Source organism: Abramis brama, assembly GCF_963993115.1.
Source record: "Abramis brama genome assembly, chromosome: 4".
NCBI classification, from domain to species: domain Eukaryota; kingdom Metazoa; phylum Chordata; class Actinopteri; order Cypriniformes; family Leuciscidae; genus Abramis; species Abramis brama.
In genome coordinates, this window is record NC_139966.1 from 16847104 (window position 1) to 16919192 (window position 72089).

General features: G+C 38.1%; 3 protein-coding genes and 3 long non-coding RNA genes across 9 annotated transcripts; 3 read left to right on the forward strand and 3 right to left on the reverse strand.

The window, feature by feature from the left end:
* Positions 1-1335: 1335 nt before the first annotated feature.
* LOC311081882 lies at positions 1336-2724 on the reverse strand. The gene is made up of 3 exons (XR_014606040.1): positions 2696-2724; positions 2367-2456; positions 1336-1431 (listed from the first exon to the last, which is right to left on the reverse strand). It is a non-coding gene; the product is annotated as an uncharacterized lncRNA (long non-coding RNA).
* Positions 2725-4916: 2192 nt separating this feature from the next.
* LOC311081496 (uncharacterized protein) lies at positions 4917-14373 on the reverse strand. 2 transcript variants are annotated; one of them, XM_084112041.1, is made up of 17 exons: positions 14164-14373; positions 13975-14033; positions 13712-13775; positions 13412-13471; positions 11253-11331; positions 11020-11131; positions 10801-10926; positions 10622-10663; positions 10490-10543; positions 10334-10375; positions 10155-10229; positions 9667-9723; positions 9349-9426; positions 8922-9112; positions 8329-8488; positions 7851-7954; positions 4917-5278 (listed from the first exon to the last, which is right to left on the reverse strand). In XM_084112041.1, exons 5-17 carry the CDS (start codon positions 11328-11330, stop codon positions 5249-5251), a joined length of 1149 nt encoding a protein of 382 aa, XP_083968167.1. In that variant the 5' UTR covers position 11331; positions 13412-13471; positions 13712-13775; positions 13975-14033; positions 14164-14373; the 3' UTR covers positions 4917-5248. The 2 variants fall into 2 exon arrangements, with proteins under 2 accessions (XP_083968167.1, XP_083968168.1); XM_084112042.1 differs by lacking the exons at positions 10155-10229; positions 10334-10375; positions 10490-10543.
* On the forward strand, positions 5172-10371 carry LOC311081498. 2 transcript variants are annotated; one of them, XR_014605896.1, is made up of 7 exons: positions 5172-5309; positions 5480-5611; positions 5718-5791; positions 7929-7987; positions 8323-8516; positions 8942-9143; positions 9334-10371. It is a non-coding gene; the product is annotated as an uncharacterized lncRNA (long non-coding RNA). The 2 variants fall into 2 exon arrangements; XR_014605895.1 differs by having other exon boundaries at positions 5480-5791.
* Positions 11126-20079, forward strand: LOC311081497. 2 transcript variants are annotated; one of them, XR_014605893.1, is made up of 5 exons: positions 11126-11755; positions 11868-11982; positions 12077-12359; positions 17675-17816; positions 18530-20079. It is a non-coding gene; the product is annotated as an uncharacterized lncRNA (long non-coding RNA). The 2 variants fall into 2 exon arrangements; XR_014605894.1 differs by lacking the exons at positions 11126-11755; positions 11868-11982; positions 12077-12359 and adding an exon at positions 15560-15852.
* Positions 20080-24898: 4819 nt separating this feature from the next.
* Positions 24899-30580, forward strand: LOC311080514 (BEN domain-containing protein 6-like). Its single transcript, XM_084110506.1, has 10 exons — positions 24899-24961; positions 25062-25103; positions 26781-26920; positions 27029-27109; positions 27602-27725; positions 27929-28002; positions 29000-29074; positions 29720-29764; positions 29953-30136; positions 30472-30580. The coding sequence occupies exons 1-10, from the start codon at positions 24946-24948 to the stop codon at positions 30480-30482; spliced, it is 792 nt and encodes a 263-aa protein (XP_083966632.1). The 5' UTR covers positions 24899-24945; the 3' UTR covers positions 30483-30580.
* A 29077-nt stretch (positions 30581-59657) lies between these two features.
* LOC311081350 (uncharacterized protein) lies at positions 59658-65267 on the reverse strand. The gene is made up of 5 exons (XM_084111890.1): positions 65109-65267; positions 64526-64846; positions 63992-64300; positions 60937-61227; positions 59658-60860 (listed from the first exon to the last, which is right to left on the reverse strand). The coding sequence occupies exons 1-5, from the start codon at positions 65152-65154 to the stop codon at positions 60664-60666; spliced, it is 1164 nt and encodes a 387-aa protein (XP_083968016.1). The 5' UTR covers positions 65155-65267; the 3' UTR covers positions 59658-60663.
* Between the last annotated feature and the right edge of the window lie 6822 nt (positions 65268-72089).

Genomic DNA, 72089 nt, shown 5'->3' on the forward strand with positions numbered 1-72089 from the left:
AACAAATGAACAGACTAAGAAAACAATTTAAAATGGTGTCTTAATAATAAAACATTAAAAACTATGCCATCATTTTAGGTTTGAAGCCTTTCATATAATTGTTTTTTATAAATATCAGTAGTTTTAAAGCTGTTGAGATAATTGAGAAACTTTTGTCCGGCCATTTGTATATTCTCAAATGTTATTATGAATTTACAAGGTAATAACAGTAAACATGATAATGCATCGTCCAGAGGAGCCTAACTGATCTCTTTGGCAAAGTGAAAAAGCTTGTAGAGCTCTCTCAAATACTGATAAAAACTGCTAATTTCAAGTATGGGTAGGTTGGTGGTACACTTTCCATGTCAGGTGGTACAACTACAATACATAATATTGTTGTTGTACCACCTGACATAAAAACTTAAATTAGTTTAAACACTTTAAAATATAATTTAACATCTGAAAATTGTTTAAACACATTGGGCCCTATTTTAACGATCTGAAACGCAAGTGTCAAAGCGCAAAGCGCAAGTGACTTTGTGGGCGGGTCTTGGCGCTGTTGCTAGTTTCCCGGCGGGATAAATGACTCTTGCGCCAGGCGCAAATCTAAAATGGGTTGGTCTGAAGAGCTTCATTATTCATAGGTGTGGTTTGGGCGTAACGTGAAATAAACCAATCAGAGCGTCATCTCACATTCCCTTTAAGAGCAGGCGCGTTTGTTCTAAAGCGGATTCCTATCATAACGGCGGATTTGCCAGGCGCGCGCCAGGAGCGGTTCACAGCCGAGGAGAGCAACGCTCTCGTCAGGGAGGTTGGGGATGGAGAAACCCACCCAAATTAACTTCGGTTAAAAAGGCGTATGATAATTTTGGTAAATGTGTAAGCTAGATGTATGCTTTTATAATAAATTGTCTATCTATCTATCTATCTATCTATCTATCTATCTATCTATCTATCGTAATAATGTATGATTTGCAAAAATGAAAACTGCTGCTTCTGTGTAGATGAGAGAATCAAAGTGTATGCGCGTTGTGCACACGCTACATTGATTATGGCCAAGCATGCGCCCTTAAAATAGCATATGAATAACATGCGCAACGCACCACTGACTTTAAACTATTTTTTCCTGGTTAGTGGCGCAATTGTTTTCTAAACCTGCAAAATAGCATGAAGGAACGTTTGCGCCGGAACACGCCTCCTTTTTTGCGCTGAACCGCCCAGGGAGCGCAAGTTCATTCCCTAGTTTAGCGACGTGCTTCTGTGGAGGGAAAAACGCGCTTTGCGCGGGTGCAAAATAGGAATGATACATGCGTCGGTGTACAAAGTCAATTGCGCTGGGTGCAAGATAGGGCCCTTTGTCTTCAAGAGTGTTGATGTCATTAGAAGTCTTCCCAAGTGAGGCTGGATCCGAACTGGAGCTGCTGTAATCTCTAGTCAAATATGCTGAGCATCCTGAGATAGAAACAAGGAGACAACAGGAGAAAGATTAGCATTGCTGCTGTTCATATTATTTCAGGCAAAAGATGGTCATGTGAACTTTTTACTATTTCATCATATAGTGCAAGATTATGAGATGTGTTAATTGAATGCTTGGCTAAAGAGATGTGTCTTTAATCTAGATTTAAATTAGGATAGTGTTTCTGGGCCCCAAACATTATCAGGAAGGTTATTCTAGAGTTATTCCCTTACATTCTATTGAATTAATAGGAAATCATCTGATTTTAATGAGAAAACATGGCCTAACGAGTCAGCATTTTAATATTTGAATACTATACATTCTTACAGTGCAAACATCCTAAACATTTCTGAGTATTATCAATGTTGAAAACAGTTGTGCTGATTAATCTTTTTGTGTAAACCAATGTAACAGTTTAATCTATTTTCTTTTCTCTCTCTCCAGGATTCATTGTGAAATAGACCCAACATATAGGCTAAACAGTAGTTTACACTACTGTTCAAAAGTTTGGTTCAATAGCGTAAAAAAAACTAAAAACAAACATATTTTATTCAGTAAGGATGCATTAAATTGACCAGAAGAGAGAGTAAAGATTTCGGTTTCAAATAAATGCTGCTTTTTTTCTTTCATTCAAATAACCCTGAAAAACACAAAAATATGAAGCAGCACAACTGTTTTCAACACTGATAATAATCATAAATGTTTCATCTATGGTTTTAGTTTTACTTATTCACTTATTCATATTGCTCATACAGTGTCACTTAAGTTTGGATGTCAAAACTTTCTTAAAATAAATTAAACAAACAAATGTAAATGTAAATATGAAAATTTAAAAACTAAGAAAATAACAGATGCATGTTGATATACAGTAGGTGACAAAATATTGTGAGAAAATGGATATGAAGTAATTTAATGAGCTTCCTCACTTCACCTGTTTCCAACTTCTCTGGCAGCAGCTTTCTTCAGAAATGTTGAAGTCATGGAGCTTCCCCTCTGTTGTAGAAGGATTATTTTGTTGCTGCTGAAATCACAGAACTATTTTTATCAATTTGTGTTAACCATTGAGCTAGTTTCAGCCAATTTTCACACTCCATGTAAGTGACGTCATCGAGTACGTTTATGTTAAATAAATTAGCTCACTTCCAAACTAACTTATTTTTTTTTACAAAACTACCAAAACCTCTCATCTACCTATTAAGATGTGATTAAAAGCCTAAACGGATATCAAAAGCTCAAGCTATGAAGTTAGCATAACGTTACCTCTTCTGAAAACGGTTGAGATGCTAACGGACTTTTTCTGAAGACACTAAACCATTTCTATTAAGCAGATATTCAACAGAAGCGTGTCAATTACAAGTAAGAGAAGTGTCAAGAACAGTTGTGTGTATTATTTGTGTGATTTTAGAGACTAAACTCACCAGAAAGCAGGGGCCAGTTTCACAAAGATAGACTTTGACTATGGCTTAGATATAGTAGATAGTCAGACTTCAGATAGACATCTAAATCAGACCGTTGCACAAAGCACTTAAGACTCTGACTATCTTAAGTAGGACTACACTGCAATGCATTCTGGGTAAAATAAGACACTTTTCAAAGCAAAAAAAACATGGCGGATCGAGTAAGCGCATTCAACCGCTCAGTGCAGTTTACCCCAGTGGAAAATATGTGTTTATTGGAGGAGTATAAATGACGGAGTATGTTTTTATGTTTCCACTGTTCGATCGCGCCCGTGCCTCTCTCTCTCTGACACACACACACACACATCAGCATTGCAATCTTGACATCGCAGCCTGTTATTATGCAGCATTCACACCAAACGCGAATACAGCGTCAAATTCGCGTCTATCGCGTCTAGTTCGACGCTTGAACATTTTGAATCCATTCGCCAAGGCGAATAGGACGCGCGTATAAAGCGAGCGTTTGAAGCGAAATAGACGGGCGTTCAGAGCTATGACTCTACTAAGTTACCCCCAGTTGCGTGAGCGGTGTATTGCATTTCACGCATCGCCCGTGACGCTTGCGTCTACTGTTTGAAAGGGAGCGCGTCGATCGTTGCTCGCGTTGACTATGTAACGGCCCTAAAGTTACAAGGACATTTTACTTGGGAATGTAGTAACAAGAAATGTTTAAATTATGAGCCATTTTCCCTTTTCTTTTGGCAGTTTGTAATGTAACTGATTGTTACTGCTGGTTGCCAAGGTAACATAGAGTCTTAGACCTAAGTTAGCCTGGGGGTAAGGTGTCTAATTTTTTGGTCTAAATTATGTCAGTCTTTATTTTTGTGAAACAGTCTAACTTGCATTAGACTAGTCTATGAGCAAATTTTAGACTTGTCTAACACTATAGACCGGTCTAAAATAGCTTTGTGAAACCGGCCCCAGTGAAAACAACAGCGAGAGACGGAGTTCAGCTGCTTTGTCAGTTGCAGTCAGTGAGGCAGGCGCGTGCGGGTCGGTGCCGCGCCGTTTCCATGGCAACTCATCTCCGCTCCAGTGTTTGAGGTCGACTCGAAGGTTCACGCGCATGCCCATTAAAACGTCAAAGCCACGCAACATTTAGTTCATAAACATCTAGAATTATAACCTTACTTGAATAAAATGAACGTCTTTCAAACGTAAGAAATACTGAACAAACAATTGAAACAAATAAAATATTTCATGCAGTCTGATAAGATGGTAATGAAATTACGGGCCCGTGACGTTGCAGTTCCGTTGCCAGTAAGTCATGAAATTACCAAGTTATTACGAATAGAGTACGTATCTGGGACGTTGTTGGTTATCTTATAACTTTAGGAGGACGTACTGACGACGTTGTGGGTTGGTAATATGATGGTAATGAACTTACGGCCCTGTGACGTTGCAGTTCCGTTGCCAGTACGTCATGAAATTACCACATTATTACGAATAAAGTACGTATCTGGGACGTTGTTGGTTATCTTATAACCTAACGAGGACGTACTGACGACGTTGTGGGTTGGTAATATGATGGTAATGAAATTACGAGCATGCGACCTTGTAGTTACGTTGTCAGTTAGTAAGGTCATGACATGACTAAAAAGTACGAATACATTACGTAACTGTTACGTCGTGTGTTAGCTGGGTACCCAGCTAACACAAATACGTAACTGTTACGTAACTGCAACGTAATCTGGTGACCAAACTTTCGTCGTGGCGACGTAATTAGTTACGTCGTGGCAACCGGAAAAGTGAAATTCCCAGATACGTTGCTACAACGTAACTTTATGACGTTGCCAGTTAGTAAGCACGACGTTGTGACAACGTAACTTTGTGACGTTACCAGTTAGTAAGCACGACGTTGTGACAACGTAACTTTGCGACGTTACCAGTTAGTAAGCACAACGTTGTGACAACGTCCTGTGCTGGTACTAAATATGTCATTTTCAAGGCGGACAGTTTGTGTCCTCATTTGCCCACACCTCATTTAAAGACTATTTAAATGAATGATGAATGCATACTCAAAATGAGGTAAATTCAGCTAATTTATTTGGAAAAAAACAGTACACATTAACATTTTAATTATAATTATAACACAATTAATTTGTTTGAACGGGAACACTTCGAACAGGGAACACTTCATGAAAGACACTTGAACGGGAACACTTCGAACAGGGAATACTTCGAGGAATGAAAGACACTTGAACGGGAACACTTCGAACAGGGAACACTTCGAACAGGGAACACTTAATGAAAGACACTTGAACGGGAACACTTCGAACAGGGAACACTTCGAGGAATGAAAGACACTTGAACGGGAACACTTCGAACAGGGAACACTTCGAGGAGAACAAGCGAACTACAATTCTGCAGGTACTGGCAGTCGATCCTAAAGAAACAGCACAACAACAAAACAACAGGTTAGTCATTTTCATTGTAACCTTTAAATAAGAGTTGTATTAGGCTAAAATTTGTAAACTCTTTTGGTCCAAACGGCGAAATTATGTCTTTGAAGGGCACTTAACTAAAAAATTGCTTTTTTTTTTTTTTTTTTTGCATTCTCACTGCAAGCTCTTATTGTTCCTTGTAGGGCATATGACAACGTCTACATAAAATTAACGCACCGTGAATTTGTCTGATAGTAGCCTACATAACTCTGCCTTAACCCCGCAGCAACAGTAAAACAAATCCGAAAGGACTCCGAAGGAGCGACTGCTGATTGGTTGTTATTATCCGCCTCTAATTATATTAAAATATTAAAATAACGTCTGTTGTAACGACTCTGCAAAAGACATTTTCCCCATGAAACGTTTTTTCCCTCTTCGCAGGAAATGTTCAGTTTCTTGCTACTGCTAATTATTCAGGAATAATATACCATTTTAAAATCTTCTCAAAGACAAAGGTAAGTCTGATTTTGATCTAACTTAACCTAATCCGTGTGGGTAGGCAAACTGCAGTGATGATTTATGTCTGTTGATTAAATGTTGCATATTGTGAGGAAACTCACAGGCTTAAGGTAAATAAATTACAGAGATTTTGCAAATTAAATCGAGGAGATAATATTAGGTTTATTAATATTTAAACCTGCACATGAGCTTATTTATGGGAGCTGTCCAGGGTGATGAAAGCAGTTTGTAACTTTTTCCTAACAAAAATGCTGTGAAAATGTTGACTAACGTGGAAATTGTGTTTTGGGCTTAACTTAGCTTAAAATAAAGCTATTAAGTTCTATCTAAAACAGATGTTAACGTGGTCATTTGTGGAGAAAAAAGTTTACAGACCGGTAATGTAACTATACACATTTTATTGTTGTTATTTTATATTTGTTTTTATAGTCCTGATAAATAATATCGATTGGAAAAAGCAAAAATGAAATGCTTTTCATTTTAAGTCATGCCTTTCCGGCGACTCAAAACGGGGGTTGGAGGTAACAGAACAAAAAAATGTTACATAGCTTCTCTGCAGGGACGGCGCCAGAGAATTTTTAACGCATGTGCTGAGGGGGGGGGGGGGTGCTAGATCATTGAAGGGGGAGCTGCGCAAAACTTGGCCACTAAATATTTAATATTCAATTATTTTAATGATCACAATTAAAGTTTTCATTTTATTAAATTGAACAAGCAACATTCAGCATTCAATCAAATATTCTAAAAGATGTAGACTATTATTAATAATAATGTTATTTCAACATAATATCTTGGTATTTCGACATAATATGTGTGCGTGCAACAAGCAAGATGTGCATTTGTAAATCCGGTGACGCGTGCATTGATTTTTATTAATAAACTAGTGTTTTCTGACAGTGTCGACTCGTCTGCAAAGATGAAGTTGACGATCGCCATATCCGTAGTGAACGCGCCTAGAGAAATGCACATAATGGATTACGTAATCAGAGAGTAGCCTTTTTCTTTTTTCGTTTTGAATTATTTCGTTTAAAGACATATCAAGCTTTGTATATTTGATGTATTTCTCATATCTGTGTGAGGCATACACTGAGTTTCGTTAAGTTAGGATAAGATGCGCTCCAGTTAACGTGCAATGCAAGTGACCGCGCGGGCGCCTCCATGATTATATTGTCCGTTATGCTTCTTATTATTCATTAAATCGGTTGATGAAAAATGTATTAAAATTAAGATACAATTTATACAAAACGAAATACACTTTAAAGAAAGGTTTTCTACAAAACAAAACTTAAAGAAGTGGTCAAAATCATGTCTGAACCACTCCATGTCTCATATTGCGCATCCTATCTTACTCGTGCTGTTCACTTTTCATAAATCAACAGAAATGAAAAAAAAAACATAATAATTTAACAAATATGAAACTAAATGCGCATATTTAATGGCTACAACAGTATACTAGGCCTACAGACTCTCTATTTGTACAAATTGCGGCTCATTCATTTAATTCTGAATTTTGCACACAAGTTGAAAGGCATTTGTTCAAATCAAGTTCACGGATAATTGTGCGTGCATTTATTAATCATTATTATACTAAAATAAAAACAAAGTAGGCTATGTTATGTACAAAAAAAAAGAATCAGATGAGCCCAGAATATGAACGCAATTACACGTTAAGTATTTCCCCCCATAGAAAACCATTATAAGAACGCTTAATGTGGCTTAATGCAGATTAGAATGTCCCCTTATGTCGAAATAACGAGATATTATGTCGATACTACTGCGGTGTCCACCGTGGTCTCCACATTCTTGATAGATTTATTTGTGTTGTAAATTCAAGAAAACTTTCCGTTTTGCATTTCCTTTAACATTTTTCCCCAACATTCGTTTTTTTTTTTTTTTCTTGCACATTTAATTATTTATGTAGAATTTTGTGGATTTATTTATATATTTATTTGCGTGTTTAAATATGTATTGTTTTGCAGGTTTTGGCCTCCATTGTTTCAATCAAATCGAACCGAAAATTTGTTCCCCCTATTTTCCTATATTCAACATCAATACCTGAACATGTTTTTTCAGTTGGGCTGGCACATGTTTCAGTGTCTCTGCAATGTAACACTCTATGTCCTTCTCTCCCAGATCAGACTTGCATTTCATAACAGCATCTGGAACAAAACAGAAATCATGAATATTACATTGTAAGTAGCCTACCATTTATTTGTGTGCTCAAATTCACTTTATCAATATAATACTATCATTTTAAGTTTGGTAAAGGTATTTCACTTACAAAAGTTATTATTAGAATTATAAAAGCAATAACGCACTTGAGGCAAGTGCAGTATTGTGAATAAGTTATGGCTCATATTTTTAACACAAAAAAGTGCACAGTGATTTTATACTTTTAAATGGCTTAACATTCTGCAAAGCATCCCTTGTTATATGCAAGAAAGAAATATATTTTTAAATGACATGAGTAAATGTTTCCAGAAATGAAAAGAAATGTTCATTCTTTACATTGTTATTTATTTTTCAGACTCACGTTTGATGACTTTACACAGAGTTGTGTCAATCAGAGGCAATTTCTCCCTTTTCCCCTTCAAACTAAAGTGGCTCCACACGATGTTTGTCGCTACTGCCCGCATCACTCTCCTCACACAATCCCCTGGATTTGCCCCACCAATAAGGCTGAGATGGTGAATCTGTTAAACATCATGGTTTGGCATGCAGGTTAGTACAGTCAACAAACTCATAGTCGTTGTTCATTTCTCATTGTCACAATTTAGTTGTTGAATATGTAAAAGTAGAAACTTACATAATTGTTTATATTAATAAAGTAATTGTGCATATTTGCTACATAAATACATACTATAGAATTGTCTCACCGATTTATAGATTTTATTTATTAGGAATGAGGAGGAATTCATTAAATCATTTTTAAAAATATATATGACTAATAAAAATAATTTAAATAATATTAATGCAACTTTCCATTGCTTGTAAATTAGTGCTAAAAAAACAATAATGACATAACCATGAATGTGTTTTTGTAATTGTTAAATCATATTTAAATAAATATATAATACACAGTTTTTTAAAAATATCATGCGCCCCGGAAATAACCAAAATACTCACCACTCTCTTTCTAAAATCAGAGTCTTTGAGACGGTGTTCAAGGGCCTCAAGCTCCTCTTTGCTCTGAGCGATATTGAGCTCCAGGATGTCTTCCGCTCTCTGATGACCCTGGCGTTTCCTCAGTAGGATGAGTATTTCTCTCTGGGTGGCTGCCAGGCTGTCTACTTTTCGTAGCAGAACCTCCAGTGTTTCTGCAATTAGAGAGAACAAGTTACACACTTGGTGAGCCAAAAAGTAGCCTAATGTTAGTGTAATATATTAACTACAATACAAACATCATAAACCTATCTAATAGGAGGAAAAATTAACTTTACACCATAATTCACTTAAAACACTATCTAACGGAAGAACTCTGTATCAATATGTACTCTTTTTCTTTTTAGAATTTACATTCGATGCATTTGTTTCTTAGGCCTATAAAATGTACCTTTAAGTTCACTCTTCGTTGGGTCATTGGGTCGTTGGGTCTTCGTGTTGTCAGCCCTTGCAGATGTTTGTCTCTCCTCTAAAAAAGTTAAGTAATGTTATACAACAAGCACTCAACTTTGAATTATCCTGTGTGGGAAATGTCACTCTTGTATGGACAATTTGATTCCTCATGATATGACCAATTTAACATTTGTTGCATACGCAATGTCATTATCATTCCCTCATCTAACTTCTAACATCAGCTACTTAACTTTCAATTCAATCTAAAATCAATTCAAATAAAGTTTACAGATGTTGAATACAAATTAAATTTTACCTTCAGTAATATATTCTGCCACAGACACAGAATCAAATATGGGTGATTCATCAAGATCTGCAAGCATGATAAAAACACAGTTGTCAACTTGAACCTTGAAAAACATTGAGACGAATCCACTAAACGGATGTGCCACTTTTGCCTGTGATATTTTACTATAAAAACCTGTCTTAGTAGGCACCAATAGAATGTTTTAAGCAGTTGCAATCTAATCAAGTCATTGCCATTATGTTCTGTACAACATTTATATATCTGACAAATTATTCTTAAATAATTTTAAATAATACATTTATCGTGAAAATTATTAAAAGGAAGTTTCTGTATAGATCATGGCAGCAGTAATTTATCCAATAATAATTTCCATTTGCATAGTTAGTTTATCACTTTGGCTATAAACCAGCACAGACAGTGTACACAAAAATGTCAGTGGGCGCGATTAATTCTTAGTGAATTCACCCCATAGAGTTAAATCATTTATTCAATTCTACCTTTAGATAAATCATGTGATGTACTGGGATCTGAATGGTCATAGGTTGCATTCTGGGAAGACTCTTTGACTTTTTCTATTTTGAGTATACAAAGACAAAAAAGAATTACATGTAATTGCAGAAAATATATTTTACGTATTCATGGGACTATACTGTTTGATGTGTTTGTACAAATGTACTTGGTTTATGTTGGGGTGGGATGGGAAGTGTAGCCTCTGTTGCTGTATCAAAGACATGTAAAATAACAAATATGTTTCAGGGGGGAAATTTTCATTTTAAACATTAATTTTAAATTTATTTGGTTGTTTAAAAAGAGCATACACATATACTTATACCTTTGTCTGGCCTTTTCTCAACAATTGATGGGTTTTTTTTAGGAAATGGTCCATCTAAATAGCATGCAAAATGTTAATTTACTTTAACCTGAATTTAAATTGCCATTTGTTGAATGGTATATACAATGGTACCTTGATGCTTTCTTTTTCTTGGGGTCGCCCGCAGTGTCTCATCTAAATAGATCACACATTATTAATGTGCAGTTAGCAATGTATTCTTTGAAAGTTGATAATGATATGACTTTTTCTGTTTCACTATCAGAAGGTCTTTATGGACTACACAATACTCAAAGACTGAAAGTAATGCATACCATCGCTGCTGTCATCATACCGGAGAGGTTTTCTTTTTGGCCTTTTTGTGTAGGTGTCAACATCACTCTCCACGGCAGAATGGTATTCTGCTGCTTTACACCACTTGAGGGCCTTTGCAAAGTTGTCTAAAAATATAAAGCCAATGGTAAAACAATTAAAATTTAATCATAATGTACAATCTGATCATTAAAGTATCCTCAAAATAAATTAAACATTACCAGTATTTGCCAATACACGGATTTTCCTGGAAATCCAATTTTGCTCATCAGGAACGTCTTCTTTTTTTGCCCTTTTAGTGGGGTTTGTAGGTGGCCAGTAGCTGTATTGTTGCTAGAATGCGTCCAGTGAAGTCAGAGACATTGTTAAAATATTTACATACATTTCTTAATTTTTATATTTTTGATCAAGATTATATTGTTAATGTGGAAGGTTATGAAAAATTTTCTTGTACCCCATTTTCCCTGTGTGTCCAGCACTGGGCTACAATGCCAACCGTCGACTCCTCCGTGAATTCAACGACGACATACATACTAATAAAAAAAAAAAAAAAAAAATACAAAAGATTCACTGCTGGTGTAAGATGGCCATGAAAGTCACTGTGTCTCCATTTTCGATCTTGATTGCTCTCTTTTCAGTTAGTTTTTTGGAGATCCACCTCATTGTCGTTTGTTTTTTACTGAAGTTGTACACCCCCAGAAGAAATGAGTGGCAGGGCTCGATGAACAATGGTGCAGGACTATGATAAATTCTGCAAAGAACATGTCCATCTTTCTCCTCATCGTTGGTGATCTCGCAGCCATTGTCATCGTCTAGGATGAATGCTCTATCCTTGCTCTTCTTTGTTTGTCTGTCTTTGTTGTTTTTAATTGTGGATGCACATCTTTCCTCAATCCTGTTGGCAATCTGGCTAAGAGGGTGTGTTCCACTTCGTACCATCTTCTTGATCGTATGCAGGTATGTTTCGAATTTAAATGCACTGCAGTTGTCCAGACCATTAAATTGTACAGCATCATCAGTGATGTGGAGCATTGAGTGGATGTTGTACACTATGAACTCATTTCCATAGAGCTCTCGTCCTCTGCTGACAAAGTAGCTGAGCAAGCATCTTGCATATTCTGAGTGCTTTTTGACCAGTGTTGGGGAAACTAAAATGCACATTGCCACACTGAATGCCAAGAAATGTAGGTACATGTCATGCCCAAGAATTCCTTTCAACACAAGCTTGCCTGTATACAGCATGAATTGACGGAATTCTGTTGCCTTCCATCTCTCCAGGTCATCCAGGCCACGAGGGGTGCGAGCAAAAATGGAAGGAATTTGACTCCTAAGCTGAAGCAACCTAGAGCTGACTACTTGTTTTTGGGTGGTGGAGAGCCTGACTCTTCTTTCTCCACGGGTCCAACTGACAAGAAGCCTCTTCATCACCCCCAAGCATGCCTGATGCATGTAGTCGATTGGGAAGCTTTTGACCATATCCATGGGCAGCTGGATGAGTGGAGTATTGGCATTGTGATGCTCAGGCTGAACTTGGCTCCTAAATGAATCATCTGTGCGCAAGGTGAGGTTTTCTGTGGCTGGAAATGTTACTTTATTAAACCATTCACCTTTCTGGTCACATTTATCACATCCATAGTACCCAGAGCACAGCTTTGTGCCTCGTGTAAAGGCTTTTGCTGGAGCATCACACACAATGCAGAGAACATTAATAGAGAAATTTCTCTCCTTATACTGAAGGCCATGAGACATCAGATCATTGAGGTCTGCAATAACATCATCTAGGAAAGTCAGATCGGTGGGTTTCTTGTTTCCGCATGTCAAAGTTACTGGAAAAACGATGATGGGCTTGAGGTGGACAGCACAGAGCACAGGCCACATAACTTTACTTGAGCTCTTGAACAATGGCAGGCCGTCAACGTTGAATGACAGATTAATTGTGTCATGGTCCAGGATCTCTTCAACAGGGTATTTCTCCAGTTTGTCCAGCAACTGTTGACGCAGTGGGTAATGCAAATACTCCATGCCACATTTCTGCATTGTGGTTATTTTCCTTGGCGTTTTGAGCAGAGTACGAGCAGAGGATGGAAGATCAGTGTGGCCATGTTTCTGAAGAATCTTCAACAGATGGTCAACAGCATTGTTCTTTACTTCGAACTGAGAAGCCCAGGATGCCAGTTCTGTTTCCAGGGTTAAGCTTGCCATGCTGTCTTCCTGGTCAGATGTACCATCTTTTTTTTCTGCAGTGTCCATGACTTCCTCCAAGTCATCCTCCCAGTCAGTTTCTTCTGAAGGCCAGGATGCTTCAGAGGACATTGGAGATGAAAGATTCATTGTGTTCTCCGTGGAACCTAAGGTATCACCTGCATCCCATTGACCTTCTGTGACTGTTTCGGACTCTTCCAGACTGTCCAATTCAGTGCTGTTATTTTGTGTAGATATCTTTTGAAGAACACGTTTAGTTGCTCTCCAGGATCTTAGATATTGCCTTGAACGTTCTATTTTGTCCTCACTCATTGTTAAGCCTGTAAATATTTTAGTGTAATGTCTGAATGTGCTTCTGTTTTTCTAACAACAATTTAATGAAGGTCACCACTCTTAATATTTGTCACTTACCTTGATCAGTGGCTGCTGGGCTGCCAGAGAAATTCAAGAAGCAAATTCTGGGAAATATGTCTGTCAGAGACAATCAGAGCATTGAAATCCCTTTATTTTGGGAAACATCTCACTTATCATTTTTGATTGAATAATTTTAATTTCTGTGTAAAATTCACTGTGCAAATGGTAACCCATCATTAAAAACACATCTTACTTAAAAGTCTTAGACTACATAAAAGTCATAAAAGTCTTAGATGACTACATAAAAAATAAAAATAATAAACGAAGCTTGAAGTGAAGCTAAATAATATTACTTACCTTTAAATAAAAGATGGCAAGAAAATAAACTCAGTGGAGGAGGCACTTGAAAACGATGTAAAATCTAATAAATTTAAAAAAAAGATAATCATTGGGTTGGTTTTGGTAAATGCATTGGTATCATGAATTGAAAAAGCGATCAGAAACTGCAAGAGCGAATCAAATTGAATCATGAAATCTATATGAGTCTCCAGGCCAACATCTGACTTATAACTTTTAAATACTAAGAATGTATCTGGTAGGCATTCAAAACATATACTTACAAAGACAAAGTCGCAATGTGCTAGGGCTCTTAAAAGAGCCGTTGGGGTGTAGTTAGCTGCTGTTGACACACAAGGAAAGGGGAGAGAAAGTAGAAACATCTACAGTAAATATGAGTGAGATATATCTGTACGAATTAAAATGCATTACATTTCGGCAATGATTTTAGATTAATCTGCTTTATCACTTACAATAATCAGACTGCAATATATACTGAAAAAAAGAGAAGAGAATAATTATTTTCATGGTATAAATTCCAAAAGATAAAGGCTCTTGATTTATTAATATATCAATTGCATCAAAAAAAATGCATGAGAAGAATGCAGTAATGCATCTGATGCATCTTAGAAACCACATTAAGTCAGTAAAATACATTTTCTTTCTTGAAAATACTACTACTAATTAGTATTATTATTTTTAAAACTGTTAACAGTAATAATAGAATATAATTATTATTGTCATTATAATTATGAATAGTATTAATACTAATAATAACTTTATTATTATTTGAGTTTAATTATCATTAATAGTAGAAGTAGTAGTAGTAATACTAATAATAATAATAATAATTATTATTAACACTGTTAACAATAATGATTGAAATAAAATATAATAATAATTATTGTTATTAATAAAACAATATTTACAAATATTATTAAATGTAGTGGTATTAATAATATGACAGACAGACGGATGGCCGATTTCATTATAGATCTGATCTCATCTTTAGCCTACAAGCCACGTCTCTCGCTCTCACAGGCTTGGCTGCGAGCGCGTGAGCGATGGCGCTGGCGCGTACACCACCAGCGCTCACGCGCTCGCAGCCAAGCCTGTGAGACAACGCGCTTTCCATACAAAGTAAAGATAGTATTATTAATAATTGTATATTTTATTTATTTTAAAGTAACGATAACATCACGGACATGACTGAAGAACCGGAAAAGTTCATTTCAATATGAGCGTATTTTCTCTAGTAGGTTATCCCAAATGACGTCACAGACGTAACGGCATTTAACGGTATTTCATTATAGTGACTAGTGGACGGTGGGGAAAAAACCCGGAAAACCATTGTTTATGTGAAAAGTAGTGGTACATTTACTGGAAAAGACATTTAATCAATTTCGAGACAATTAAAAATGTTCATTAGGTGAAAGTGGCAGTTATCTTATTTATCCGATTACCCTGAGGGTCCTATCTTTACCTATAGTATGCTATACTTAGATTTTATTATTTACTTTCTTCAAAGTTTTAAGTGTCATTTACCTTTGTAGGGGGTTCGTATGTTTTAAAAGTAATTGTACCTAAATCGGTTAAGTAAAAAGTACTTTACCTCAGGAATGCTGGTAGAATAGGACGTCCACTTACAATGAAAACCGGGCTCTGCGCGCGGTGGTCACAACCCCTGCTTATATATGCCCACTGGCAGGTTTCGCGGGCTTGGCACGCGCACAAAATGTATATTATTTATTTTTTTTTTTTAAATGTACATTTATATAATGATATCTTGCGTTACCTTGTCAAAAAGTGATATACCACAATAATTTATTAAATATAAGTTATATATAAACTTTAGAATATCTGTTAACTAAATTGGCTAACGTTAGATTTACGAAATTAAGTAACAATTAAAATGAATCGGTTGTGCACAGTGTTGGGTACCTGGAAGGTATGGAAAATATACATAACATATAAAACATATTCAACAACCCATAGGTGGCGATATATGCGATCGCCAATAAGCATGCATGCAAGCGAAGAACCAGCAGACCCAGACGCGAGTTTACCATTACTCTATCAAACTTTACTGTCTATATGCTATCAACGCGTAGCAGCCGATCTATGGTGCAAGCATTCGGCTTTGATTTGCAAATGGTTGAGAAGTAAGTAGTATAATATGGAATAATACGTGGAAATGTATGTTTTTTTCATATGACAATTTGTGGGATTGTGAGCGTTTTCCCAGAGCTGTCTAAAGCGTTTTGCACGCGGTCCTGTTAAAGGACCTTTATAATTTTTAAAATGCAGTGATGAAAACGATCTTATAGAATTTAAAGTAAATCAAACATGTAAGATAAGTGCAAGGTGCATCCATATGTTAATTAGTTGTGAATTAAACAGTTTTCCTTTATTGTTATTGTATAGGATATTGTTTTATTTATACATTGACGATATATGTGCAGGAAATTTCTACAGGTTTTAGAATGAACCCAGTACAACAGAAACATGCAGGGACAGACAGGCAAGGCAAGTTTATATAGCACATTGCATACACAGTGGTAATTCAAAGTGCGTTACATAGAAGCAATTAAAATAATCAAAATAAATAAGAATAATTAAAGTACGAACAGTGGCACAGTGCTCATTCAGTAAATGCACAGCTAAACAGATGTGTTTTGAGTCTGGATTTGAATGTGACTACTAGGGATGGGTACCGAAACCCAGTATTAAAACCCTTAAAAGAGGTCTTAAGGTCAAACTTGTTAGGAGTAAGGACGAGGACTTTTAAGAGGCTTAAGAGTTTTTTTTAGCAGAGGAGAAAATGACAGAAAGACAAAGAGGGAGAATAAATGTTTTGCATGCAATGGATGAGTGAGTTAATAAGACGCTATAAATTAGATCTAAACGTAACTGGAATCCAGTGTAAAGATCTGAGGACTCTGATATGTTCATATTTTCTGGTTCCTCAATCTGGCAGCAGCATTCTGTGTGAGCTGCAACTGTTTTATGGTCTTTTTTGGGAAGTGTTGTATTTCTATTCCACTGTAATCCTCCTTCTAAAACATTTTCATAATACACTGTAATCAAGTATCACCTTTAGATTACAAATGCAAGATGTCAATCCAGGGTCGTCAGCGGAGCATCTAACCAGTTCAGTTCTAGGTTCGGTTGCTAGGGGCGTTTGCTAATATTACTATTTTATTAATAAAATTAATTTAGTATTAATAAGGAAAAATTACTCATAGTCTTTAGCATGATTTCGTTTTCCTTAAAAATATTTAGAATAATACAAAGACAAAAATTTCCAAAGGCATAAATAACAAACAGTCTTTACCTGAATTGCGGCTCTTTTTGCGTTGTCCCTCTGGAGGTGTTCAACTATAAGATCATCCATAAAAATATCAACTTTGTCTGTGACAAGTAATTTCTTGTACTATTTTCATCTGAGATGAAGCCAAAATTACAGGGGTGAAAATGACTTTAGTGAAAGTGAAGGCCAAGTACTAGTAATTTGACCTCTGCACTTAACCCATAAGTTAGTTTACACATTAGGAGTAGTGAACACGCACAGCAAACCTTGAACAGTGGGCAGTGCCAGGGGAGAGATCGGGGGTGAAGAGCAAGGGCATCTCAGTTGTTTTCTGTCCGTATTGAGACCTTTGAGTTACAAGTCTGACTCTAACCATTAGGCCACAACTGCCTTTAGAGAAATGGCAGCATTGTTATTTTATTTTTACACAGAGATTTGTAGATCTATTAGTAAAATCTGTTGACTTTAGCAATTTTTGTAGTATTGTATTCCACGAAATATTAAATATTACATCTTAATATCCTTCTTAAATTCTGGTTCTTAACAAAATGTTATTTTGGTATCATCATTTTGAAGGCCCTATACTGTTTAATTTTAAGAATGAATTGTTCAATTTTTAATTAATGGTCTGAAAAATACATATCATGCTAAATTGAGTTTTTCATTACACACAGGCAGGCTTGGTTTGGAAACTGCTCTACCATGTCCAATGGGAGGCTCAAGAAGGGAGACATTTGGATGTCCTCAGTCTCCTGAAGTCTGGTCACTTCAGCACAATGTGTCATTGGTGCGTACAGTGAGGTTGTCCACCTCTGGGTAAGTCTCTCACCCAGAAACTCATGTGCCCTTCTGTGTGCATTTGTATTGATGTATCAATACTCTAAAGTTTATACCATGATCAGCAATGCAACGATTGGCTGACATCAAGACAGCAACATAGCAACATCATATCACATCATATAATTAAAAAAGAAAACGGCCAAGCAGGCAAAATTAAATGAAATGTCTAATAGATAAATAAAATGTATAAATGATTGTTACATGATTCCTAATTATTCAAAAAGGTTCACTAATTTGTGTATTTGAACAGGTTTTACTTTTTTTCAGTTCCAAGAGTATGGCCTATTGTAATGAGCAATTCACATTTCTTTAGGGCCAGGAACAAATTAATAACATAGTTTTTACAGTGTTTAATGTGTGAGGCTCCAATAAAATTAAGATAATTATTCCCTCACAAATAAATCTCTCAATGAGTAAAATCGGCTCTATTATTATGGAATACTAAGAACAAGTACATTTATACTTTTAATGATTAATTTCCCTGGTTCTGCCATGATCCTGCCCTTCTGCGTGACGCGGTCCTGTGTACACTTCCTCATTCTGACGTCTGTGATAAAGCAAAAGGCACATCTCTTCACCTGAAACAAGAAGTTAATAAATGCTAGATAAATAATAGATGATGATGATGATGATTATAATAATTATTATTATTACCATTATTAATTTAATGTCCTATCATTATTTTACAGGTCTTCATCTGTTTAAAGATTTCCTCATTTGGCTGGTTTGGAAGACCGAGTTACAGAATGGGTGAAAGCTGGAGAATGACACAAGTGTGTTTCCTCTGTATGCATTAATCAGTGGCGTAGTTGAATAGGGCATATACATACTCAGTCCAACACACACACACACACAACAGATAAACAGGATATCTGACAAGGAAGAGCAGAAGGGGTTTTACTTAATTTCTTTACCAGAGGCAGATGAAATACAACACAAGTACCGGAGTTTAGTTAAACATTAACTTTTCTGAGTGTCCATGGAAAAGTGCAAAACCAATCTAACTGGCTACTAGTTAATCCTGTTCGACTTTGTAGGTCTATGTAGGACACGTGCAAAACAAATTCTTGAAACTGCAAATAATAAGTAAGGGATAATGTAGAGCAAGGCTGTTATAGCGAATACAACCCCGACAGGCTGATCAGGAGGAAGCGGAGGGGTCTTGAATCAGCCTGAAGGGGTTGTATTCACTATAACAACTGCCTCACTCTACATTATCCCACTAAATACATGGCTACCTACCAAATAAATAAATCATCTGACACAAAATATTGATTTAAAAACGAGTTTATTGATTTAAAAACGATTGCATAGCTTCTGCTAAAGAAAATAGTCTGTTCTGTTTCTATGGTTAGTGTCATGTATTTACTAGCGAAACAAATACGATGACGAATAGTCTTGATTTTGATGATTTTATTTGCTGATTAACCAAAAAGAGTTTTTCAGTTAGGAATTCATACAATTCACTTTAAGTGCTCTGGTATACTGCGCGCACACTTAAAGGCGTGCTCCTTTTTATCGGGAGCTCTCACAGCCAATCACTATCACTGTTGCTCTCACAGCCAATAACAAACAAGATCAAGTCAACTCAAACAAAAATGAATAGTATTCAAATACAAATGTTAATACACAACACTCCTCCCCTGAAATCGGGAACTCACAAATTTTATTTTTTTCATTTCAAACCACCCATACAAAATAAAATAGTTAGAATCCTGCGTGTCCATGGCAACGCTCTGCTTTGCATTGCAACGGTGTGTTATCCTTAGAGTAAATTGTATATAGGTTTATTACATGGCTTGGTTGAATTCTAATGTAGAATCAAGCCATGTAAACCTATATAAAATTTACTCTTTATTACAAGTGACAAAAAATGTTTATAGGAATAGTGCAATCAAAATAGAAATTCGTTCATTATTTACTTTCCTTAATGTCACTCCAAACATGTATGACTCTGTTTCATGGAACACAACACCGTGAGAAGATCGACAAAGCCCTTGAGACCACCGTAGAGTAAAAGTTGCAACAATTTATCCATTCTTTCTGTTGAATGTTTTTTCTCACTCGTGTGCATGAAGCTGGAACTATTTGGCTCCAAAATGCAAATCTCAGCTCCTCTGCAGATATTTTCCCCCTTTTATTGGTCCTGCTTTAAATTATTTGCCCAGTTATTTTTTTTTAACAAAACTTTGTTCTGTTGTTCCATTTGTTCCTGTTTTAATAAAACTTTTAAAGCCTGTTGTGTAGTTGTATTGTCATGTTTAGTCTTTTCCCTAAAGACTATGACCCAAAAAAATGTGTTTTTATGGTAAAAATCACGAAAAATCTTTCATATTTAAATTCATACCTGACAGTTGGTAACTTGATGGTAATAAAATTACAGACATGCGACGTCGAGACTACGTTGTCAGTTGGTAAGTCATGAAATTACCAAAACGTCACGTAACTGGGACACAGTTGGTTATTTTGTTACCTTAGGAGACCGTACTGACGACGTTGTCAGTTGGTAATTTGATGGTAATAAAATTACAGACATGCGACGTCGAGACTACGTTGTCAGTTGGTAAGTCATGAAATTACCAAAACGTCACGTAACTGGGACGTAATTGGTTATTTTGTTACCTTAGGAGACCGTACTGACGACGTTGTCAGTTGGTAATTTGATGGTAATAAAATTACAGACATGTGACGTCGAGACTACGTTGTCAGTTGGTAAGTCATGAAATTACCAAAAAGTACGAATAAATTACGTAACTGCGACGTCGTGTGTTAGCTGGGTAGCTTTTCCAGCAGACTTGGGAATTAGGCGCCAGTGGAGCTCAAGTGTGCATTGCAACTTGAATTTCTATGCAACGCATATCTATGAACGCAATAGAGGTGGACATGGGCTTCTCCACACAGCTCGCGCTGAAAAGTGACGCAGTGCCAAACGCTGCTCCTCCTGCATGGACTCCATCACCGCAGCGGCGTCTTGATGTGAGTGATCATATATATAATCACAATTTATGGTTAGGTTAACCCCTCATTTACATTGCAAACGCCTGCGACAAGGTTTTATTCCGTCCTCCACGCGGTGTTAACTCACACCGGGAGCATATCAGAAGCGGAGCGACTGGATGCGTGAGACCACGTGATTTGCCTGTCTGACGTGTTTTTCTGATTTGGGGTTTTTTAGTACCATGGATAAGTTGGCTAAATACGTGCAATACGTTTGGGAGTTTGCACAGGGTGTTTATTTTGAAATTGACAGGGGTTTTTTTTACTTTTATTTTGTATTTCCGGTGCGACTTGGACGCGCGTCCGTCAAAAATAGACTAGGCGCCTATATTTAGCGAAGCGGCGCGGAGAGCCGCTTCTGGGAAGCTTCTGAAACGCGCCGCTTCTGGGAAGCTTCTGAAACGCGCCGCGTCGCGGCCGGTGTAAACACAAGCATTGACTAGAATGGGCGCGATCAGCTCCGGTAGCCGCCGCTGGCGTTTGCGAGGGGTTAATCCTCTGGGGTCGACAAACGCGCTGGCGCATTTTGCTGTCCACAACATGAGTCATTCTGAATGGCACGTAGCTTAGTTCAAGTTCACTTGTGCATTCGCTTCATTTTGTGCAGATATAATTTGTAATATTGTTTATTCTGTATATATCTGATTAATCTCATATAGGATACGCGCTAGCAAAGTGCTCCAGTTTAACGGTATTCATTCATCGCGCAGCTCAAACAGCAATGCACGGTTAATAATAAACTATGATTAGGACTGTCATATTACATAACATAAGAAAACTGTTTTATTAAATCGTTGTGAATTCATTGGGTTTAGTTGCCATTTTCAGCGCGTTGTTCCAGGAAGAGCACGTCCACAACAGTCACATATTCCAAGCACGAAGGCGTTTACCAGATAGATTATTATATGTAAGCTTAATATAGTGTAGGCTAAGCCTACCCATATAGATTTTTATTTAACATTTATTTTATGTTGCTTAATTTTTACACATGCAACAGTTGAGCCAGTGCACTATTTTTTATGTATTTGAATTTTCTGTGCATCATTTATTTTGTTAAACAACATAAATGCCATTATCTGTACCATATCCCAACTGTTACAATAAAACATCAATTGAGCAATATAACATGTATTTGTATTAAGTATATAAGGCAAGCAATATTTTGCTTTTTATGTTAAAGACACTATTGATACCATGAGAAATTTACATTCTCAGGAAAATAAGCCGCTTATCAGTTAATCATTAATCGATCGATAAGATAAGGTCAATCAACTAATGATTAATGAATGAATCGATATTTTGCATCCCTAGTGTTCACATACCTAATGCCATACAAGTCACCAAGTTTCGTAACATTCAGATGAAGCTGTGCTTTTTAAAATTTTAAAACAGATTTTTTAAATACATGGTTACTTTAAATATTTACACAAAATAAGCACATTAGGCTATATGGTAAAACGAAAACAAAACACACCGTTGGATCTTCTGAAGTATTGTCGTCAGATGGAACTGAGTTAGTCTGTTCTTCTTGCTATAATACAGAAGTTGCAAAATACAGAAAGGTAGTTATGACCATATCCAGTCCTATATTAAGGCCAGGTGCAAAAGAACACTTTCATTGCATTTTCGGAACATGAAAGACTCATAAATATGCAGGAAATTTGAACAAAGATAAACTTATTTAATTAATTTGGGACTTTTGATTCAGGAGCTGACTGGGCCAAAATAACAAACAAAACAACCTTGTCTTAAAACTTCTTAAACCCTAACCCAAAAGAAAAGAAAATAAGGATACAATCTGTAAACCTAACTCCCTTACCAAAACAGAGATCAAACAGTTTACAATAAACAAAAATGGCATCAGACTCCCTACTTTCCCAAAAATCTGTATTTAGAATATACAATCAGACAAACAAACTGAAAAGGACAGTCCAAATCAGTGTCAGAAACAGGCAAAGGGTCAAATATACCAACAAAGATATTCAGATGCAAACATCTTTCAATTCAAACAAACAAACAATACTCAGTCTCAAATACTCTTAACACTCAAAATACTCAGCACTTTATAATCACAAACTCTCTCTGCTCAAACACAAGATCTCTCTGTAGAGGAAGTGATGACATGTCTTTTAAAGTACAAGGCATCAATCAGCCTGCAGGAACCAATCATACACACCACTACATCTTCGTCTGCACTCTCATCTGAAGTGTTTGTGCCTCCCTCAACATGCTGTAATACATAGTTCCCACATGACGTCACAACATACGGGCATTTGCCGACCCGGCGCCATTTCTGAGGGCAGAACACAACATTCTGACAATGCAGAACATGAGAAGAAGAAGCTGAAACGGAAATTTTGTGATTAAAAAGTGAAAATGGTCATCTCCTGCTGGGTCAATGGATGTTCCAATCGTGCCGGAGGTTCAGTTAAATTTAGTTTTTTAGCATTTGCCGACCCGGCGCCATTTCTGTGGGCAGAACAATAGTAGAAGAAGCTGAAGCGAGTTAATTTCGTGATAAAAAGTGAAAATGGTCATCTCCTGCTGGGTCAATGGATGTTTAAATCGTGTCGGAGGTTCAGTTAAATTTGGATTTTACAGTATAACTTACCCGTCATTAGACTTCATGAATGTGAGAAGACTAACGTTAAGCTTTTGTCAGAACAACGACGGAGGTTATGGCTGGCGAGGATAAACAGGAAAGAAACTCCCTCAAAACACGCAAGAATTTGTTGTTTTTTATTGCGAGTGTACACAAATATAAGTTAACACTTTGCAGTTTGAATTATGTCCTGTATGAACAAAATGACGAGATATTAAAAACATACAAAAACAACATTGTTTCCACTGTTCGATCGCGCCCGCGACTCTCTCACTCTCACACACATTCCAGCACGGCAATCTCAGATGATGTCCCTAAAGAACCCGCGTATAAAGTAGTTCCGCATTACATTAATTAATTTGCACTCGAGTTTTATTTATTTTCATACCGTGTATATTACCGTGTATATTCATATTCATGCACATATTTCCAGGCTCGGAATTGCTCACATGTATTAAAACTCCTAGCCAATACCAGATAATGATACACATGATAATACTGTATCTGCTGCATAATCAGTGCTCAGTGCTTCCTTTGTTAGCGCATACGGATCCACACCATTTATGACTGAAATTTTCGTATTGTACCTCTCTCTGTCTTGTGTTAATAGAGTCTCTTTATAATCTCTGTCACTTTGTCTCTTCATGATTTTCGTAACATTATAAATGGAAAGAAATATTCTAAATTTGCTTGTAAAACTCATAGACAGTATGGTAAAGCATTGTAAACACAGCAGCTTTTGCCCTCAAAGATGGCGTCTCCGGGGAGGTCACGTGACATTAATTGGCCTGTGGGAACTATGTATAGAAGAGCACAAGAAGTCACAGGTAAGTTTGTCTGTCCTAAGTGGAGCAATTACAGCCTGAGAGACAGGAAAAGGCTGAATGACATATCGTGATAAGATGATTTTATTATTTGTAACATGACTTATTTGTCTCTGTAATACATGACAGGCTCACACACCATTGGATCTTCATCTGAGGCTTCATCATCAGGTGAGTCTGTATTCTCATCATCGTAGAAAACAGTGTTATTGTCCCTCACAGCAATCTGCAGCACAAGTCATACATTTTAAAAGGAGAACAAAGCAACTAATTTGTCCTATGTGAACAACAACAACAACAACAACAACAACAATCACTGTTCATGTTGTACCGTTTCATGGTGTTGATCTTTTCCTGTGGAGTCTGCTGGCCTCCCCAGTTGATAATCACCCTGAGAAACAAACGGTGCAATGTGATTCACCTTATGCTACAGGATTTCTGTTTTTAATAATAATAAAAATAATAATAATAATGAGACAATCATACACACCATTACATCTTCGTCTGCACTCTCATCTGAAGTGTTTGTGCATCCCTCAACATGCTGTAATAGAAGAGCACAAGTCACAGGTAAGCCAAACACCAGTGAGTTCAGTTTGTCTGTCCTAAGTGGAACAATTACTGCATGACAAAAAGAAAACCTGTACCATTTCATGCAGTGGATCCTCCCCTCTGTCATCTGATGGCCCAATTGACAGGTGATCAGCCTGAGAGGCAGGAAAAGGCTGAATGACATACCGTGATAAGATGATTGTATTATTTGTAACATGACTTATTTGTCTCTGTAATACATGACAGGCTCACACACCATTGGATCTTCATCTGAGGCTTCATCATCAGGTGAGTCTGTAGACATTTGGTCACAGCTGTTAGACATTTAAACCAATTGCTTGCTTAATATCTAATTTGTCATGTTTACGTTTTGTATTATAGATTTCTTTGTAAAATGTACTTTTTATAAAAATGATAAAACACTAAAAAGGATATAGAATAATTGTTGGATTGTTTAGCAGTCTCAAATTGCTATCACTTGATAACCTTACAGTTATGACACAAATACGACCAAATGAAACCTGGTTTTGAACCAATTGATGTATTACTATTTACTATATTAGCTAATGTAAGCTAACATTATAACGTTATTAGCAAATTCCTAATATATGCTCACTGAAGAGATAATCAAATTAACCTCACCTGGCGCACGCTGTGCTTCATTATGGGTATTCCGATATCGTTTTGTGGTCCTTGGAATATCTACATTTAAGTCTGACAAAAATCTTTTGTACATCTTAAGTTAAAAACTAATTATCCCGTTTTTGATAAAAAATAAACAGTCTACCGCGGAGAACGGAGCGAATGTTTGTTTGTTGACAAACTTGCACTCGCGCTTCCCGCTTCTCTTGTTGCCTAGGATACAGACCGCAGTGGTAATTGTACACAAACACAAATTGTATTTCTTTTTGGAAAATGTACGCTCTTTATGAGTTTAGTAACTGTACAATTGAAGTTGGCCGGTTGAACCTTATTGAGGGTGATTATGAACCTGACGTGGACAAAGAATATGTAGTATGGTGGTCCAAAAACGGAAAAACGACTGCTTGGACTGCCAAGATATTGTCAACTAACGGTAAGCTTACCGTTAAGTTAATGTTATAGTCACAGCTAGCATAACGTTAGATATTCTCAGGTAAATCTCGTTCATTTCCAGAAACGCAGACCGCAGAAAGTTATTACAAAGCAGCAAAAAAGTATCGAGTTGTAACGTTAGCCTACGAAACGCAGCCCTAGAGCAGGGGTCTCAACGCGTCACTCGCGTGCTACCTATAGCTCGTGGCTTGATATGAGCTAGCTCGCCAGAGGCCGTTCACATATCGCGTCTTTTGCGCGCTCAAGTTTGTTCAAATGTAGGCGCGCGGCAAGCGCGCTCATAATTGATGCGATGAACTTGTACATGTTAGTAGAACATGTTGCAAGACATTCTTTTAAAATCTGGCCATCATTTTTAATGGTATTTTAATGTTTACGTAAACAAAAAGTGCATATTGATGCTAATCAATTTGTTATTTGCTGTTTTTCTACATAAAACTTGTTGAATTGACTTCATTCTGTAGTATTAGTACTTTTTGAACAGGATTCTGTGATAACCGTGATAATTTTGGTCACTTTAATCATCTCATCATTTCCTATAAGATAAAAATAAAATATCGATCTGTTATAAGGGACAATTCGCCACCTTTACAGTGGATGCTTGATGGTAACATAGTAACGTTAGCAGCTAACGCTAGTCCGACTAAGAAAGCAGTTATCCTGCTCGCGGAGCCGTGAACACTGAAAGTGAAATTAATATTAGCCTACTCGCGCGAGTTTGACCGCTGGACATTTTAAGTGTTCTCATACACAATACACATGGCACGTCTACCTGCATTATGCTGACCTATTTTGAACAATGTACTGAACATAAACATGAAGCGTGATTATAGTAGTTTAGTGTAATGAATATCTTGATCCTTTTGATAGAAAACAAAGGTGCACTCATTCAAATGAGGAACCGGCTGGTGGAAGGCAACGATGGAGATGAACACGAAAAGCACATGGGAAAGGGCAAGAGGGTAAAAAAAAAGAAGCCATTTCTTGAAGATGACATGGAACAGTCAGAGGTGAGTTATTCAAATTATTTTAAAATATCCCCCCAAAAAATATCCAAATACCACAACTGTATAGATGTGCACACAGACATTTTTATGTATTTTATTTTCTGTTGTCAGGAGAGGCCAAGCAAAAAGAATAAGCCAGCGATGTCCTCTTCTTCCTCTGATATCATAAAAAAATACAAGGACCTTCAGAAGGTATCTGTTTTAAGAAATACTAAATCCGATGTACAGTGACCTTGCTTAACATGTTAACAAAGCCAAACTATCCATTTAACAGTACTACTAAAAGTACATATTATGATCATTATATTGTTAACGTACCAGAATAAACATTACCCACTATATAGATTGGCCCATTTCTGAATAAAATGCAGTATATTATGTCATTGGATAACAAATTATTAATGCATTACTGTGTAATGTGTAATCATCAATTTTAATGTTACAGCTGGTAAAGGTGGGGCTACTTTCAGTTATTTACAAGCAGGTTAATCTGTAATAGCACATAATTATGTTTTTTTATTAATAATGTGTATCTGTTATTAGTAAAAAATTTATTTTAGTGTAAAACCCGAGTATGTACTTGGCACGTACTTTACACCACTGCCTTTTAAACTTAATAAGCCAGGGATTAGCAAATTAACTGTGAATGAAAGTTTTGAATTTGAAGGTGTGCTTTTGTTATAGGCAAGAGAGCAAAAGGACAAAAACATCGATAATGAAGAGGGTTACTTGAGGACATTAGAACAAAGGGTTGCTAAACTGGAGAGGGAAAATTCTTCCCTGAGGAATGCTTTAAGCATCATTGAAGGTGAGTTGATTATTTACAGTAATGTGTATTTTAATCTTTTCTAATACTTTGATTTACTAAAAACCTGCAAAGCTGAAGACATTTCTATCATCCCTAAATACACAGACACCAAACGGTGGTTAATATCACACTACTGCTAGCAAGGCTGTAGACTATTTTTCTTGTTTTGTATTAGGAATTGCTAACAGACACTGTAAATCTAGGTCTTCCTGAGATGATTTCGTCCATGCAGCAGCTTATCACTCTGCCAAAAGAGAGAATTTTCCCAAGGACCATGGTATGCTGAATATATATATATATTTATTTATTTATTTTCATCTGTTACTGAATGTCTTTATTTCTGCTATATGTTACAATGTTTAAAAAATGTTGTTTGTTTTATAAACACACTCAATTTAAAGGGAATGTTAGGATGTGTTTTTATCAATAGTCAGTGTTTTACAAACAGTAGATGGCTGTCGGCACACAACCAGTTTGCTGACGGGGCAGCAGCTAAACATATTTTAGACACCAACAAAAGCAATATTAGTTTAAGTGTATGTTATATTTAGAATATTTTCACAGCTTTACCTTGCTGTCAGCCCTTTACGGTGGAGACCTGAAGCCTTCATCTATGCTCTAGTTAAAGCCACCATACTACTTTGACAAAAACAGTAATTTTTCATCTTTGTTATTGTGTGACTTTTGCATTTTTAAACGGTTAGGAACTAATAAAAACTAACCGACAAAGCGGTAGACCAACAACTCTGGTCTTCTGTGAGGTAAACGTTTTTGTCAATGGAACCTAGTGGCTTTAACTGCAAAATGAAAATTGTCATCATATACTCACCCTCAAGTTGTTTCAAACCTGTATGAATTTCTTTCTTCTCCTGAACACAAAGGAAGATATTTTGAAGAATGTCAGTAACCAAACAGGTAACTGGAGCCATTGACTTCCATAGTATTTTTTTTTTCCTACTATGCTAAGCTCAGGAGCTGGACCTTCATATTGTTTTTTCTTTTTATTGTTTGCTTATTTGCTGTTGAACATCTATTTTCTTTATCATTTAACCCCTAGATGTAAAATAAATATTTTGTTGAATATATTTTTGGACTCTGATCCCTTTATTTTGTTACTCCTTGAGCCGTAATGTAACAATAGCATACACTTAAACTGATATTAATTGATCTAAAATACTTTAAGCAGCTGCCTCCATCCACAGCAGTACAGCTTCTGTGTCGGTATCTCAATAAAACCCCACTTCAAATATCTGAACTATCCCTTTAATACATAGATACAGAAGGACAAAAATGATGTGACAGAAGGACCATGTATGGCGCATACCTCAACTGCTGGACCCAGTTTGCAGGTACATGATAAGTTGTTATTTAATGGTTCATTTGAATTGCTTTTATATGTTGTTGGTGTTTTTCTTGGTTATAAATCAAATCTGTTTTGTAGGGCTGTAATCTCCTAGTCGATTATTGGTCGATACTTTCTGGCTCGACCAAAATTCTGATTGGTCGATTTTTTTTTTGTCACGTTCATTTCATCAGGTGGAAAGCACTAATTGCTAATGGGGGTGTTTTCAGTTTCATAGGTAACAGTCTGTCTTCAGAAACACCCCCCTTGTTTTCACTTTTGGATTAGCCTAACCCACTGGAGAAGAGAGACAGATTGAAGAAAGTAGGCTACTAAAAGGTTTGCTGAATACTATTTATTTAATTGTCAGAGCGTTTAATTTATAGTCAGTCCTCTTCTATCATGCCAACAAAGACATCGACAACGTGGCAGCATTTTTTTAAAAATAGAAAAAGTCGAATGCACATTTATATTTGATATGATATTGCGCAGGTGCACGTGATGCAACGCTGTCAGAAATTTCAGGACTTCAGTCGACCAAGATTTTCTTTTGTTGATTACAGCCCTACTGTTTTGTCTGACTGTCGTCTTGTTAGTTTCTCGTGAGTAGGCTAACATACATTCTTCTGTGCTTTTTAAATGCTGTATGCAGTCTTCCAGAACACAGCTGCCTGTGGATGACCGTTCTGTCTGTCTGGTAAGTTATATTCACTAATAACAGAAGTATACTATAAAGTGGGACCAGGGAACTTCTGCAAATAGAAATCTGAGATAAATAGGAAGATAACAAAATTATTTTAGTTGTCCCCTTTGAACCCCAAAACGACTATTTCATAACAAGCTTTTGGTAATATGACCCAATTTGATACCAATTTATGTTCTTAGGATATTCCACAGGCAATCAGGGACCGCTGCAACAAGGTCACAGCAGCCAAATATACAAACGATCTGATGCATGGCCTGTACACCACTGCATTCATGGCATCTCACAGTGTGACTGGGCTTGGGTCATCATGCAAGGGGGAGACACGACCATCACTCCCCAATGAAGATGTTAAAAAGATTGTTGGTAAGTTATTTTTCTTCAGTGACAGTCGGTAATGTACCGTCCGTAAAGAGTGACAAATGCCTGCCGCACTGTGTAGTGTAGTGTTGTATCATTTCACAACATTAGAAAACATTAGAAAACATTGAGTGAGCCATACAGACTTAAGAAATTAAGGTAACCAGGTATTTTGCAAAGCAGGCGTGGGTATGTGTTGCCCTTACTGTTACTCTTTCACTCTCAATAGTTTATCATTGTATCTGTAATATCTGTGTCTGTATATGTACCTGTTTGTACTTTGTCTATGTATCTATCTGTAACGTGTCTGTTCTCCTTTCCTTTCCTTTCCTTCTTTCAAGTCGGATGCTGAAATTAAGGGATTCATTCGCCAGAAGTTGTCAAATGCGGCCAAGATCATAAAAAGAAAATCATGCTAAATCTATGGAAAAAAATAAAATAAAATGGGGGGAAAAAAAATTTGTTTACTGTCTTTTTATTTGCCTGAGCTAAATATTTAAATTCATGTACATTTGACAGTTGTAGGTATGGTACAAATACCATGGTACATACCATGGTACACGTCCCATTGTACTATTAAAAATACCATGGTTTATGTACCATGGTGCATATCATATATGTACCATGGTACCATCAAAATACCATGGTACATGTACCTATACCATGGTACATGTACCATGGTACTGTCAAAAATACCGGGGTACTAGTACCATGGTATTTGTACAAATACCATGGTAAAATTTCTTATGGGTATATAAAATATGTAGCCTTGGTGCGCAGAAGATACTTCTTTTAAAAACATTTAAAAAATCTTACTGACCCCAAACTTTTGAACGGTAGTGTATAGGTTATACACACACTGCTTGTGATATTGCCATCCATGAACAATCAACAGAGATACACACGCATACTTTTGATTCATTCATGTTTGTTCATTGATGGTAATATCACAAGCAAATAAATTACTTTTTCCTTACCAAAAATCAACATCTGTCATTGTTCACAGGTTTGTGTGTGTGTGTGTGTGTGTGTGTGTTTTCTGAGGTAAAATGAATTGGCCAAATTATATTAAACTTATTTGAGAAATTACACAAAAGCTCTCGACAAAGGCGTGATCTGCGAGCAGCTGACCGACGACTCCTCTGAATTGCGTTAGCAGCACGAACAGCACGAACGACGTAAAAACGCAGACGAAAACGGAAAGAAGAAACTAACATTTAAATGTTCGCGCTTGATGTGACCGCGCATGTTACGTGACAATACCAACATGGCGCATATAGTACGTCCGGACTCCATTCATACTACCCGTATTCATACTAGAACGTACTTTTTTAACGGTCGCGAAGTATGGTCTTGTACCTACTCACATAGCTACGCGATTTCGTACGCAGCTCCTGTCTCTCATCACAGAGAAAAGTGAAATTGCCGCTGGAGCAGTGACGTACGTCAATTGCAGGTGTAAAGTTAAGAAAGTAAGTGAGAACTAGATTAATAACGGAAAACAGGACAATACTGACATCGTTGACAGGAAAGAGTTATTTAAATAGTTGTCATTGCATTTGTAGCCTATTGAATCCAAGGATTAAATGAGAAATTGAGCTGATTCATCTGACGAAAACTGTGTTGAACAGATTTTCCTTGATTCATCTGAGATTATTTCTGATCATTAGCACGTTATTCTTGGTAAGTGAGTTCATAAACTACCTTAATTAGTTATAGGTTGTGTATTGTTCAGTCTTTTGTGGTCTTAAAAGATATACTGTGCTGTATAATTCTTGAGAAATATATTTAGAAAATGTGAAGGTGTAAATAAAGAGTTTAATTACTGCTTAAAAGTGTTTATGCACATTTGCTGATTTCATGAGTGTAATGTGAAACGCAGCTAACGTGGAGTTTTGCTAGCCATGTGGTATGAGCTATAAGCTAATTGAGTGCACGTCATTTTAAGACGTAATTTTCTATTAGAGTTAAAAAGGGTAATAAGCACGGGTAAATGTGTATATATTCATTGTGAATGATTTGTTGTGATAAAAATCATAATTTGAAGTGTTAATTGTTTAACAACATTTTTCTGCCTTGTCTTTGCAAGTTTTTTTTTTTTCCTCCTTCCACCTCTCCTCTATTTTGTTTGTTCCTGTCCTTGATATTTCTCTTTGAAAGTGAACGAGTTCTGAGTTAGAACTGTTTCTGCCATCAACGAGGAGTGCTCAACATTGGTGGAAACTGGCGGGCCAACCTGGTTTTTCCTGAACTTGGACAACATTTCATGTTTCATCGAAATGGTAGGACCACACGTAGGGGAGAGTGGGGTAAGATTAAGATTCCCAGGCAAGGGAAATTGAGACACAAGTACAATGAATACTTCTACTGTTAATTACGGATGTTGCCTATCAACTGAAAATATAAGAATGCACCTATGACAAAGAGCCTTGAAAATATGACCTCAGAAAAAAAAGTGTTCATGTGACTCAACTTACCCCAGGCTAGAGCCATCTGGGGGTAAATTGACCGTCCTTTTTTTCATGTTTTAATGCAAGCATAATAAATAAATAAAAAACTTGCCTCTTTAAAAAAAATCGTTTAATAATACACTTACCTTTCCAAACAAAGTAAAAAAAAAATTAAAGCTACCTCAAACACAAAACAAACCAATTAAAGTTTAATTTTCCCTTTAATCTTTTATTTTTTGTATTGGTGAACAATAGTTTTAAACATTTCTGTTAAGTGAAGGACTGCCAGCATAGTTTTCAGGAGCAAGAAATATGGTTATATGCTGTATTTCTCATGCTGTTAATCAAGTCGTGTCCAAACACACACACACACACACACACACACACACACACACACACACACACACACACACACACATACACATAAACGTGTTTGGCAGAAAGAACGTCCCTCCAGTGTGTTCAGTTCTAATTTCCAATTTTGTTAAATCAGTTTTTCGGTGTGTTTGAGTGCTCATTGTTACAATTACACAGCAAAAGTTCAGTGACATTTTTATTTATGCATGGTAGAAAGCAAATACTGATACTGACATAATGACATACAATAAATATGGAAAATTGAACTACATGATTGAGGGAGCAGGATACACAGTGAACTCCGAGAAAACGCTATACTTGAGCAAACAGTTTGTGAATAGGCTACTACAAATGATGCCCGTGAAAGAGACTGTGAACGCATTGAATAGGATATGTTTAGTTGGTGAATAGCATAGGCTAGTATTACACAGTAGTGATAACGTTCAGAATATTCAGAAATAGTGTAGCTGACTTACAGATTCAGTTAACATCCACAAATGAATAAGCGTGACGATACAGGGAGCAGGCTACAACACTACGCTTGAGCAAACAGTTTGTTAATAGGCTACTACAAATGATGGCCGTGAATAAAATATAATATTCAGAAGTAAACAGTGTAGCTGACTTAAAGTCTGCGTGAACCGGAAGTTGCAAACGACTTTTCTCCAGTGTTGTGACGTATTTCCCAGTGAAAAGGAATATTGAACAGAGGGCAGGGTTTTACTCTAGCGTTCCTCCTCTCCATCTCTGCTCATAACAGACTAACGGTTTGAGGAGTGGTTAAGCGTTTTCAGCCCAAGCCGTCAAACCTACATCATCGGAGAAGGAACGCAATTCCAGATCGAAAGTAACTTTTCAGACTTTGATTAAAGATTACCACGGCAAACAATTTTTTTTCTGTGTATTAACTTGCACGGATTAATTTTTCACCACAAGACTAGTAATATGCGCTAACAAAGTAAATAGGGTCAATTTTGATTTCAGTTGGACTTTAATGTTTAGCTGACAGAATGTTTATTTTTAAACCACAACCTTCTAAGTGCTTCTTTTACCGATATATTTAACAATTTCTTTTGCATTTCTAATCCAAACCATGGCAATCAAATATAATCAAACTTGGCAATGCACTTACTAATGCCCGTAGCAAGACACCGGTCAAGTTTGAAATCCATTGGACTAACGGTTCGAGAGATATGCGAATAACAGACTGACAGACAGATGCTTCTCTAATTTATAGATAGATGTTTGGAGTGAATTTAAACCTATAAAACAAAGACAAGAGCCATGATGAAAAAAATCTTGCCATGATAGCTTTTGTGCAATGTGTAATTTATGGTTAACAGTTGTGTAATACTATATTTAAAACAATGTTATGCTTAAAACTTAACTCCAGTGCCTTAAGTTAGGGGTAAGTTGAACCACAGGTTCAATTTACCCCACATCATCTGGCTCACTTTGCCCCATAGTCACCATTTTGGTAAAAACGGCCTAGCTTAGCAATTCAGGCTAACCTTTAGCTTAATGATTCACATGTTTTTTTATGTTGACAAATCACCAACATGTACCATTCAAAATTTTAGACCTAGATAAACTTTCTTTGGCACAAGAGCTAGTATACCTGCAATGCAGAAAATTAACTTTAACAAGCAAAAAAGTGTTTTTTTGTGAAAAAAAACAACACTTACCTCTTGTAAGTGCTTCTCCTCTTCACAGCAAAATAGAAATGAAGAAGTCGTTCAGAATGTATGGTCACATGACACCAAATGTGTATAGTTGCCTTGAAACAGGGGGTGGGTCAACTTACCCACTGGCTCATCTTACCCCACTCTCCCCTATACATTTTTTCCTTCCCTGGACATTATTGCATCTGTGAACAAGAATAAATATTTTTCTTTTTCTCTCTCACTCGTTCGTCTCGGTGTTTGCATATCTGCATATACAAAAGACATTGAACTGAGCTAAACTTGCTTGAGTCACTTCTGATCCTGACTCTTTTCTGATCCTGACTCTGATTTGGTGTGTCATTGGACACTTTATCTGAAATTTATTGTCTCCATTGCTGTTTTATTTTATTTTATTTTCCATCTTTTATTGACATTTTCCTGAAAAGGTTGAATACAGAGGTTACTGAGGTAAATAATTGTAATTTGGGTTTTGAGTGTGTGAACTGGGTGTATAATTTACATGAAAAGGAAAGAAACAAAAGGAAATTAAGAGTAAATGGCTATAACTAAAACAAGCTACAAACTAATTTAATTAAACAAAATAAACAAGGAATATCAGAACTAAGTAAAAAAAACCTAAAAGATTAACCAAGGAGTTAACTACAGAATTATTGAGCATAAGAGGTTGATTATCTGAATCAAATTGGTTTTCAAGAAGGTCATTTAAATGGTTTTGTGAATTGTTTAATTGAAGCCATCAACTTTTTTTCTTTTTTTTTTTCTTCTCAAACTTAGAATAAATGAATACAAAGAAGTATAAAAAAAAACACATAGCTTTTGAACTATACCTGTCTTCTGTGGTTATTTCCCTTGTCCTGCTGCAACACTGGCTCAAGAGCGAACGTAGTCTTCTGATCTGGTCCAAGACATTAGAAAGTGGTTTACGCTTAGACTGTAGGACGAGCGTGCTACACAGTGATGAGCAATGAGCAGATGACAGTCTGTTGATCGCGTCGCATGAATGAAGATCTTCTCATTGCAATGCAGTTTCTGCACTCTCACTAATGCTTTTAACCAATGCAAACATGATGTAAACAGTAAGAGCTTTGTTGTGCAGTGTAACAGTGTCATTGATTTCATAAGTTTTGTCAAGTGTCCAGATAAACTCACGCTGTGTGATTGACAGCTTGGGCGATTGGAAAGGGATTGTTCTTTGATCGCTTTCTGTATATATATTAATCACAGTTTAAATAAGATTATTTTCATCCTACTAAGAGAAACAATGTGAAGTTCATATTTTAGTCACTGTCTTGATCTACTGATGCATAAACAGTATTGAATGACTTTGAGAGAAAGATAATCTGTCTGAACTTGAACAATTACATCAGAAATTCACATAACCCACTGGTTCTTCAGAGGCTTCGGATGAAGGAATTAAAAAAAATATTTTTGTGTTCATTTGTACATCCAAACACTGAGCAACTGCCATGCTTCGCTCGTGTGCAAGCCATGATGTCTCTCGAGGAAAAACCAATATCGTGCTCGCGCAGCTCATATTCTCATGGGCGGGCCAAATTCTCTGGGCAGGCAAAGCAGAGAAAGGGGAGGTAACCTTTCCCTGTATGACGTCTGAGCTTTCTTTTTCTCAAAGGCGAAGCAGGATAGCCAGGGCTTGGTTTACACCTATCAAAATTTCTAGCCACTGGGGGACCATAGGCAGGCTGGGGGAACTCAGATTAATGTTAAAAATAAATAAATAAAAACTCATAAAGTGACATTTTCATGCCATGGGACCTTTAAACTTCAAACTACTTCAAACTTAAAGCTTTTAAAACTTCTTCAAACTTTCTGGTCCGGCTTTCTCACGCCAACTTAAAGTTTGTCTCAACAAACTTTTTAATCTAGTTAAACCTATTTTATTATATTTACACCATTAAAATGTTTCTTTTTAAAAAAATTAATTAATACTTTAATTCAGTAAGGATCCATTAAGTTTTTAGGCATCGTAGGCCTAATGTTGGTGATTTTCACTGCGATAGCCTTTGGAGATCTTCAGCTTTCTTTACATTTCTGTCTGTTGCCTCAAAGATTAGAGAGACAAAATCCAGTTTAAAATAAATCCACTGTGTAATTTTTACAGAAGAGTTTTCAGTTTGTTATTCCTTTCCTGAAACTCTTGAAAAGCTTTTATACTACTGTGATTTTACCTCTAAATCTTGGATTAATTATTTTAATTGGCTTTCAGTGTAAAACAATCACATTAGTCACATTTAGTTTAAGATATCCTGTTTTTGAAAAATATGTTGAATTTCCAGTTTAGTTCTGTCCTGATTTGCATCTTTGTTAAAGTCCATCTCAAATCTTGCTGCTTTTTTTTTTTTTTTTTTGGATGTTATTTAGTGTGATATAGTTATGCTCTCAATCCAATTTTGTAAATGTGCAGTAAAATATTTTAAAATATTTTTTATCAAATAAATGCAGTCAATGTTCAATATATCAGCAGAGTCTCAGTACAGTTTACCAGATATCCTGTGAAAATCATTTACATAAGGCATGTCAAATTCAAACTCAGTAAAGGAGTTTTAGTCAGGAGTGCAGTCAAATTCAACCGCAACCTATTTTGCTAAACCTCCTGAACAGAACTCAATTTACAGACCTGGGCCTTATGTATAAAGCCACTCAAAGTAACATTTTAGTTTCAAGTTTCAATTTTAAGAATGACAAACTTAAGAATAAGTGTGATTCATAAAGGTTCTTAAGTGTTAAGACTAGGTCTCAGCTCGTAAATTATTTAAGAGAGCTGGAACAGGTATCCTAACCTAGTTAGGTGTAACAAAATGGAGGAGAGAGGATGCGGCCACGCACTTTCCAATGAAAATATAGGCTAATGTATTGGAGTTGATCAAACAATAAAAAAGTTGAATTATTAAGGTATTATTTTTGTAACTTACTTTTGTAACTTACTTTTTGAAATTGTATAGCAATGAAATAAAATTAAAGTAATAATTATTTGGAAAAATATATACTGGAAAAATTGCAGCAGTGCACCTGTGATGACTCGAGCCCTTCAGTCCACAGTTAGCAGGCTCGAATAGCACTATTGTGGCACTGACCACACCAAATATACAGTAGTGGCCAAAAGTGATGTGCAGATTTTTTTTTTTTATGACCCTACAAGTTTGCTTAAACCATCAAATTATGAGGAAAATATTTTTAAAGTTATATATTTTTTTTACTATTAGGAATAGTCGCCCATTCATTGGCCGTGTCATGTCTCGGAAAACATCACAAAAAGCAGTTTTTTAAATTCATTGGTTTATGTTTGCAAATTATACATTTAGTTTTTTGATATTTATTTAAAACACTCACTTTTTGCCATCAGTAATTCAAATGTCTGTATCTCCCATGTCTCAGTGTTTGGTTTTCATGCATCACTGCCGCCTTTATCCTCTCTTGGCTCTTATATGGAGGCCAATAACATCCTTCCTTGCTGCACCAGGTTTCTGAGATGACAGCGAAACTGTCCTCTTCATTTGGAAAATTCGCCACAGCAAACATTGAACGTGAACAGAAAAGTAAAATAGGTCACTCAATTTCACAAAATATTTATTTTATTTGAGATGTCATATTTCTACGGTTATATGGTCATTTTGCAGTATTGTTAAAAACGGTGTGTGGCTCCTTTAAAGACACACTGTGCAAGATTTGTACCTTAATAGAACAGCTTCAAAATCATTTCGATGGCAAACGAACTCGTTGTAGGGCGAATCATCCAGATAGCAAAGCAGAGAGGGACGCCGCTAGAAAAAACAGCAATGCAGGTTTGAGAGGTGGCGTCCCAACAAATCTTGCGAGAATCACGACTTGCTGTACGGCACGACGTCACATACATCAACAACATGAAGCAGCCTCTATGGAAGACACTAGCACGCATTTCAGACGTGAATCATGGCAGTCGACGAAGAAAACGAGGTCGGAAGAGTCATGGAAAAGAAAGCAACAGCTCTGCGTGAGTGGTATTTACGACAGTAATGTTAAGTGGGTCATTCTACAGAAACGGTCACTTTTGGTATGGCAAGATGTCTTAAAATGTATTTATTTTTCTAACATTTAAACTAAGACCACAATATTATATTACCCTTTTACCTTATGAGTACACATAAATGACAGCTTAAAGGTGCTCTAAGCGATGCCGGGAGTCGTAACTTCTTGTTGACATTCGAATTGTTGTCAAACAAAACGGAGGCTAGCTAGACCCTCCCTCCTCCTTATCCCGTCTCCTCCCTCCTCCCCTCCCTTCCGGCATAAAGGAAAGTCAAAGTAGTCACAAACAAAGTTAAGTTTTACTGATACTTCATTCAATGTGTAATGTCGCCAAGTTAAATAAAAGGTTTTAAATATTGCAGAACAGAATGCAGAAAAAGAGAAACATTGTCTTAAAATCGTTTCGCCACCTGAGGTTATAACTGCTATAGCTCCCATACAAGGACGCAATAATAGCAATATAACGTTAGCTTCGCGTTTCCCAGTGACCTGTAACAACTACGAGAATGAACCAAACACAAACTAATCTTCTTCCAGAAAATTAATTCTAACTTTCCACTTCCTGCCGAACAAAGGGGAAGATTTGGTCAGGACTTCGTATCCTCATCAATCTTGTCAAGGCATCACCGGTCTGACTAATTAAAAGAGCCCCCAGCACTAACGAAATAACTGGTCAATGCTAGCTTTGTTGCCAAAACACTGACTGGTTAAGAGAAAGACAGAGACCAAGGTCCCACACAGAGTTCTCACATTCCAGGCTCAAATCACCCAGGCTCCAGAGAGTCTGCAACCAAAGACTTTTATTGGTTAACTTTAAGGAAGAACGTTGTCAACGTTTGATGGTTTTTAAAAGAATGATCGATTCAGAGAATGGTACTGCTCAGGGCCCTAACAAGAGGTCACATGACCCCTGCGACTAACAGACCCCGTCTTTCTTAAGGACCAAGGAGTGGAACAAAACAGACGTCAGCAGGAACTATACATGACCTCAGATTGGAATTTCTTAAACCCCATAAACTTTACACACCAACACACTTTACATATCAAAATAAATAAAATCATCTCAGAACAAGTTTCGATAAACATCATGCAACTACATAATCCTGTGTTGTTTCTACCACATATGTGCATTTTTAATAAGTTTAAATCCCATGTAAGTCATTTAATGGTTATAACTGTTAGATGTTTGAATGAAAGTGTGTTGTGTTTCATATCAGTATGATAGTATGCTCGTGATTCAAAAGATGGCTTGATTGAAATCTGTGTAAAATGTTTCGTATTCTTATAATAGTAATGATGTCTAAACTGTGGCCTCTGTACTCTCTGCTAGAGCTTGGAAAGTAAGGAGATCCCAGATAATGCCTGATTTACGATGAGACAAACAAAGCCAGTGTCTAATTGGTCCGATCTCTTCAGGAGGGGGGACAAACTTTGAGTTTAAAATCTTAGACACGAAACAAAGCTCTCTCTCTCTGTGCTGCTCTATCTCTGTGCTCTCGCTCTCTGGGTTCACCCTCAAGAAACGCTCTGCTATCACTCTCAAGAGAGATGGGCAGAAAAAGATGAAGATCTAAACCAGACTAGTAACCATGTAACTGAGGAGCAGACCAACCCAAATTAAGATCAGATGGGTTAGATTCATTTTCAGTCATCTAACTACTCTCCGTATCTCATTTTATTTATTTCTTTGTGTTATTTTCCTTTTCCGATTGAAAGTCTCGGTTTTAAGTTAAGTTTTGCTGCAAAGTTTCGGTTCCGATTCGATGGCAAAACCAGCTTCAGACAAAGACTTTCATCCATCCGCCAGCAGCTCCAGCACAAAGAGACCAGCCAACAAACCCGGGGAAACCCCCCTTTTACACAATGAAGGGAGTTCCCAAAAAGGAACGCAAAGACAAGCAAGTACCTCCAGACTAAAAGCTGAACTGGTGTATTGATATAAATTTAATAACCTGCTTAAAACGATAGAAGGGTTAAATTAATGTTTGATGGTTCGTTCAGGTCATGTCTAAGTGCATATGGAATCTTGAGATTTCACCCTCTCACTCTTAAACCCACTCTTTCCTCACTCTATCCCTTCCTGCAATGCGTATGAATGTGTGTGTGTGTGTGTGCGTGTTTGTGTTAGATTAGTTTTATGTGTTAGTAGCCTATTTAATCAATAAAGTATTGTTTGTATTTGAAAAGAGAAGTATTACTTGTGATGTGCTTACGAATTTATTGTCTTGAACTTCGATCTAAGTTACCGATGCTTTTACCCGTGATTATTTCTTAATTTATTGTTAGCTGGGGATTATTCTTTCTTGGCCAGGGAGATATTATATTTCCTAGAGTTAATAATTGTTTATGCTTTCTGTTCATTGGATGAACTGATAAAATGATCATACTATTGATTCTGCTACAGTAAATTCTGAAAATAATTAAAATATTAATTATTGATCATAATCCGTTATGAATAATAATTAATTATATTTATACGTGGGCGTATAAACGCTACAGACCATAAACAATGGCGGCGTCGTAAACAAATTTAGTCAAAGTTGTCAACAGCCTATAAATGAACATTCAAATTCATAACAAACAGTGGATGAAAACAATCATTCACACAAATTGTCGCCCTACTGTGAATTTGCTTGATCATTTACAATAGAGATTGATCGCTAGCTGCTAGAAACATAACGTTATATGTTGTATTCACCAAAGTTAACGCTGACTGCATAGTTCTAGCTAATTACATCCTTGTGTTGGTTTGGCGAACATGAACGTCAGTTTAGAAAGAAAAACGCATTTACCTGTTCTGCAAAAACAGAGCAACTGAATGTCGGCTTGGAAGCCCTTCTGTCGGTGGAGTTCTCGCCCACCTTTAAAAGGTTTTTCCGATGTAAATTCGGTATTTCGCGCGTTCCTTATCCTCGTCCCTTATCCTTGTCCCTCTTCTTTGCAAATTGTTCATCGGACCGTCGTCTCTTTGGTCGTGTTTCGGCCATAATTGACCCTTCGCTAAGCCCCGCCCTCCTTAGTTACTGTTGCTACGCCTGTCAAGCTTTTGCGCCTGGCACGTCTATTACAGTATGTATGCACTGGTTTCAGACATTCCTAAGGAGATAATTAGTCATTTTTGGCGAACAGGTGAGAATATGAGAGTGCAATACTGCAGTATGCATTCGAGGGCTATATCCACGACATAATATGCAAACGATTAGAGAATAATTTCATCAAAATTGAAGCTAAAGTCTATAACGTTAGGTCTCAGCGCAAGCAGCAGCCGCCTCATACGCTGACCATTCAAATGGGAAACACACAAATTGAGGAACAGCTGTGCATGCACAGCAGGGTAAGTGAAATGTGAAAATATTCTAATATTTATAAATCAAACAGCTTATCCCTAAGTATTGTGGAATAAACACAAGACATTAGCCTGACCACTTTGCAATGATAACATTTTCCCGCTTATATTTGTAGTGCGCCAGGCTACTGCTCACACGTCGTGGGTCACATTAATGACTACTGTTATGAACTGATTAAGACCCCTGATGTTCCCTCCTTTTACTAACTACCTTTTACTTTTACTAGACACCGGGAGAGTCGCGATCGGATTGGGGTAACGTTACTAGTTTGGCCGTCGATTAACAAAATGCTGAAATATATTTTTAAGTAACGTTAAATTATGTCAGTGGGCCTCCGTCTTGCCAAAACACTTTACTTTTAATTTCCTATTATCAATGTAAAGCTGCGTTGGAACAATCTACATTGTTAAAAGCGCTATATAAATGAAGATGACGCCCGGCATTTCTCCCTTTGGGTTTTAGGTTTCGGGAAGGGAACAAAATCCACCACCCCGTCCAAACTTTTAGGATACCGGGTATCAGATTTGCACAATCCATACGCACAACGCTTCGGCATGTTTCCCTCGCTCGAAAGCTTGCCAGACCTCCCGCGCCTAGTTACGGTTGCTAAGCCACGATTGGCCAGTGGCGGTTTTCGGGCGTGGCTTAGCGAAGGGTCAATTCAAACTTCCCTCTTCATGCTTCTCTCTCCTCCACACGCTCCACACCCACTTCATGTGCACGCGCACTAACCCCCCAAACCCCACCCTCAAATACTTCTTGTCGGTGATTGGCTGGAGCACTGTTTGTTGTGTTTCATGGTGCGGGTGAGCCCAGTTTGTTTTTGTTGCCGTTTGTGGAGCCTGTGGTGTCTAGAGAGACCGTGTTTTTTCACAGTGTGTTCAGGGGACAGGCAGCTAGCGGATAGTGAGGAGATGTTTGCTGTATGTGACAAAAAATGTTTTGGCCTAAAAAACGTGTGGCATCGCTTAGAGCACCTTTAATGATTTTTTTTCAATCTTTTTTGTGCATTTATTTAAAGATCGCATGTACCATTTTTTTCACTAGTGTTACCTTACTAAAGGTTTTTATGACATATTATTTCTCTTTTTTTTCAGTACATGTAGTCAGAGTTACAGAAAATTAATGATAATCTAACAAATAAGGAGATTGTTTTATTTTAATCAGGTTTGTTAAAAATTTGACTGAATGATGTTAGTTCATTTGCATAACCATGTATTTGCTATAACAATGAAAATATTTGAAAAACAGTTATAGACGATGCAATCATTTAAAGCTTAACTCTTCAGAATTCAATTAATTTAAAATGATCATGTCACGTGACACATTTTAATGTGAAAGAAAAAAAAACACAGTAACACCAGTGACATACATAACATAAGAACTGAAAGCAGTTAGTAAAATATCATAACATTTTAAAAACACGTTTTAACTTCATTAGAAAACAACTAAAATGTACAACAAAGTAAATTGTCTAATCTGCAATTGTCCAATTGTGACCATTTTATGTCATGCTATTGTACTTACTAGGTAATGACTAAGATGGGGAAAACTTTGAACTGTCCCTTTTTTACATTTCATGGTACCTTCTTCTTCTTTTTTGTTTTACTTGCCCAACTGCCCCATAATGAACTCCCGAACCACTGATCAATCTGAACTGAATGCTTATTCAGTGCCATGGGCTCTGGAATCAGGCATACGATCTGGTCATCACCGTACCAGTTAACATCATCTCTGCGGCTTGGCCAGAAAAACGTATTCACTCTGTTGCGGTGCATGCATTTGACTTGCACATTGTTTTCCTCCACCTGCAGGATGATGCCAGGGTAGGGATCATCATCATATCGCACAACACACCACTGCAAAAAATATTTTCTTGAAAAAAAACTTCAATTTAACCCTTGTTTGTTTCTCTCTCTCTTGCTCTCTCAACTGTATGTGTAAGTACTGTATGTGTCTCTTTTTCTGTCTGTCTGTGTGTGTGTGTGTGTGTGTGTGTGTGTGTGTGTGTGTGTGTGTGTGTGAAGATAAGGTGATAGGGAAAGAGCTAGGGAAGCAAATCCAGATATGACTGATGATAATGTAAATGGTGTGTGTGTGTGTGTGTGTGTGTGTGAACGTGTGTGTTATACTTGTGTTGTTTGTGACCGAACCACTAATGAGAGTATAGACAGAAAAGCATGTAGAACCATGGTGTAACCACTAGATGGCATGTACAGCTCTCTACAGAGAGGCTTGTGAATTCCCTAGTTGTTTTTGGACACATTTACGTAATCATTAGATATTTTTTGGGGGTTAGAAATAGTGATTTGAAGTGTTAGTTTTTGCATTATAAATCACTGTGAAACCTAAACATTGTGTTAGAAAGAGAACGCAAGGAAGCATTTTGTTACCCATTTTTTATTCAGAATTTTGTAAAAAAAAATAATAATAATAATAAAATGTATTCAGTTAAATTTGTTCAGTTATAACACTTTTTATGTAAACATTTTTTAATGAACATGTCTATTTTGTGTGAAAGTCAGTGAACAGTAACAAAACAGTGAACAGTAAAAAAAGGAAAGAGCAAAAATGAACAAACTACAGTAAATGGGAAAAAAAGAGAAACTACTACACTAACTATATGCAATATTTATACTATATTTTATATATGCTGTATTTATAATTATATACTATATATAATAAATATATGTTACTGTACTAACTCTAGCTAGTCCCAAGCTTCAGAAAGCGTCCAAATGGTCAACGTGCCGATGGTTGGCGGACGTGCGCGCCGACCCCCCGAAATTTTTGGGGGGTCGGCCGACGCCACGAGCTGACCCTCCCCAGGCGGCCGACTGACCCGACATTTGACATTTGCCAATAACCCACTATATTGGGCAAATGTCCCGTTGACCCCTTGCACCCCCTCCCAGGACTTGCACTCCTGTCTGCGTCTCTTCGCCCTCTATCAGAATCCAAGGTTTCGAGAAGATCCAAGAAACCTTAATTTTCGACCCGAAAAATCCATAAGGGGGATGACATTATGCCTGTCGTTTTTTTTGGGTTGAAAATTAAAGTTTCTCTGATCTTCTTGAAACTCTGGATTCTGATAGAGGGTGCTGAGGCGCAGACAGGAGTGCAAGATTGGAGGCCCTAGAGCCTTCCGGAGCTGAGATATGGAGATCCCACGTAGAATTTGTTACACTTTACAAAACAGTGGTTTCGCGGACAGTGGAATTTTGGGATGACACTCAGTGCCACGGACTCAGGGGAGCCCGCTGAGTGCTGATAAATGGTTTTCATCAAAATATTTCGAAAGCTAATTTTAAAATCCACCGTGTCCGCGAAGCCACTGTTTTCCCGCCAAATAGTGGTTTCGAGGACACTCGTTTTTATGCAAATTAAACACTGACATGACTTGAAAATTAGTGCGACGTGTTCAGTTGAATGTGCTTAGTACAGTAGAGGTGGTTTAATTAACGAGAATTTATATCACACATGACGGGAGAGCAAAAACACATAAATGTCCCTGATCCAACCTATTCAGTGGCCGCAAAACAGTGGTTTCACGGACACTGCATTTTTTCTGCAAATCGAGCACTGGAATGACTCGAAAATGAGTGTGACGTGTTCAGTCGGGTGTGCTCAGTACAGTAGGGGTGGTTTAATCAACGAGATAAAAAAAAAAATTCAGTCACCATCCACATTCTTCAGTCACCATCCACAACCTCTGGTCTCGTCATGAACGAGGGATGGAAAAATGCTTAGAAAGCGGCTAGGGCCCTCAAACTCTGGGGCCCGACTCGAGGGCACGGGACAACGGAACTCGCCGAGTTTCGGGGTCCTGCGACCTTCCGTCTCTTTACGGACCCGCGTTCCGTTTATTTGACCTTTTTGACCCCTGTCAGTGTATGACATTTTTGAACGGGGCCTCGTTCGTTTTAAGTAATGAAAACGTGTATTAAACCACCCCTGGTGCATTTTTTTAAATCTTTTTTTTAATCAATGTTTTTTGTTTGTTTGTTTTTTTAATAAAATGTGTTTATGCATTTTTTTTCAGTAAAAAAGACAAGACAGATGTAACGTTTAAAACATTTATTTAGAAAAGAAGAATAAAAAAATCATCTGCGCTGCCTCTTTATGGCAGCACTCAGGAGCTTCTGGGCGACGTTGTACGGCGACTTCAAAGGAGACAGCCGAACAATAGGGTTTTTCCAGCTTTTTGGTACAAACGCCCTGTGCTGCTGCCGCCCCTTCGCCGGGCTGGGCTCCTCCTGCAAAGAGGCAAAGAGTCAGCGAACAGGTCCACCCGTCAGACAAACGGTTAACCAGACCCACCAAAAGATGGACTTCCCGAAGCAGACTCCCTCGAGACGTTGTCGGCGGCGGGGGACGGCCGCTTACGAGTTTGGGCCAGCTTTGGCCCGGAGGAGGTGGCGGGGCGCTTCGGGATCCCCGGGGGGGAATCCTCACCCTCCACGGCTGACTCAAACAGGCTGCGCTTTTCTACAGCCTGCTTGGCGTCCAAGTTCAGGGCGTAGAACTTGTCAGCCGTGGAGGTGTCGTGGCACATGAATCGTGCCACTTTCTGCCTGTCCCCCCGGGGCTGTGGGTGTTCTTGGCCTGTACGGAAAGAGAAAAGCACAGTTAGAAACAAACACACGCACGTCAGAAATTCACGAGGCAGAAACACGGGCGGGAAAACTCACGTGGGTGGCGATGGAGGTCCTGAGGTCAGTGAACGTCGGAGCTCCCGGCAGCTCCATCCCAGCCCATGCTTCCTGAAAGTACTGATTTAAATTCTTGCACGAGCTGGGCTTGGAGGTGAAAAAGAAATAGTGGGCGTTTCTACCGCCCACTAAATTCTTCCTCACCGCCAGGAACTCCGACAACCACCCGTACTCCTCCTCGGTCAAGGCCAGCAGAGCGGCCCCGAAGGCCTGGTTGGTCTTGTGGGAAGCAATCTGCGGAAACAGCGACAAACGAGTGGCGTAAGAGAGAACTGAGCAGACAGAGAGAGGGATAAAACCACTCACATTGATCACGTAGCACCCGTCCATTGCGGCCTGCTGCGCTGCCTCAACCTCCCCAATTGTCATGTTTTGGAACACCCCACCGCGATGCTCACTGAGTTCCCCCTCCGGCTCGGGGTTGCGGAGAGCGGACAGCAGTCTGCTTGTGACCCTGGCGACCTGGGATGAGGGGGTGGGCCTCGACCTCCTCCTCAACAGGCGGTAGCGGTGGGTCACATCTCTCAGGGCCCGGCTGAGAATGTCCACCTGCCTGTTGAGGACAGCCACCTGATCCCTGACTTTCAGGCAGCTGGGGTTGTCGCAGGCCCACTCCTCCTCCTCCTCCGCCACCGCCTCCAGAGGGATGTTGTCCTCCTCCAGGTCACCAGACTCGACCAAGTCCAGGGAGGAGGACAAGGGCAAGGTCAGGTTACTCGCCCGCAGCTCGGCGAGGTCCTGCAGGATCTTCTTGCGCTTAAGAGTCTGCAGGGTCTCTCGCCGAACTGCCACTGTCATCTCTGTATGCCCCTTCAAGTGGCGGTCCATCCGGGAGCAGGACTTGCCGCAGGCAGGCACGGGGTAGGTGCCCTTGCGGACGTCCACCCTCTCGGATGAAATCGCGAGAAGCATCTTCCGCTCCTCTTTGTTTTTGACCATGTGGGTCATGGTCAGGTGCTGGCTCAGCTGACTGTAGAGCCTGTGGCACAGCGGGCACTCCTGTGGCACCCCTGAACGAGGTCGTAGGTCCACCAAACTTTTACGCCCGCTCCAGGGGGCCGTGACGAGATGGAAAATGGTGCCTCCTAGTCGATCGGCCTTTTCGAAGCGGTGTCCGCGAAACTACTATTGCAAACGCATTCATTTAATGGGCAAGTGGGATTTTTATAGAAAGGTCCCAGGGGCCCCCGAATTCTGCATGGTGACCCCTGGCCACGCCCCGAGTGACATACCGAATGCGCAGGGCTCTAGAGCGAAGGCAAAACATTTTCCCTAACCCTAAGGCCGTGTGTCCACCAAAGCATTTTTTTATGTGGCTGGCATGTTTTTTCAATTGTTTTCAATGGGAGCGCCGCGTTTTTAACACTCCATGAGCATAGCGAGGCGCTGAGCGTTTTTTTCACGCTGAAGCAGGTTTTTACAGGTCGCCGAGAGTTGAAGAATGTTCAACTTTGGGTAAAACGCTGCGCTCATCACTGTCACTTTTTACCCAACCGACCAATCACAGTGGAGGAGGGGCGGGACTAATACCACACCAACCAACTGTCACATTCTGATTGTACAACGACATCAACCAGCAGAGCTAGACGGAAAAAAAAATGGATGAAAAATTAATATTGCTGGTCTCCGAACATAGTTGTCTTTACCAGATGACATCCCCGGATTACCACAACATTAATTTGAAAAACAGTGCTTGGAGGAACATTTCATCGGCGATGGGTCTATCAGGTAAGCGGACAGCTGACAGCTGATCGGTGGGGGGGCGGGATCAACATTGTAACTGCAAATCGTCAAAGCTAAAAAAAAAAATAAATAAAAAATATATATATATATACAGTGCTCTGCATAAGTGTATACACCCATGCTAAAGTTGACTAAAAAGAGGAATAAAAAATCATATTTTGGAAATTTAACTTAATGCCTTAATTTAAAAAATTAGGAAAAATCCAACCTTTAAGGACACCAATTTTCTTTGTGAATGAATAATGTATCGTAACTAAATAAATGTTCTTCCTTAAAATACATGGTGCATAAGTGTGTACACCCCTATGTTAAATTCCCATAGAGGCAGGCAGATTTTTTTTTTTTTTTTTTTTTTTTTTAGGATACTATGCATCCTGATAAAGTTCCCTTGGCCTTTGGAATTAAAATAGCCCCACATCATCACATAGCCTTCACCATACCTAGAGATTGAAATAAAATCATGCCAATCTCTAGGTATGGTGAATGCTATGTGATGATGTGGGGCTATTTTAATTCCAAAGGCCAAGGGAACTTTATCAGGATGCATAGTATCCTAAAAAATTTTTTTTTTTAAATACTTAAAAATAAAAATCTGCCTGCCTCTATGGGAATTTAACATAGAGGTGTACACACTTATGCACCATGTATTTTAAGGAAGAACATTTATTTATTTACGATACATTATTAATTCACAAAGAAAATTGGTGTCCTTAAAGGTTGGATTTTTCCTAATTTTTTAAATTAAGGCATTAAGTTCAATTTCCAAAATATGATTTTTTATTCCTCTTTTTAGTCAACTTTAGCATGGGTGTATACACTTATGCAGAGCACTGTGTATATATATATATATATATATATAGCTACATTTCTATAATGCCGGTAATCAGAATTTTCTCGTTGTTTCACAAAATCTCTAATCTTTTTGTTCTTACAAATTTCAGTTGAAAAATGTTGTAAAAAATGGAAATGCATGAGGGACACTTTCAAAAGAGAGAAAAATTAGGAGAAAGAGAGAAAGAAGTCAGGTTCAGGGGCAGCAGCAGGCAGTCGGAGGTGGAAATATATGTCCATCCTCAACTTCCTGGAGCCATATATAACAAATAGGGACACCTCTAACAATCTGAATACATCTGATGAGGATATCAGTGTAGTAGCTCTCCTTGAGTCTATGGTAACACCAGTGGAGGTATAGTGTAGAATACTACGTGAACCCCAATGTTAATGTTAAAGTGCAGCTACATCTGTTTTAATTGTGTAATAAGTGCTGCTATATCTATATAAAGAATTGTAAGATTAACATGTTAAATGAAAGGCAATTGTTAGTATTTCTTTCAAAGGAAGGAAGTATTATTTATGTCAAAGGAATGATTTACTATTATTATTAGTAGGCTATACTTAATCTCTGTTTGTGTGTGTATATATGTATATATATGTGTATGTGTGTGTGTGTGTGTGTGTGTGTGTGTGTGTGTGTGTGTGTGTGTGTGTGTATGTGTGTGTGTGTACATATACTTTAAAAAGAATATAATTTTCTGATTTTTCCCCCACAGACATCAGATGAGAGCACACAGTCCCTGACCCATACCCAGTCCAATACCACACAGCCCGGATCTCCTGACTCCCCAAATGTGCCACCACTCTGCACACCTGAAATGTCTCGCCGTACTCTTGCTCCAAAGAGAAGGGGCCCGTTCTTCGTACGTTGCTTAAAACATCCGAGATCAAATTACACATCCAAGATGATATCATCATGCTAATCATGATCTGGCTAATTAGGTTCTTCGAACACACCTGCTGGATTTGATTAGCATAGCTGGATTGAGTTATCTGAGATAATTGCGCGTTCATGCACTGGTTTAAAAGGGGATATGTATCGATAGTAGAAACATTGATCAGCAACGCTGCTATTGGCTGCTCAGCGTGGCCAAAGAGCGGGCTCAGTTTTTCTCCTCAGCAGAGCAAGAACTAATAGTCGAAGTTTATTCGGAATTTTAATGTTTAATCAAAACTTAATTTATATTTGTATGCTTTATGGCTGCAATATAAGTTGCAGGATTCCACATCTACAGAAAGGCCTACAGAAGAGTCTGCACAGACAGAGGAGACATAGGCCTACAGGTGGGCAGTGTATAGCCAACTTTTCCTTTTTATTTGTTGCATGAGGCATGTGTCTAATATCTCTTGTTGCAGGCACTTGACCACTGGCTTTTCTTTACAAAGAACAATTGAAATAAAACTCAAGGACTAAGCATATTTGTCTTTTATTAAACATTTAATGAAAAGTGGGGGGTTTTTTTCGGGGTTTTTTTTCAATGTTGTGTAATATGGCACATGCAACAATGTCACAGGCCCTGTCAGGTGTGCAACCCTTAGACTTTTCAGACACTGAAATCTTCCCTTTAGTTAGCCAAAGTTCATTTCATTGTGTGCCCTTGTCCTGGCTAGAGCTGCTTTGTAACTGGTTTGGGTCAGGGAATGGGGTCATAAAACACCTGTCTGCAGGAACATGTCATAATCACCTATGAAAAGATGCAGTTCTGTTAGGATCAGCATAAGTGTATGTAATACAGTGAGCTTAATATTTAATTGTGGAACTTTCCTTACCACTTTCAAATAATGTGCATAAATATGAATCTCTGAAAATTCTTAAGTCATGCACAGATCCTGGCCATTTTGCTTTCACATTTGTGATATGGAAGATTTTAGTCAACTGCCTTTTTTTTATTTGATATAATATTACTAATATGGAATATTAAGAATCACAATAGTAACTGGGCTGCACATTTAAATTGTGAACCCCCTTTCTGTTCACATAATCCCCTTCATTGAGGCCTTGATGGCAGTCTGTGGTCTAGCCTATAGTCTATGGTACCAATCACGTTAGTGAAGCCTGAGTGACATATACTGTAATCGGCATGGTCATGATTGCATGATCTTCATAAAAAATGATGATAGCCTAAAAAAAAAAAAAACTGCTTTAAAAAAAACTGCTTTACAACATTGGGTCTTAAGTGGCTTGGAAATGCCACAAAAAAACCTAAAACTGTTTTTTAAACCTAAAAGCGCCAGGTAAACTCCGAATGACACGACAGACAGCACTTTCCATCAAGTTCTCCGCATCTCCAATAGTGTAAAGGAAAGAGCCACTCGCAAATAATCTTAGGGCAATGCAAACAGTTTGTGCTGTAGTTAAAGCCCGACTCCGACAAGTTGAAAATAAATGTGTGTTTCCAACAAATTAATAATGTAAACGACAATCTCACGATTCACGAGAAAAAATATATATCTCAGAAAGTGCACTATCGCGCTGCGATGGACTTCCCGCATCAGCTCCGCTTATGAGCCGCAGTCTAATCCTGTTAACATGAAATAAGCCTGCTCCCGAGCAGGTTTAAGATTGCGCACCTGTTGCTATGACAGCAAGCCTAGGATGAGCTTCGAAGAACCAAACAATCCAAGATCATGCCAAATCGCCAACAATCAAATCCAGCTAACTGAGTTTGCGACGTACAAAGAACGGGCCCAAGGCCTGAGCAAGATATTACTGAGTACCAGCGCTGTGTGCTGAACGCCATCAGTAACAACAAGCCAGACGAGGAAGAGCACTTTCTTTTAAGTTTAGTTGGTGCCTTGAGACGAATTCCCCCACGCAGTCGTTCTGAGGTTAAACTCAAATTCCAACAAATAGTACATGACGCAGAATTTAACAATCAATAAAACACTATCATGCACACATCAACGAACATACAGACAAGACACATACACAAACACACACAAAAATAACATTTGAAATAGACACACAAAATTACTTCATATGTAAAACAAAGTTTTTTATAAGGCAGTTTAATGTATTTATCAATCTGTACATGAAAAGCTATCATTAAAATAATTATTAAAAACATTCATCTTTTCCAGTCATTTATTTTCCTCTTTTGATTTAGACTACTAATTTTTTTTATTCGTTATGTGCAGCTTGTTAGTGAAAGGAAATATGCTCATTTTCTGAGGTTATGGGTGGCTCTTAAAAGAGCCCTTTTTTATTTTTAATTGGTGGTGGTCCTGGATGGTACTGATGGCAGTGGTCCTGATGGTGGTGGGAGTAATTATGAGGCATTAGATGACAGAATGCTGCCATGCAACTTCACCTGCTGGAGAGGAGAAGTAGGTGGTGTACCTTTGCCTTATTTCCAGTGCTTCCCTAGAGGCATTGTTGCTGCCTGCTCGCTGGATGGGCTGCATGGCAAACTGTGGCTCTGATGGCAGGGGGGCACAACTTACTTCCTCTTCATCAGCATCCTCATAACGTAGGAAATTGTGAAGGATGCAAGTGGCCCTCACCACTGCATCTGTCACTTTTGGTGAGACACCAAGCACTCTGTGGTAGAGGCTGCATTGGGCAGCAAGTATCCCAAATGTGCACTCCACCATCCGTCTCGCACGGGAAAGACGGTAATTAAACACAAGCTTCTCTCTGTCGAGGTGTTTTCCTGGGTAGGATCGGAGAAGGTGCCTCTTCAGAGGAAAAGCCTCGTCACCCACAAACACATGGCACAGGCTGGGGGTCTTCTGCTCCTGGTAATGGTCGAGCGTTCCCTGTTGGAGAGCCTTGCCAAATTCGGAGGCACAGAGGGTCCCGCCGTCACTGCTTTTCCCGTATGCCCCCACATCCACCATCCGGAAAAGGTACCAGGCATCAACCACTGCTAGAAGGACTATGGAGAAGCTCCCTTTGTAATTGAAATACATGGACCCTGTTGAAGATGGGGCCTGTATTGTAACATGCTTCCCATCGATTGCTCCCAGACAGTTGGGGAAGTTCCACAGCCTATGGAAGTCTTCAGCAATCCTCTTCCAGTGATGTTGTTCAGGGAAGGGCATGTATTCCTGGACCAAGAGTGACCATATTGCCTCACACACTTCTTTTACCACCCTTGCCACTGTGCAGTAACCCACCCTGTAACTAAAAGCGATAGATCGGAATGAGTCTCCTGTTGACAGATATCTGAAATAAATACAGAAAAAAGTTGCAAAGGGCAATTAGTTATACATTAAATAAAACATCAATTTAAATCATACTATCATTAGTTATAAATTCAATAAGACTCCTAGCCTATTTATATTATGCTTATTTATATAAAAGTATATTCAATTATAAATGTGTTTGGATGTGTAAAATATCTTCAGTAGCTATCACTGAATCATAAATACCGGAAAAAAGTAAAATAAGATATGTTGTACCTCATATGCAGTGATGAATGTACGAAACTAACGTTAAATAAATGTCTACATGTAGCCTACAATTTTGAGTCACTTGTAACATTAACGTTACATTATTTGAGCTTTTTTACTGCTATTTTACTCCTAATTCACTATAGCAAAGAGACAAACACTGCTTTTTTTTTTTTTACTTCACTGCATTCAATTACAAAAGACTTTTCATTTTCAGCTCAATAACACAAAATATCACTTGAAATAATTTCGGAATAGCCTTATATGCACTTACCTCAGACAAATGCAAAGACGTTCTTCCGAGCTGATGGCTGAGTTTGTGTCTCTCTTTGAAATAGAAGGTCCAATTTTCCGGAACAACATCTCAAACTGTGTCCTGCTCATCCAAAAATACTCCTTGAACCGGCTGCCGTCCAACTTTAGTTCTTGGACCAGACGATGGTACTCTCCGAGATGTTTTCTCGCTCTCAAGATCTCATGAACCCACATAGACCGGCGCGTCCGTCCTCTCTGTGCCGTGTGCCCAGAGTATGGGGCCCCAACTCTGCTTGTGACAGTTCAATTCACTTTGTATGCTATTTAGCTTAGAAAAGAAGTTAACAATCACATTAATAATTATAATAATAATAAATGCATAGTAGCAAACACCTTGTCAAGAGTGTCCACTCCACTTTTGGTTTTGTTGTAATCCAAAATCATTTGAGGCTTCCTGTCCTCTCGCTCGCTGATTTGTTGGCTCTTTGTGGATGGTGTTCATGAGAAGCACTTTTTTTTTTTTTTTTTTGCACAATATGACACGGTGGTATGTGACTCCATGAAAGCAAACAGCGATGAAAATCGAGCCCTGCCTCTTGGATTTGTCAAGGCGCTTGGAAGCTCTGGCTTCTTCCTGCGCACTGTTCCAAGCAGCTCTGTTCCAAGAGCATATGATGTAAAGAATTTGTCACATGTGACAATGTGTCCTTGCAGGCCATGTGTCATTTCAATTACTACTCGCTTGCCCTGGTTTCTCTCAGGCTGTACTGTGAACACCTGCATATTCCAGCAGGAGCTTGTTTTGGCATCACAGGCTGGGCATCTTGATGCCATATTTTCCAGGCTTGCTTGGTATGTATTGCCTGACAGAGCACCGTCCCCTGAATGGAACCAGGCACTCATCCACCGTCACATTGGATCAAACCTTTCAAGGCCCAGAAAGGAGTAGGGCTGTGAATCTTTTGGGTAAACAGCAAATCGATTCGATTCACGATTCTTAAGGTCACTGCACACAAAAAGTATTCTCGTCACTTCAACATTATGGTTAAAGCACTGGAGTCACATGGACTATTTTAACGATGTCTTAAATATCTTTCTGGGCCTTTAAAAGTTGTTATAATGTTGCAGTCTGTGGGGGTTATACACCCAATAATAATACAAAATATATAGATATGTTTTTAAAGTACCTGCAGCATGGCATCCATTTTAGGCTTCAAAATCCAGCCTAGTTCTTCCACTTTGCAAGTAAATATTCACAAAGGTTTAGGAGTGTACCGTGATTTCAAGCTACATTATCGAAGCTTTAAATGCAGCATATTTAACCTGAAAATATAGCCTTAAAAAAGTGGAAAGGCACCACTTGAATGAATGCTTACAAAGATTCTGCTACAAGGAGCCTTATGTTGATCTGTAAGAAGAAAAATAAATTGTTACATTATATATGCACTCTCCTTTTAAACCCAAACTCGAGAAATATACCAAATGATACTATAAATAGTTCATAAAGCCCTTGGACTGGAAGTCTAATTGTGGTCTCATTTAAGATAAAAGTCAGTTTGCTGTCATTGTCAGAAGTACTTACAATCATTAAAGAAAAAAATATTTCAAATTCATTTAAAATGTATGATTATAAATCTCAATGCTTACAGATTAAAATAATATTTTTTGGGACGGATTGGTCCAGGGGCCAGGACCTGCAGATGGCAGACAGCAGACCAACGTAAGTAGTGGGCAGGACACAGGAGGCTACAGGTAAGGGTCGGCAGATGGTGGGTTTTCTCTTCTCACAGGACAGCATCAGATAACTCTCAGGACAGCGGGGATTGGACAGAGGACCAGGACCTTTTGGTGGGGAGCAATGAGCAGTATATGGTAGGCAGAAGGCAATGACCGTCAGATGAAATGCAGTAGTCAGCAGTAGGTGATGGGCAGGACACAAGTGACTACAGGTGGGTGGCAGCAGACAGTGGGCTTTCTCTTTTCACAGGACAGCATCAGATACTGAGTGTCACCTTTCTTTCACAGGACAACGGGGATTGGACAGAGGACCAGGACCTTTTTAGTGGGGAGCAAAGAGCAGTATGTGGTAGGCAGGAGGCAATGACCGTCAGATGAAATGCAGTAGTCAACAGTAGGTGATGGGCAGGACACAAGGGACTACAGGTGAGTGGCAGCAGACAGTGGGCTTTCTCTTTTCACAGGACAGCATCAGATACTGTCACCTTCCTTTCACAGGCCAGCGGCAGTTGGGGTGCAGCGACGGATAATAGGATCCCTCACAGGGCAGCGATGGCAGAATACAGTGGCAGATAGCAGTTTCTCTATGTTCACAGAACAACAGTGGTGAGTGCAGAATCCCGCAGTTGACAACTGAGTCTTCTTTCCACAGAACAACGATGGCAGAATGCAGTGGCGGATAGCAGTTTCTCTATGTTCACAGAACAGTGGTGAGTGCAGAATCCAACAGTTAACAACTGAGTCTTCTTACCACAGGACAGCGATGGCAGAATGCAGTGGCGGATAACAGGTTATCTATGTTCCCAGAACAGCAATAGTGAGTACAGAATGCAGCAGTTAACAACTGAGTCTTTTTTCTCTGTTCACATTAATTCTTGGTTCCCCCCCGGGCTGGACGGTCTCCGACTAAGCTTTCAGAGTGCTGGTAACATCAAACGTTCAAACACTCGTGCATGTATCAAACCACTTTAAATATTCACACGTGCTCACTTCAATCGTCAGACACTGCAATGACACACCGCTTAACAGTGAAAAGTGTACCTTCACTTCAGCTCGTCGGGGCCGGCAGATCCACTATGATGATACTTTCAAAAGGGAGACACCAAGTTCGACCAACAATCTGCAATTTCAGACCCCACTCGTTTCCCTCGCCACGCCAACCGTCTTTACTTCTGCTGCCGTCCTGCCGCCTCTGCCTCTCGTCTTCTCGTAACCTCGACTTTGATCACGACCGCTCTGCTTGCCTGCGCACTCGTCTCTTCAAAAGCGTGATCATAGATACTAAACCTATGCACATGAACTCGACAATCGATTACTATGGACTTCGACCGAAAACAGGATGTAAATACAGGTATGAGCGCTGGCTGAATTAACATAATTTTTACTCATATCTTTCACATCTACTGCAGTCAGATTCACCGTGTTCACGCTGAAGGAATCACTCACATTGGCTGTGCAAGGATGTTAAGAGGCTAAAAGCAGGTTTAAAACTTGCCCTATTGAAGTCAACAGGGTGCAAATTTTAAAAAGAGGATAACATGGTGTAGGCAACACTGATTTTTGTTGTTGTTTTCTGTATTGACAGCACTCCAAATGTACAAAAATGTACAAAATCTCCTTATATGTTTCCCCCTCTCCTGAATCAAGCCGTTCGATATTGTGACGTCACTAAATCGACGCCCCTCCCACGATTGTGATTGACAGCACTGTGTTTCAACACAGACCCGCCCTAGCTCGTGAGCGAGCTGTCTGACTGTCATCATAGTGCATTGATATGCTGGAGAAGAATGGCGTCGTCTAAGCGATTGTTCTTTGGTGTAGCCTAATAAGGAACACAGGTTACACAGCTGTCATTTTATTGATGTTTTTGATAGAATATTCCCAAAGCATTGACGTGGGGGTTCCCTCGCGGGGATTCCCCAGACTGTGTTACAAATGAGGGTCAGTAAAGCTGGTTTTGCTAAGAAGCTGTTCCTGAAAATAGGATCCGTACCAACTATTCGTGTTCCTGCTGCACCTCCAGAAGAACTGAAGTGAGTGTAACGTTTTATTAACATTTATATTAATATTTATATTAATCTTTGCGTATCGCTTGCTGCACGCTTCACGATGAATGCGGCTGTTTACACTCAGGGTACATTACGGCATGTTTTCTATGTATGACAACATAATATAATTCATAATCCCACGTTTATAATGAACAATGCGTTATGGTTATTGTGTTAGAAACGGTGTACGCACAGAACAGAGGGCGGGGTGAGCAAAGCTCATTATCATTTAAAGACGTATGCACTTAAACGGCGTGCTGAAAACAGAGCTGTTTTTGACCAGGTAAAATTAGTGTTTTCTTACAATACTAATGAGAATTTTTAATTAAAGCATATTACAAACTTTTAATTTAGACCCTAAAGAATCATATTAGCTTGTACAAAAATGGCATTATATGACCCCTTTAACAAAACAGAGCACATTGGAGATAAGACAATCGTTCATATTTTCTCAACAGAACAAGTCTTATAAATAGACTTCTTTGAAGCAATGAACACAACTGGTCTATTCTGAATGAGCTCATTTAAGAAACGTATAACTTAGTAAGGCTTATCTCTGTATGTGACTGACGTTCGACCGCTCTGTCAAAATGTTGTCTGATCACTGCCGTTCACTTTCAAATGAAATGGTGTCTCTAAATAAAACCCCATAATCGAACTAATAATAGCCTTTTTTCCTTAATTTTATTAGCTTATTATGTTCCTCAAATCAAGCCTCAAAAGTGCACACGTCTCCTTAAATAAAAGAGGGAAATATATCTCTGAGTTTTATAAGTGAAATCTTCTGAAGACACCAAGACAAGCAACATGTATATAGTCGAGAAAAAATTGTGTGACCAATCCCAAATTTCACACAGTTCTGCACAGACTCGTTTGTTCTCCGGGTGGCATGTGTTTCAGGAAACATTATTTTTCGTCTCACATAGGATCCCTCCTGTGTGCAACGATCACAACCATGCTCCTCTCTTTGTTTTATAAATGATCATGCAGGAGCATCACAAATAAAGCAGTCCAGGGACAAATGAAATGTCCTCTCATCTACAGTGAAACCTTGTTCTAGAGTGGAAACCTCCTCAGGAAAGTCTTGGAGATATTGATTAGGATTGTGTGGTTTGCAGTTTTCACAAAAGACCCCTATAACAAATGAATCCCTTTCAAAGGGACGTTTCCTAAAATTAGCCAAAAGATGCTTTGGAGAACTTCTGAATAACTGCAGTTCCTATTCACAAATGTTTTATGCAATATTCCAATATTGTGCATAATGTATATTCACAACTTTGAATGGAAACATAGCTAATGTGTGACGGATGACGTTTTTGATGATTATGGCTTACAGCTATGAAAACCTTTTCACAATATTCAAATTTTGAATTTGGGGTTTTCATAAGCTGTAAGCCATAATCATCAAAATTATAACTAAGATAAAGGCTTGAAATATCTCACTTTGCATGTAATTAGTCTAATATATTAGTTTCACCTTTTAAGTTGAATTACTGAAATAAATGATTTATAGTGCACAATATTATACATTTTCGAGTTTCACCTGTAGATGGGAATGGGGGTACAAACGCTGTCCTGGGGGGTGTCTCAGTGAGGCAAGCTTGTGACCGTCAGAAATATATCATGATGAAGGATTGCATCACCAGCCTTATACCGTAGGTGCCAAGGTGTGGTTTAAAAACCCAGTGGAGAGCCGCATGAAGCTGGCACCCCAGTGGAAGGGACCTTACGAAAACTGGGGCTGACATATCAGATAGAGAGAAAGTGCATTATAATAGGTTGTGGCCTAATACACTGCCTGTTACTTCAGGCAATCTGTCAAAAACATACATACAGCACTTTTAAACCTGACGTCTTTAGGGGAAGTCAGGGACATGTGGGTTGATCATCTGCCACTCCTCTACAACCCAGGGCCAGATATCACAGAGGACCAATGCCTGGTACCTTTCAGAGGTCTCTCTTTATTTTTAGGTATTTTTAGCATTTTTATTTATTATTTCTTTATTAAAAATTTACATTCAATGTCAAATTCAACTTTTACAATCAGTGGGAGTAATTTTATTGTCTAGAGGAGCTAATTATTGTATTGTTATTCATTATTGCTGTCCACCTTACTAACTTGAATTACATAAATCTGTCACTTCAACAAATCCAAAAAAAAAAAAAATTGAAACTAAAAATGCTCAAATTTTTCTTCTTCTTCTTCAAAAAAGATTTTGTAATGTCTTAACATGTACCTGAATGGATAAAGAAGCAAACTGACTTCAAATGGGACTATAGGAACCAGCTCATTTGCTGCTTATAGAGCTATAAGGCCAAAACATTTTTTTGTAACATGACCACAAGAGGTCGGCAAAGACACCAAATGTGAGGTTTACTGAGATGCTTTAAAAGGTTATGCATGCTATTTATTTGTAATAATGTGTAGAATGTTCTGGTTCTGGCTAAAATTATTGATAAAAATCAAGGAATTTAGAGGTAAATAAAATAAAAATATATCTAAAAACATAGCATTACAAAGTAGAAAAAATACAATCAAAATGAAATTATATAAGCTTACAGGACGAAAAAAAAAAAAAAAACTATAATTTTAGGGCTTCAGGTAATTTTGACTAGCGAGGAAAGGATGAGGTTTTTGTTCTCAATCATCTTCTAAGTGTGAAAATGAGCTGCTTATAAAGCAACATCAATACCAGCAGATGCATATATAAATCCATTAAAAATAAATGAAGATGTATCAATAGCAAAAAAAAGATGTAATAAGAAATAGATCATCTATGTTCCTGGTGTGGGAATTTGAGCTGGATCCTCAGAATTCAGATTCAGAATATGATCAAGATTGCATAGGTGTATGTGTTCTGGGAATTTTGGCTGTTAACAGTGTAACATTTAAAGCCACTTGAATGAATTGACTTGAAAAAAGATTCGTTCATTTTGATGAACGAGGTCAAACAAGAGAGTCAGAAAAATGATCTGAACTTCCCATCACTACTGATGTGGGAATTTGAGCTGGATCCTGTTCAGCTCTTCTGGATCTGATGTCGTAAACCAGCACAACAATAGCAACCACAGCAGCCACGCCCACCAGCGAAGTGACGACCAATCGGATCACGGCTTCAGCAGCATCACAACCGTGGACTGAGTCTGAGGAGTAAAAGCATGAAACTGAGATCAGCTCAGTGAACGAATGCTAATATCAGGAATATCAGCGCTGCCGTACCTGAACATGTGTGACAGAGTTGAGTGATGTCCAGATGTTGAGTCTGCTCAGTGAATGAACCGTTCAGCACACATCTGTAGGTTTTTTTATCCTGATAGTCCACATCCAGAGGTAGAGAGAGGCTGATGCTGAGATCAGACACACCGATGCTGGACAATAAACCGTTTCCTTTGTACCAGGAGAGAGTCACATGACTCACGTTCACAGCTGAGCACAGCAATGAACATCTGGACACTGATGATGATGAAGTTTGAGGACAGTAACTGAAGATGACAGGAACAGGTAGAGGGGCTGGAAAACATGAGAGAATAAAGATAACATGATGATAAATGAAGATGATCTGATTACCCAGCTAACAGGAACATTCTCATAACTTTGGCTAACGTTCTGGCAATGTTCTCTCAAAGTTATGAACAAATGTTCTTACTGTAACGTTAATATAGAGATTGTTCAATGTTATCTGGTCTTCAATAATGTTCTCAAAAGGTTAGCACAAAAATGTTATTTATCTATTATATGTTTTTTAAATGTCCTCATAATGTTGGGAGAAAACATTTTTAGAACATTCCTGGGAACATCCTTTAAACATTAAAATGACAACTAACTTCATATGAATAAGGTTGTGTGCGCTGTTTTAAAAGAACATCATTGGAACGTGGAAAAGTTCTGTTACCTTTAGTTAGTTATCCAGTAGTTATTGTTACTAACTTTCCACTTAAATTTATGTAAAGTTTGTGTTCTTAGAAAAATTCTTAGAATTAAACACTTTTGACAATACGTGATTATTACATGAACATTGTTTGAAGTATTTGATTAATGTTCTCATCGTGTTGGCAGAAAACATTCTTTGAACAAATTTCTTCGAATGTCCTTTAAAATATAAAGGATCACTAACTTTCTGGCATAAAATGGCTGACAAGTAGCCTGGGTGCCAGCCCGAACCCCGCCCACAAAATTTTTTGGTCGGGAAGTTCGGTCTGGACTCGATCCGTTGAGGAGTATTTATGCTCGGCTCCCAGAAGGCCGAGCCAATCAAATTGCCAGGGCGGGCTTTAATCGATGATGGACAGATGATCTGCGGTTACGTAATCACCCACGTCACCAAAGAGCGCTTGATTTGAATTAGTTTACAACAAAGATGACTGCCGCTGGAGAATTGAGATTTCACAAGTTCACACTTACAAATAAGTCAGATAGAATAAATGCGTATATGACGTGCTGTCCGAGGAGAGGGCTGTGGGCTCGGTAGCCATACTCCCCCCCGTATTCCTGTTTGTGTAAGAACAAGCCAAGACAAGAGTGAGGATTCGGGGTGGTGGAGGGATGCTGAAAAACTGTCAAGGAGTGTTAGGTAAGTTGACAGAGTGAATATGCTTCCTCATGCTGATAGATAGGGTAACATTATGGTATTGTTTGATGACAAGTTGATATTGGATTGATTATTTGTACGTGCTCCTCCCGAACTTTGCTTATGAAACATCATGTGTAGATTCCGCCATCGCGTCTGTTATAGAAGATATCCACAGCGCATTCATTTTAAAAGAGGAACAGAGAGCCGCGACATTTTGTTGGTTGAAAATATGAATGAAGAACATGCGTCATTTACTCCGTTGCTCTGATTGGTTGTAGGTCTATCCAATTGAGTGCAGAGTTTTTTTTTTTTTTCTGGTTCGGTTGAGACACGCCCCATAATCAAAGCCCTATGGAGCAGTATCAGACTCACATTCTGACTAGAATATGAGTATGACGAAGTCAGGCTAGCTGACAAGCATTTTACAAAGCAAAATCCCATGAGTTTCATGACAAACGCTCAGTGTTCATGTGTCCACACTACAGATTGTTAAATTACACTGAAGCAGTGTTGGAGTTAATTGAATTATTGAGTATTAGTGATGAAACACTGAAACAAAGAGGCACAAACATTTGATGTCACCATTGTGGTGATCAGTGTTTCCTGTATTTAGGCTCTTGACACTTGATTGTTCTGCTAGTTTTTTCTCCAGCTGCTTGAACAGTGTGTTCAGAAAACTAAAGGCAGAATAACATCACACGATGTTGGCTGTAAGTTAATGTCATTTGTGAAGTGGTTTGATCCACTGATCAGAAGTGTGTTTTGTTATTAATGTGTTTAAATATTGTGCTTCTGACCACGTAACAACCAGATATTCTGAAATATTATATCAGCATATTGTGAGCAGGACATTATTAACTACTGTGTTGTTTAGACACTCACAGACATCAACATATGAAACACAACAACGATTACATTCTTCATGTTGCAGTGCATGATGGATACTAGCATATAAAACTCATTCATGACTCCCAGCATGCATTGTGACGAATAAATTATGCAGCTGAATTATTTTACTATTTATATTTGAATATGTTTTGTCACCATTGTTGAGGTTTGTATGGAGTGTCTCAACTTTTTTACAAGTGGTTGTAGCATTTTTGGAAAATCTCACAGAGACCCCTTCAGTTTTACAAGTAACCTTCGTATCACAATGGCCATATTTATTACTTTTTAAAAAAATATTCTTTAATGCTTCAACTTCATGACTATTTAAATAAGTTAACTGCTTATTAAAGCAGGCATGCTGATCTGACTTTTTAATCAATATCTTTATCAATGCACAAATATTCTGTGAAAACACTACTTCAATTGCTAAAGAGAAAAAAGTTAACCAAAGTCAAGCGTCAACTTAAGTAAACACTGATTTTCAAATAAAACTTATTTTCAACCAAACATCAACTAAAGATTTAGGAACATCATAGTGACATTTAATTTGTTTTCCTCTAACATAAAAAAAACCCTGGACATTTTGATGTTTAATGTTTGGAAAACGTTCTTAGAACAATTAATTGTTAGCTGGGTAGAAAAGGAAAGACGACAAAACTGTTCTGACCAAGACTGGTCACAAAAAGAGCATAAACCTGAACTGCATATAATCTGAAACTTGGAAATTACATTTAAAACAACATTTAAGTAATAATATACTTCTTTAGGTTCACTTTTAAGCTGTAATAAAATAGGTAAAACCAATGTTAAACTCACCATAGACGCTGAGCATGAAAAACTTCATAGTGTGGTTGTTCTGTAGTTGATAAAATCCAGCGTGTTCAGTTCTGGTGTTTGTGATGGTCAGAGATCCAGTTTCATGATCCACCTTCAGTCTGTCTCTGAATCTCCCATCAAGAACATCATCATATACAGAGATGCGGTCTCCTGATTTATTGATTTCAGCTATTAAATAGTTTCCAAACTTCCAGAGAATATTCCTCATTTCTCTATCAGCCTGTAAAGTGACAGAATTCCCCTCCATCACTGACACTGACTTCATCTCATCTTTATCACCAAAGACACCTGAAGAACGAACAGAAACAGGGTTTGTCACAGACTATGACTTTCAATACCTTTTATGAATTTTACCTTTACCTTATGAATACTAATTTCACCAAAGTAAACCATTTGAAATTATAATAGAACAGAATAATATACCAAAGTAATCACAACATACGAAATATGGTGTGTGGATTAATATTTGGGGTTATTAAAATATGAAACCGATAAAACTGATAATTAACTGACCATGGACAGTGAGAAGGAAAGACTTCTTCATATGTTTGGTCTGTAGTTCATAACGTCCAGCATGTTCAGGTGTGGTGTCTGTGATGGTCAGACATCCAGTTTGATGATCCACCTTCATTCTGCCTCTGAATCTCGCATCAAAACCATCATTTAGGGTCACACTGCTGTCCGTTACACTGATTTCAGCTATTAAAGTGTTTTCAGGTCCAAACCTCCAGCGAATCAGATCATTATTCCTCATTTCTCTGTCAGTGTGTAAAGTGACAAACTCTCCCTGCATCACTGACACTGAATTCATCTCATCTGTAACACCAAACACACCTAAAGAGAACAAACATAAAAAAGAGTAAGACTTTTAAATCATTTTATGTTTTACTGAAGTAAAAGTTTATCTTTGTGGAGATTCACTGAACTGAAGTTCTTTAGAGCTCCACACAAAATCACACACATTCTGTTTCTTGCTTATTTCTTGAATGCTGCTGGTATTTGAGCTTCTGTGTTGTTATATAAAGGAAATGTAGAAGAAAACAACATTAAATCTGAAGCAGAAAGAACTGAAGTCATAAAAACACTTCAAACTTACCAAACAGACGCCACAAGCACAAACAGAACCGAACCATGTGAAACATTTTCTGTAACAGTTTCAGTTCACAAATATTAAAAGAAAAACAGGTTTATTAATACAATACAATGACAGCTGCTGTGTAAAAACAACCATACGTCTTTAACCGAGTTGATGTGTGAGAGTTTTTTCCCCCATTTCACAATGTTTGAAGGTTACCATATTAAGCTCCAGTAGCCCACAACTTCCTATATAGATTGATGGCGCAATCTTCAACTTTTGTCAGTGAGAACTTCATGGTCACTTTATTTGAGAAGTTAAACATCCCTTAGCCTGTTAGCTGGCCTTAAATGTATTGTGAAGTTATTTAAAATGTATGTATGAAATGTCTTTAAGGCCATACGACATGCCATGTCATGTGCTTTTATTTAGACCAGATTTTAAAATGCTGTTTATTGTCATCTTCTAAGCATCATTCAGTCTATTGTCTCTATTGTTTTATGGTGTAAACTGCCTCATTCAGTTTCAGTCTTCCCTGCACACGTTCACACCTCTCCGGCCTGGATATCCTCTCATTATTATTATTTTGTCTTTATTATATTTACTGACAGCTATCTATTCATACTGTTTTAACCCAGCATTTTTTTGGTCAAACTTCACCTTCTGTAACTTTGTATCAAATGCCCTTCTTAAAAAGAAGAATAACATTCCAATGATCTTGTTCCTGGTAACAGGTGCATAAGAGCTAGCTAACATGTTAGCTTACCACAGCATCAAAACATGACAATTTATGAGATTAAAACCATGTTTTTGCTCCAAACTCACTTTATTGGTCAGTCGAGTGTTTGAAATAACTTCCTTCTGTGATCTGAAGTGTACGGTGGCCGAGAGAGCTCAACGCGCTGCAACTGAAGAAAACACATGCAAAATAGAAAAACAGCCGCAAGAAAATCTTCATCAGTTTCACAACACGTGTGCTCCAAATACTCACAACACCACCAAATACAGAAATGCGCTGCAAATAGCACAGAACACAACGGAAATGTTTCCAGGGGACCCCAATAAGTGACGAACCTGGCTGGGACGTGTTTACATTCAAACATACCTGAAAATGGCTTAAAGGGGTGATAGAATGCAAAACCAAGTTTACCTTGGCATAGTTGAATAACAGCAGCTCGGTGGGTAAAAATGGCCATACACAGAATCTCAAAATCCTATGTCACCTCCTTAATATGAAAATCTCAAAACCTTAAACTTGCAGCTGTAAAACGGTTGGATCTCAAATCAGCTCAGATGTGACGTAACACTTGGGGGATTTCCTTATTTGGATCTGGTCTGTACCTTTGTTACGCCCCTAAATTTGCATACACATAGCCCACTTTCTGGGCCCAGGAATATCAATGGTGGTCGTGCAGTCAGACACAGTTTAGCCAGCGCGCTAAGTTTACTGCTCCTGGAATTACAAATAAGAAAGTTTGGATGTTTTTTAAAGGATCTTCAAAATGAGTCATGGTCGTTACTGCAGTGTTCCTGACTGTACAGGGAATGTTGGCACTTTTCATTGTCTTCTCAAGGAAAAAAACATTCAACGGGCATGGTTGATGTTTTTATACAGCAAGATCCCTGTGAGCTTCAACATGAAATTGTCAATTTCACCCCAGGCTGTTTCAAAAACCTTGGACAGTTTCAAGAAGGCTTTTCTTCTCGCGGCTACTTCTGAAAAGAGGGGCTGTTTCGACCATGTTGACATCACTACCGCAAGCTGTAGCCTACGTAATCTAATAATGTCTGGGGCATGCGTGCACAGTTTCCACAAAAAATGTTTTCTTTCAAAGAAATTTTAAAAAAATCTCATGTTTTCGGTGGTGACGCGTTCATGTAACATGTAAGGGTGGTGCTGCCATAAAGCACCTAAAAGCTGTCACAAAGAACCGGCAAAAGTTATGATTATGAATGTCAAATATAGCAAGGAGACATTTTAATTGTTTATTAATAAACAAGTGTTTTCTGTATCAGTGTCAGCTGCAAAGATGAAGTGACGATGCTGACTCGCGATCTTCGCAGTGGTGAACGTGCCAGAGAGAAATGCACATTTCATACGGATTACATAAGCAGAGAGCAGTCTGTTTTCTTTCGTTTTGAATTGTTCTGTTTAAAAGAACACATTTCAAGCTTTCTGTAGATATATTTCTCAGGTCTATGAGGCAAGTTGGCTACCTTATATGCTGAGTTTCGGTTCATGAGACGAGCTCCCCCTGCTGAAAAAAACAATAGAAACCATTACGTAATTGCTAATGGTTTTAATGGTTATAAAGAGAACTGTATTGGTTTTAATGGAAACTGTAATGGTCCTGGTGGGTCTCTATTAGTAATTTACTTTCTTCTATTGGTGGCATGTTTTTTTCTATTGGATACCATTAAGGACCAATAGAACACCTTTGGCAACTTATAGGTTACATGTTGGTATCTACTGGACACCAGTATGAACCATTAAGTCTCCAATAAATTGAGTGTTTTCTTTGGTTTGATGATAATGATTTAATGTACACATACATTATTACACACACATAATTAATACTGTAGGCTAGATGCATTTTGATACAATTATTACAACATCAAAATAGATTAAACTAATTTTTCAGTTTTATAATGTGACGGTATTAAGCTTATCCTTATGTGATATGTATAGAAATTATACTGTTAAATATATGCATTGTTTATTAGAATTCACACAAGATGTTCATTTATATGGGTCATGGGCCAACATAACTTTCTGTTTGGTCTCCTTTTCCACTTTGCCTTGTAACCGCATGGGAGACATTGATGTAACTGTTTTAAAAAGTGGGTGGGACAGATGTGTGTTTGTGTGCTCACGTAATAACATTATGATATCCAGAAACCAATTTCAATAGCACATTAAGTTTAATTGATCGACATAGAACTCATGTTTACTATGATAGTTTCATCTTTACATCTACTACTTCTGCATGATTTCAAAAACAACACATTCCAGTGCCAGATCGCCTCTTATTTAACTCTGCTTGTCAACTAGAGATGCTTCATTTGTCTCTGATACATTTATAAAACTGGTGGGGGCAATAATCTCAACCCAGGCAAAAAGTTGTGGTGACATGTCTCACCTGCAAATTACACCTATTATGGGAGAGGTAAGTTTTTATTTTGACATTCTGATAATCTTATTTAATCTTTATTGTAATTGTCACTTTTATCTACATATTTTCACCTCAATTTGTGCGTATAATGTTATTTTACTTACCTGTGTGATTATTTTTTGTAATTTTACCATTTTTTTGCGTTAGCCAATATTTTTTGTCTCAACGTGGATATGAGAGTGTGATCAGTGTATCATATTTATTTTATAGAGGACTTCAAGGGCAATTCATTCAAAGGGGCTGCTTGTTTGTTGTATCAGGTATGTTTTCTGTTTTATACTATATTCTTGTTTAAATAGATTTTTCTTCACTCAATTTAAGATTCAGTCTCCTCTGTCCTTTTGCCTTGTAAGTGCATGATAAAGAACATTAAGGGCAATTCACTCAAAGAGTCTGCTTTTTTGTGTGGTGTATCAGGAGCGAACGAAGGCCTGCTGCTCCATTTCTGATTGTCCACGCAACTCCAAATCTACACAACGCAGAGGTTATTAGTGTCTTCTAACTGGTGTCACTAACCCCAGCTACATCTGCTTGGCTGCACATCAGTCAGGCTTGGCCCACCGGTTACACTTACACTTACACTATTAGATAAACTCTCTGTTCAAACTTCAATTTAGCATGCTTGTAGGAAAAAAAAAAAACAATCGGTCAGGTATACAGAAGGAGGTTATTTAAATAATACACATAATGCATGATATTACTGTGGACATTACTTTATTAAGTTCATGTTTAGGCTCCATGGTATAATACCACTAGTTATTTAAAATACTTACATCAGGTTGCTTTAAAATCAAAGATAAAGATAAAAAGGAGCAAATCAAATATAATATTTTATGAAAGCCAAAATAGTACAGAAAAAGAATGGCTCAAGAACATTTACCTGACATTTACATTTGTTTCCATACATACTGCATTTTACTTAAAATTATTGACAAAACATCTTTAGATAACATAACTTGACTTAACATCAGTCAGCACACGCACACGCACACACACGTCTGGCAAGGGTTTGTTCTAGTCCCTCTCAAAAATGTTTGAAAAACTGCAAATGTATAGTTTGTCTTCCACTTTGATACACATGCATTTACCCTGAAGGCAACTAACAGGAACTAATTCTGTCTTGGATGATTCCCAGCATTGCACAATGGAAATGTGTGGAACAAAACCACAATGTTGTGGTAGTGGAAATACTGCAGCTACCTTAAATGTTGTTAATAATAATGCTATGTGATCATCCGTGGCAGAGAAAGAAATAATTTTACTGATTACCCCACATGTTCCATCTGTTAGTTTCACATAGCTTTCATCTCGTCTCTGAGATAGGGTGTAGTCTCCGCTAGTATACACCAGACCTCCTTTGATCATACGCTTGTGTACTACAACTTCATCAGGTATGCACACGTGAGAGGAACAGAAGGCAACCTGTTCTTCCTGTGTAACAATATGCACGCTCCCATAGTCAAGTAGCGTAGTATTGTCACATTTGACAGCATTTCGGACCCTTGGGTACTTGTTCAAATCAGAACAGAAGCGTAACACCTCTTCTTTCACTGTGTACTTGGATGAGAAGTAAGGAATTGATCTAAACAGAAGAAACTTGGTAACTCTGATTAGCCACTCCTTTTGTTCCTTTTACCAAAGTCAGGAGTTTGCCATTTGCGTTCTCGAAAGGAAATGCAGAATGTGTCCACAATGGGCCCCACAACTTGACTGACTTGGCACGATGACTGAGAAGGTGAATATTAAGTGTCATCTGTGACTCGCCATATAAAATCTGAAACCTGAACATGAAGTCAAGCAACAAGATCTCAGCTCTGTTGATTTCACAAGGTTTTAGTTCATCCTTCAGTAGCAGATAAATGGCTGATACAAGTAGGCCAAGATGTTGCAAGTACTTTTTAGGAAGAAATCCTTCAAGGCTGTAGAACAGGAACCAGGATCTCCACTCTGAGGCTTTCCAGTGCACCCTATCTGACAACCCTCTAGGCAGTCGAGTAATCAGGTGTGGAGGTTGGATACCAACAATTCTAGCATCGATCTCTCTCAAAGTGGCAGGGCTGCCTACATAATATGGCTGGGTGGATGAAGAAGTATCAGCCAGGAGTCTAGTAATCTGTCTTGAAACCCCCAGTAAGACTGGATGCATGTAGTACAACATTAAAGTATGGGAAGTTGATTACACCTCTAATATTTGTCGCACCTTCTACAGCCAACGCTAACCATTTCCTCATTTGTTCTGTCACAATATTCTTCTGCTGAAACTGGATACTTTACTACCCTATCAACCAACTTCCCAGGATGCAGACAGAATCCACAGCCATAATATCCATTAAACTGGGTAGTGTTTTGCATCAGCGGTCTCGCTTTGGAATCAACACTACAACAGAGGCCAACTATTTTGCTGTTAATAACAGACCCTTCTTTATGCCCTGTGACACCAGTGTCAGCTAGGGTCTTGGCCTGGTCACCAAATGACTTCCAAGATTTCCATCACAGGCTCTTTTGGCCAGCAAGCAATACATTCTTAAACCTAAATTCAGGGGGAAGCTCATTGATCATTATGTGGATGGGCCATATAGAGAACTTTGAAGAATTTAACACAGGGCTTCCATCTGAGTTAAATATGTATGATAGGTTGTGAGAATCTGAGAGGATCTGATTTGGGCCAGACAAATGTCTGTACTTCTCCCCATCATAGATGTCTGACAACATCTTATTATGACTCTTTTGCCTATCAAAAAACCACCAATTCTACTTTCTCACAACTGTTTTTAAACGCTCTGTTAAAAAGATACTTGGATCGAGGTACAACCTCTTGCCCAAACAATTTATTTATCAACTGCAGTAAATCATGTAACTGGCAACCAGTTATTTTATGCTTTGCTGCATGGCTCATAATCATGATATGAGCATTGCCTCAGCTTTTGTGGTAGTTCCTGTGGCAGTCAAAGCAGTGTCCATGTCAGGCTGTAGGTCAATCATTGACAGGGGATCAGTGTTCTGCTTTGTGCTGCCTGTCCTATGGTCTATCTCAGACTCTGACACTCTTCCACTGCATGCCTTTAAAAAAGCAACATCTCTGTTTAAGGTATGGTTGTGTGTAGGTCTGCTCATACACATATTCACGTAGGTTCATAGTTATTAAAAAAGTCAAATACTTTGTTCAATTTATAATTGGTATAATGTTACAATCCCCCCCACCCCCCAGTAGTCCACTACAAATACCCAAACGCACACGTGAAGGTTAGATGCCAGAAGACACACAGCACTAGGTGTGAACATACCACTCTAATGGCAGCTTCGCCTTCGCCCTCCAGAAACCCCCAGCTCCTGCAACAAAGACAAAAATGGGAAACACACAAAACATATGAATACAATCCAAAAAAATAAGATAAGTCAAATAATTCAAGGATCTAAACCATTTGACATAAAATTAGGACTCACAGTACCACATGAAAACAAGTTAACATTGAAACTAACCAAGTTCACTCAGGTTTGCAGTGATCAGAAATAAGACACAGAATGAACAAAAAGAAGAAAACCAAATAATCAAACATAAAACCATACGTTACCCAAAGCTAAACATGCGTACAAGATGCTTACAAACCAATGGAATTCAATAGGCGGCGGCCAGAGGAGATAGCCAGCCAGCTCGCATAGTCAGACGAATGCACAATCCTCAATAGCGACGTGCGACAGAATCACAGCAGCTAATGGTTGCTATCGTGATGAACGTCGAGGCAAATCAGCGACATAGTCGCAGTTATATGCAATCAAAGTTCAGTGTTGATGCTCAATTCCCACAAATAGCCCAAGAGACCTTCAGTTA

Bases quoted from the DNA above. Each gene is read 5' to 3' on its own strand.
- LOC311081496 (XM_084112041.1), bottom strand. From the start codon at position 11,330: ATGTATGTCGTCGTTGAATTCACGGAGGAGTCGACGGTTGGCATTGTA. The intron at 10,376-10,489 runs GTATAAGTATAT...TCTTTGATACAG, and splicing joins TGAGAAAAGGCCAGACAAAG to CAACAGAGGCTACACTTCCC. The intron at 9,724-10,154 runs GTAGAATTGAAT...TCATGCTTGCAG, and splicing joins ATCACATGATTTATCTAAAG to ATCTTGATGAATCACCCATA.
- LOC311080514 (XM_084110506.1), top strand. The intron at 26,921-27,028 runs GTGAGTTATTCA...TTCTGTTGTCAG, and splicing joins ATGACATGGAACAGTCAGAG to GAGAGGCCAAGCAAAAAGAA. The intron at 27,110-27,601 runs GTATCTGTTTTA...CTTTTGTTATAG, and splicing joins AATACAAGGACCTTCAGAAG to GCAAGAGAGCAAAAGGACAA.
- LOC311081350 (XM_084111890.1), bottom strand. From the start codon at position 65,154: ATGTTTCACATGGTTCGGTTCTGTTTGTGCTTGTGGCGTCTGTTTG. The intron at 64,847-65,108 runs GTAAGTTTGAAG...TGTTCTCTTTAG, and splicing joins GTGCTTGTGGCGTCTGTTTG to GTGTGTTTGGTGTTACAGAT. The intron at 61,228-63,991 runs GTGAGTTTAACA...CATGTTTTCCAG, and splicing joins TTTCATGCTCAGCGTCTATG to CCCCTCTACCTGTTCCTGTC.